This window comes from Arachis ipaensis, chromosome B4 (genome assembly GCF_059453495.1).
Source record: "Arachis ipaensis isolate K30076 ecotype BB chromosome B4, ASM5945349v1, whole genome shotgun sequence".
Classification (NCBI taxonomy): Eukaryota; Viridiplantae; Streptophyta; class Magnoliopsida; order Fabales; family Fabaceae; genus Arachis; species Arachis ipaensis.
The window spans coordinates 143,533,292-143,604,108 of NC_142439.1; the positions used below are offsets into that span (position 1 = coordinate 143,533,292).

Sequence of the window (70,817 nt, forward strand, 5' to 3'; positions counted from 1 at the left end):
ACAGCTTTTGAAGCAAGGATGAACTTAGATGTGGTAGGTGACGCCGTCAAATGCCGAGCATTCCCCGTAACACTGGCCGGTCTAGCAATTCGATGGTTCAACGCCCTCCCACAAGAGTCCATCACAACTTTCGCAGACATATCTCGAAGCTTTCTAGCTCGGTTCATGACGCGCATAGCCAAAGCGAAACACCCAATCAACTTACTGGGGGTTACCTAAAAACCTGGGGAGCTGACTAGGAAGTTCCTAGATAGGTTCAACGACGAGTGTTTGGAGATCGACGGCCTCACGGACTCAGTCGCTAGTCTATGCCTGACAAATGGCCTGCTAAACGAAGACTTTAGGAAGCACCTCACAACCAAGCCTGTATGGACCATGCAGGAAATTCAAAGTGTGGCCAGAGAGTACATCAATGATGAAGAGGTCAGTCAGGTTGTAGCAGCCAATAAACGGTAGCTCCCTAGCTCGTCAGCTCGGTAGGCCCCTCAAGTCGACAGGTACAAAGAAGCTCCCAGGGACGGCACCCTAAACAAGCCACCCAAGCACCCACGGGTAGGAAGGTTCACGAACTACACGCCACTTGCGGCGCCTATAGTAGAAGTCTACCAACAAATTGCAGACAAGAGAATCCTGTCCAAACCTAGGCCATTGAAAGAGAGAACGGGAGGCAATACTTTACTGTGATTATCATAAGGGGTTTGGCCACAAAACCCAAGATTGCTTCGACCTTAAGGATGCCCTGGAACAGGCCATCAGAGAAGGAAAGCTGAGCGAATTCTCCCGACTCATCAGAGAGCCGAGGAGGCGGGAAAGGGAATGCTCCGAGGAAGATCGGAGCCGGACTGTCAAACCAAGGCAAGAACCCACAGGGGATGCCAATAACCCCCCAACCTTCGTGGTCAACATTGTGGTCGGGCGCGACAGCCCCTCTAAATCCAAGTCAGTAGCCAAAAAGGACACCCAAGTACTCTCCATCTCGGCAGATGGCCCCGCCTCCAGCAAAAGGCACCCTACAATATCATTTGGCCCAGAAGATAAGTGGTTCAATGACCTCCCCAAACCCCCCCCCATGGTAGTTACCGCGATGGTCGGAACAGGACTAGTCAAGCGTATCCTCGTCGACACGGGAGCAGATTCAAATATTCTATTTAGAAGCGTGTTCGACGCCATGGGGCCCAGGGAATCCGACCTCAAGAATCACCAACACGGAGTCATGGGACTAGGCGATAACTACATTAAACCTGACAGGACGATCTCTCTCCCAATTTGCCTAGGAACCAGTGACGCCAGGAAATCGGTTATGACAGACTTCGTAATCTTTAGAGACTCCACTGCCTATAACATCATCCTAGGAAGAAAAACTATCAATGAATTCTCAGCCGTAATATGCACCAAGTTCCTAACAATGAAGTTCATAACAGACAAAGGAACAGTTGGTTCCATAAAGGGAGACCTAGAAACGGCAATCGCCTGCGACAGCGCCAGTCACTCCTTAAGGAAAGAATCTAAAAGGGCAGTCGGTGTGTTCCTGGCAGATCTGGACATCAGGATGGAGGACAAGCCAAGACCAATACTAGAAGGGGACATGAAAAAGTTCTAGATAGGGAAAACGGCAGACCAGTTTACCTTCATAAATAGAAACCTGCCCCATGAACTTAAGGGCCCCTTATAGAGATCGTAAGGGCAAACGGCGACCTCTTTGCATGGACCCCATCAAACATGCCGGGATTAGATCCCGAGTTCATGTCCCACCGACTAGCCATAAAACCTGATGCCAAACCGGTAGCCCAGCGGCAAAGGAAGATGTCGCAAGAAAGGGCTAAAGAAGTCGCCAAACAAACAGCAGGATTACTAGAAGCAGGGTTCATCAAGGACCTCGAGTACTCAACATGGCTGTCCAACGTCGTCTTAGTCAAAAAAGCCAGCGGAAAGTGGAGAATGTGCATCGATTACTCCGACCTAAATAAAGCGTGCCCAAAAGAATCCTTTCCCCTCCCCAACATTGACACCCTGGTTGACTCGGCGGCAGGATATCGTTTTCTCAGCTTCATGGATGCCTATTCTGGCTATAACCAGATCCCGATGCACCGACCTGACGAGGACAAAACAGCATTCATAACACCAGGGGGCACTTTTTGCTACAAAGTAATGCCCTTTGGACTAAAGAACGCAGGGGCCACCTACCAAAGACTAATGAGCCGAGTCTTCCATGACCTCATCGGCAAGTCAGTAGAGATTTATGTCGACGACATCCTGGTAAAAACAGCAGAGCCGAATAAGCTAATAGACAACCTCCAGGCTGTCTTCAAGGCACTAAGGAAATTCAACATGAGACTCAATCCGCTTAAATGCGCGTTCGCCATGGAAGCAGGGAAGTTCCTAGGGTTCATGATAACACAAAGAGGGGTAGAAGCCAACCCGGACAAGTGCGAAGCCGTCCTCAAGATGACAAGCCCTGGGTGCATCAAAGATGTACAACGACTCACCAGGAAGCTCACGACTCTGTCTCAGTTCCTCGGCGCCTCGGCAGAAAGGGCCATCCCATTCTTCAACCTAATGAAAAAAGGGATCGCCTTCGAGTGGACCCCGGCATGCGAAGAAGTGTTCAGCCACTTCAAGAAGATACTCTCGGAACCTTCTGTACTCAGCAGGCCTAGAGAAGGGGAGCCCCTATACTTGTAGTTGGCTGTAACCACGCAAGCAATGGCGGCAGTCCTGATCCGAGAAGAGGACAAAACTCAGCGCCCAATATTCTTCATTAGCAAAATACTCCAAGGAGCGGAGACGAGGTATACCAAGTTGGAAAAGCTGGCCTATGCCCTACTGATCTCATCCAGAAGGCTAAAACAATACTTCTAAGGGCACACAATCATCCTAAGAACTGACCAAGCCATCCGACAAGTGCTCCAAAAATCCGACCTGGCGGGAAGAATGATGGCATGGGCGATAGAACTCTCTCAATATGAGTTGCAATACGAGCCCAGACAGGCAATCAAAGCCCAAGCCATGGCAGATTTCCTCGTGGAAGTCACAGGAGAGACTCTCAACACGCCGAACACATGGTGGAAACTCCACGTTGACGGAGCATCCAACCAACCGTCCGGAGGGGCCGGAATTATCCTCGAAAACTCGGCAGGAGTAGCCTATGAACAATCCATCAAGTTCGACTTCCCGGTCTCCAATAACCAGGCCAAATATGAGGCTCTGATAGGGGGACTGGTACTAGCCAAAGAGGTCGGGGCGTCAAGGGTGGAGGTCAGTAGTGACTCCCAAGTCGTCACCTCCCAGGTAAATGGCAGCTACCAAGCTAGGAACGCGCTGCTACAAAAATATCTGGAACAAGTAAAAGAGCTATGCAAAAGCTTTGAAGAAGTCACAATCCAGCACGTCCCCAGAGAAAGAAATACCCGAGCCAACCTCCTTTCCAAGCTGGCAAGCACCAAACCCGAGACGGGAAACAGATCCCTAATCCAGGGGCTAGCAACTGAACCTGCAATCGTCATGTGCACAGCCCAGGTGCCGTGCCTACCCTCATGGATAGATCCTATTTTCCGATATTTGGAGCAGGCAGAAACACCCCCAGATGAGAAGGAGGCACAAGCTATTAAGAGAGAAGCTCCCAAGTACACAATCATACAAGGGCAGTTGTACAAACGAGGGCTCCACCAGCCCCTACTCAAATGCCTGCACCCCGACCAGACGGACTACGTCCTCAGAGAAGTCCACGAAGGATGTTGTGGTCACCACATTGGGGGAAGATTGCTTGCAAGAAAGATCATCCGAGCAGGATATTACTGGCCTACAATGATGTCGGACGCCCAGGGGTTCATGAAAAAATGCAAAAAATGCCAGAAAATGCCAACTTCCACAAAGCACCACCCGAAGAGCTCAGCCTAATGATGGCCCCCCGACCTTTCGCCCAATGGGGAGTCGACCTCTTAGGACCGTTTCCACCAGGACCCGGACAAGTGAAATACTTGATAGTGGCCATAGACTATTACACCAAATGGATAGAAGCAGAACCACTAGCCAACATATCTTCAGCAAACTACCAAAAGTTCATATAGAGGAAAATGATCACCAGGTTCGGAATCCCGGAAACCGTCATATCGGACAATGGGATACAATTCACCGACAAAAAGGTCAAAGAATTCCTAGGAGGACTAAAGATCAAACAAAGGTTCTCCTCAGTTGAACACCCCCAAACCAACGGTCAGGTGGAAGCAGCCAACAAAGTGATCCTAAAAAGATTAAAAAAAGCGACTTGAAGGAAAGAAGGGCTCATGGGCAGACGAGCTAGCCTCGGTCTTATGGTCCTACAGGACCACCCCCCAGTCATCTACCAACAAAACCCCCTTCCGACTCACATACGGGGTCGATGCAGTCATCCCAGTCGAGATCGGGGAGCCAAGCCCAAGGTTACTCCTAGGAGGAGGAAGTGAAGCCATCGAGAAGGACCTGGTCGACGAAACAAGACAAATGGCACACCTAGCAGAGGCGGCAACAAAACAAAGAATATCCCTAAGGTACAATGGCAAAGTACTAAAAAGAAGCCTGGGAGAAGGCGACTTGGTCTTACGACGAAATGACATATGGCTACCTACCCCAGGGGAAGGCAAGCTAGCCGCAAACTGGGAAGGTCTTTACAGGGTAAGAGAAGTCCTCGGCAAGGGAGGCTACAAGCTATAAAAATGGATGGAAGTGAGGTTCCAAGAACGTGGAACATGGCAAACCTCAAGAGGTTCTACTCATAAAGAGAAACAACCATGCGACCTGACGACTTCAACCCCCTCCCTCTTTTCCTCCTTTATGTTCCCCTTTTATGTTCCTCTTCCTATCAATCCTATCATTTTCCTCTTTTATTATCTTTTGCTTAATCACGCATTACGTATTTCCTTATTCCAGAGTCCTAACAATATGATAAGTTCTACTTTTCGCAAGTTCCAAATCGGAATAACAAGCAAGGGAAATGGCAAACGGTCGACCTAACGAAAACCCGGGACTGATCACCCCGGAAATCATAAGGGACCAAAAAACAAAAACGGCTAAAAAAAGTAGCAAGAATAATAAATACCACAAAAACGATAAATCAAAAGGCCGCGGCAGCCCGAGCAAACAAAACAATAAAAGCAAAGCCACGACGGCCCGAATAAAACAAAGCAATAACCAAAGCGGCAGTTTAAAATAAAGGCAAAAGTATTCGGTACAACCAAAGGGCGTCTTATAATAGGCCCCAGAATAAAAGCAAGTTACAAGTTAACCAAAAGAACATGAAAGTCGGGAAATATCCATCTAGCGCTTGAGGATGTCAACGATCTTCCCGCCCTCCACTGTCATCATAGCACCAACTTGGAAGAGGTCGAGGTCGGGAGCCAGCACCGCCACTTGGAGCTTAATCCCTTCCTTGGTCAGCTTAACAGCCTCACAAGCCCCCTTTGCAAGCTCTTTGTTCTTTTTCTTCAGAGCAGCCATCTCCCGGGTAGCAGCATCTACCGAGCTCTCTGCCAAATTTAGCTTCTCCTCAACCCTCTTCTTAGCAGTAGCAGCCTCACCACGAGAGGTGTTTAGATCCTTCATCAAGGCCATGTCCCGATCCACCAGCCTGTTAATTTCCTTAGCATCCTCCTCAGCCTTCTTGTCCTGCTCGGACAATTTTGTCTTCAGGGACTCCTCCCGAGATCATGAATCCGTCAGATCTTTTTGGGAGTTCCGAAGCTTTACTTCCATAGCATGATAACTGCCCAAGACAGGCTCCACCTTTTTGGCAATGGTAGCAGCACGGAGAAGACTGTGGTAGATCCACCTAGCCTGCCCGGAAAGGTCGGTCTCGTGGAAAAACTCCTCCGTGCCAGGGAGCAACTGGGACTCAATGAAACCTCCAGCATCGAAGTTTTTCTCCATAACCGAGAGCGCCTTCCCGGTATCCCGCTTCCTCTTCTTTGGATTGCTCGCAACTTTCAACTCTTCGTCACCAAAACCAAAATCCTCCTCAAGAGTTTCTGTCTCCACACCCTGGGACCCTGCAGTGTTCTCGGGAGGAACAACCTTCTCTGGCTGAACCTGGTCAGCCCCGTCCACCTGACCACTGGCCTCCCCGGTTTCCCCCTGCTCCTGACTCGCCGTGGGAGTCACCGAGGAGTCGTCCTCACCCTCATCATCCCCCTTGATGAGGCTCTTCAAATCAGCCAAGGTCTTCTTCCCGCCAGCCATGGAAACTACGAGCAAAGAAAAAGAGAGCAAAGGTGTGAATAATAGAGGAATAAAGCTTGAAAAAGTACAAAAGGAAAGGAACTCACCAACATACAACCGACCGGCCTCCCGATCCCTCATAACCATTCGGGGATTAAGGTTCTTTTCACCAAAAATGGCCAACAGAATATCAGCAATATTGCGATCCTCTGGACTCAGCCAATCATAAAAGACCTTTATTAGATAGTTGGATCCCGCCCCAAAACTCCAGTAGGTCGGGATCCGCCTAGCCCCTTCGGCCGTAAGCCAGAAAGGTTGGTGACCTTCAACCGGCCTAACTTTAAAAAAGGTAGACTTAAAGCCATGATAAGAATCCTAAAAAAGGCCAAAGATTCTACGGCCTTGTTGGGCCCTAAAAGACATATATCCCTTCTTAGCCTTCCCCTGGCTAGAAGGATTTGTGAGCAGGAAGAGGTAGAGAAAGACATTCACTGAAGTCGGCAGCTCCAGATACTCGCAAACCATCTCGAAGCATCGGATAGAAGCCCAACTGTTCGGGTGAAGCTGCGACGGAGCAACATCGCAGCGATTTAACAATGCCATAACGAAAGGGGAGAAAGGCAGACGAGGCCCCAAGGTCGTGAACATGGGCTCGTAAACCCACAACCAATCAACAACTCGAGGGGAATCCAAGTTTTTCTGGCATACGCGCTCCCGACCAGCAGGAACATAAACTTGATAAAGCGCCTCCTCGGGACCCCCTCCACACAAGAGCCTTGATTGGCATAGTTTCTGGAGTCCCTCTTTCGTCATTGTAGAAGGGGTATCCTTCACATCGGAGGAAACCCAGGCATAGTGGTCGACAAAATCAGCTAGAGGGCGCTGAGCCTGACTCGAAGAAGCAAGGCGCTCGGCCATACCTACAGCGGGGGCACCACTTAGTCAACACGGGAAGTCGAAAACCCTCAAAATAGTAAAAGCGAAAGGAAAACTACGAATCACCCTCTAGGCCCCCCTATACCAACCCAGAATGTAAGAAAAATCCAGGAAAAATCCAGTGGCACCCCCTCTAGAAGAAAAAAAGATAAGGAAAACACAAAAACCCAGGTATACACAAACAAGAATGCACAAAAACTAAAAGAAAGAAGCAACCAAAAAGGAAAAACCATGAAAACTTACTAGGAAAGCAGAATATGCAAGAAACAGATAGGAATGAGGAACCCAGAAAGGAATAAAGGGCACTGGAAGCAAGAATATTCAAGCGCAGCAAGAAGCAGAAGCAGGAGCAGCAGCAACACGAAGGAACTAGAGGATGAGGAAAAAGAAGAGTAGAGGGGAGAGGGGGTTACAAAATAAAAAATAAGGAGAGAAAAGCGTAACCGCCGAGGAAGAGCGCCAAAAGGCAGGGGCACATTCGTCATTTCACCCAAAATTTCAAATCAATGATGGGCATTTAATGCCCAGCACAAGCCAAGAAAGCAGCACAAGGGTCGAAGCGACCACGCGTGAGGGACACGAAGCGCCATCAACGAGTTCCCGAAAAGGAAGAAAGTTTGCCGCCTTGGCGAATAGGATAAACGCGCCCAGCCACGAGTCCCAAACCTCAAGGCTGGCGCGTTGGAGGCACTGTTACGGACTGCCAAGTCCAGCCCAAGAAGTCGCCGGGTCGGAACACCGCCCCGCCCAGGCCCAAACCTCCAGCACAGAGGTTCAACGGGTCGGTCCCTAACACCCGACTCAGGACCCGACCAACCTACTACCCAAAGCATGCTACCACCCGAGTCGGTGTCCTCGGGGCGGCGCCCGGCATCCCGACCTGAAGTCTGGGACGACCTGCCCACGTTGAGTACGACAGCTCACAGCTTCTCTACCAATGGGCTAGACTATCACTAGGCCCACCCACAACATAGTATATAAGGGGAGAGGACAGCTCTCCCCCCAAGGTATGTCACACCCTTACCTAATTCGGCTATCCTTTGGTACGGACTCTGACTTGATCGTCGGAGTGTCCTTGCAGGTGGCCACCCCCCACGCGTTCCGTCCAACTTCCGGCGTCGCCAGCACACCACAGCCCTTGCTCCACATCCGCCCGAGTCTCTCCCTCTCTCCTACTCATCACCACCCGACTATCTGAGAACACCAGGTGACGAACAATTATGATTCTATATATTGATATTGATGTGTGTATTTTTATATTCTATGTATATTAGTTTATTGGCCCCTCTTCATAAAATTCTAACTCTGCCTTTGATAACATGATATAGAGCTTATTATAACTAAAATGTTTAAAGTTTGATGATGATGATGATGATGATGATGATGATGATGATGATGATGATGATGATGATGATGATGATGATTATTATTATTATCTTCCTAAAAAGAGAAATTAAGTATCAAGCAGTTTAAAAAAAAAAAAAAGTCTATACATAATTATGCTTCAAACTTATATATTTGCATAGCTATTCTGTTTTTAGGTGTTATAATTCTGTTTGGCGTTAGTTACTGTTTCTTGTTTCCCAATTTCTTTCAATTCTTCTCTGCATTCATTCAACACGCTTCTGCTTTCATTTATGTGTTAGATTCAAAGCTTCTTAGAAAGCTTTCGAAACTTAAGTGAGACTTTTGCATTAAAAAATTAAACATGCATGTTATAGATATAACACCTCTTTTTATCAATTTAAATTTTTTGAGACAATAATTTCATAACACTTTCTCTTATATGATTCCACTATAACTATTGGAAAATTTCACCTATATATAGTGATGAATTATTGATATAAGTTAAGGCAACACCACTTTTTACCTTTGCTACTTTTTATTAACTTTATTATTATAGCAAGATGGGAAAATATCATCACATCTCAGCTATATGTTTATTCTATCAAACATAATAATGAATTTTCAACTTAATACAGGCAACAAAAAAAAAAAAATTCCAATAATGCAATTACTTTGCCCAATTGACAAAATTTTGAAGATTCTTTGTAGATTGGCCACCTTCAGTTAGGTTATTCCTAGTCACTTGTTTCAATTTCAAAGACCTTTCCCTTATGGCTTTATCACCAAGCAATTGCAACACCTTCTTCTTTATCTCTTCCTTTGATATGAATCCATTGTCATCCTTGTTCAATCCCAACCCAACTTTCCAAACATTACAAATATATGATTCATCCCAAAATTGATCACTGAAAAATGGCCAGCACAAGAAGGGAACACCACTATACACACCTTCAATAGTAGAATTCCAACCACAATGACTTATGAAGCAAGCAATAGCAGGGTGGTTTAATACTTTTTTCTGGGGAGCCCAATCAACAATTTTGCCTTTTCTTCCATGAAATTCATCTGGGTATTTGTTGTTTCTTTCGCTATTCATATTATCTGTATATCGCATAAATACAAACACCTATTAATTAATAAATACAATGTGACATACACAATGGGTACGTATGAGGGTTTCATTAAAACATAAAAAAGAAATATGAATGCAGTAATATAGATTAAATAATATATATATATATTAATTCATCAATAATATGTGTACACAAAAAATAATCAACCAATAAATTAATAATTTATATAAAATATAAAAATATTTATTAAAAATATAACATATAAAATAATATATAAAACTGATTTAGTGACTAATTTTTTACATGTAAATATCTTTTTTATATTAATTTCATCTTTAACAACATTTACAATAATTGTTTCAAAATTATTTTGGATATAAAAAGTTGTCTTAAAGAATATATAGTAGAAATCAAAGGATTATTACAGATAGAATAAAAAATTTTACACATTTTGGTTTAATAAATTATTCTCAAAATAAGAAATTTTCAAGAAAAAAGAATATATATAATTAAAATATTTACTGATTACATATATACCTGGTCGTACAACCCAAAGAAAAGGCTTGTCAATGAGATCAAGTGCAAGTGCTAGTTCTTTGAGTTGGTTGGATTCCATAACTGCCAAGCTACCAAATGAAACATATACAACAGATTGAGGTTGTTGTTGATCCAACCATTCTAAGCATGTTGTGTCTTCTTGCCAAAATGAAGAACTTTTGTTTTTGTTATTGTTGTCACTTTCAATCAATGGTCCAATTGATAGGAACTTTGGAGACATGGAGAATGCTCCTGGTTCAAGATCATAGGCACTATTGCAAAGCCACCACTCTGCTAAGTTGAGAAGTTGTATCTCTTCCTGATAAAGATGATCGAAGAAGGCCTTTCCAATGGTACCCCATGCAAAGTTTTTTGCGTCCATCATAGGCATCAGTGGAGAAAATTGAATTTCCTGTGTTTTGGTGATGTTTCCTGCAATAATATCATTGCAAAGAAAATACATATCAATAAATTGAATACAGTATATAGTTTTGAAAATTTTTCAAATGCTCTAAAAATATCAATGTTCCAATAAATTTAGTTGTAAGATTTTAGTTAATATATTATATACGGTAAATACTTATATGCAATTGTTTTTATGTGAATTTGATCTTGGATATTTATTAAATAATTTGATATATTTAATTAAATTATCATTTAACAATTTTTAATTATCAACTTTATATAAAGATAATTATACATAATTTTTTACCATTATATATGTTTTTTATAATTGAGATGAATAGTTAAAATGTTTAAATATTCTGTTGGTCTTGTAATTTAACCAAATTTGTAATTAGGTTTTTATATTTTTTTTATTAAATCTCTATACTATTTTTAATTTTGTAATTAGGTCATTTTTATTGTAAAAAATATTAGAATTAACTGAATATTTCTTTGTAAAAATTAAAGATATCTACAATTAAAAACTTAATTAGATATTTGACTGCATATTTTTTTAAAAAAATATTCAGTTAATTTTAATAATTTTTTATGTAAAAATATATAATTACAAAATTAAAAATAATATAGAGATTCAATTAAAAAGATATATAAAAACTTAATTATAAATTTAGTGTAATTATAGAAACTAACGGAATAATTTAACCTAGTTAAAATCACTCAAATTTCATAGAAAGAAAAATTTTTTCTCGAATTTGTTCGACATTCATCTCAAAATTCGTCCGAAAAAATCGAATTTCTAATAATGTAAATTAATTAAAATAAAAATAAGTAGCTCAGAAAATCACCCATTAAACAATAGTATATACAAGAATATATAAATAGTACTATATTCATACCATCAGAATCAACAATTCCTTCCTCCATGAGCTTTGGGAGACAATGAACTGAAGCCATTGTAGTTGCTGAACCTGGAAATAGAAGAGCACATTTGATTCCCAATTTGCGACCAACTTCCAAGGCCCAACCCATATTAATTGTGGCAACAATACAACTGATCTTGTTGTTAGCATCCAAAGAATTGATATCTTCTATGAGCTTTGGAAGCAAAGAAGGCATTGTTTTTTTCATAGAAAAAAGAACCTTAACATGGTCACTTCTATCATCTTCATGGTCCAAACCATCTGGGAGTGTCACATATTTAATGTGATCTTGGGAACCACCATCATCATCCTCAGAGATTTTAGCTCTCTTGTGGCTGAATTCAGTGTGTAAGAAAGTGACCTTGCAACCATGTTTGGTTAGAACATTAGAGAATTGTGTTAGGGGATTAATGTGTCCTAACACTGGAAATGGTATAACAAGAAAGTGAGGGATAATTCCCATTATTATTCTCAAAATTAAGAAGAATAAATTATTGATTGAATTATATATATGTAAATTATTGGTGGATATGAATATATATATCCCTTGTGATTGTTCTTATATATATATATATAATTGTTGGAACTTGGAACACAAGAATAGTAGACCAAAGTCCAAACACGAGGCTTCAATAATTCCGATGAATACTAAATGGATGTAACTGTCTATTGATATTATGGTGACATATTACACCCCACATAGATCATAGTCTAAAATTATTTTATTTTATATTATTTAATTATTATTTACTTTAATTTATTTTACATTACTTAATTATTGTTGAAATAATTAAATAATATATAATTATAAATATTAAATTGGATAAAGTAATTTTGAGTTATTATTATCCGTTATTTAATGTGTGTGACCAATTTGATTCTAGATTTATAGACATCAAAATAAAAATTGATTACTACATCTCTTCATCTGAATTCAACGGGGCCCAAATTAAAGAAGTGGAAACCTTTTGGTCTACGAACACTTGTAAATCGGTTTGTTGCGATAAAAAAATGTTGCCATAATTTGGTAATTTAGTAATTAATTAAAGTATAAGACTTTTCATCGGTTGAAATTGGAGTATATGGCCAGGCACCAACCGGAGACAGATCAAAGTACTTTTCTGTTTGAATACGAAAATGATAATAAAAAAAAAATATAATTCTCTAAAGTGAGATTTAATATAAAATTTTCATTATTGAATCTTTTAAGTAGTGATGCCCTAGATATACGCTAATTATTTTCGTAGCATTTTAACTTCGCATCCATAATTAAAGCATATTAGTATTTTCGTAAATTCGTATTTTGTGTTTAGTACATTAAAATGTTTATGTCTTTATGATTTTTGTTTTTGAAAAACTATGAGTATTTTTAAAAGTAAAAGGCATGAAACGAAATAACTTTTAAAGTTAGTTTATGTTTTTAAAATTAAAAGATTAGCATAATAATATATATATTAAAAGTAGAAAATTCAGAAAATATTTATTTTTTGTTATATTTATATCTACTATATATAGTCATTTTAACTTTCCAAAGAAATTTTTTAAATACTATTGTATGTTGTAATGCTTGTTTATTGAAAATAACTTTTAATTAGTTTGTTTCACCAAACATTATTGCTATAATTTTTTAAAAATTATCCTTAGAAATTAAAGCCAAAAAGAATTTTGAAACACATTAGAAACGTGGGTAATTAAGTTTCTTTTTCCTTCGCATCCATAATAAAGCAATCAGTATTTTCGTAAACATATTGTAAGATTGATACGAAGTATATGAATAATTAAGTCAACAGAACTAGTAGGAGACAGTATCATAATATTAACGTGATATTAATCATCTTATGTTCTATGTTCTGTGAAGAACGTATGCGCTTACGTTTGCAGTAAAGGTCAGCATCAAGCTATATATATATATACATATAGCCATACATATTTTATCAACTTCGCAAGTTTCTATAAGAAAAAGAAACAAACCAAACTAGGCGTGGGTTGGATAAACTTATTTAAATAAAAATATATTTATTAAATTTTAAATATATTTAGATATATTTTTTTTAAAAAATATTAAAAAATAAATAATTTATTTTTTAAAAATTAATAATACTTTATTTAAAAAAATAAATAAATATTTTAAAATATTTATTTTTTTAAAAGATAAATAATTTTTTTAAATGTAAATCTAAATTAACCTTAAATCTACATAGATGTACGTATTATTTTTTTTTTTTTTGTCAATGAACACTATAATTTTTTCTTTTAATATTGCTTTTAATATAGATTAAAAAAAGAAAAAATAAATAAAAATCATAGGATGGCATATATATTGGGTGATTACCAATTCAATGAAATTAATGGCAAAATAAGTACTATATAACATTATAATCAAAACTTAAAAAAGGGAAATTAATAACTAGACTAGAACAATAATTATTTCCATACTATATTTGTATGATCCAAAAATTTATTAATCACTTGGCCCAATTGATAAACTTTTGGATATTCTTTGAAGATTGACCACCTGGTACTATGTTATTCATGGTCAATTCCTTCAGCTTCATAGACCTTGCTCTTATTCCTTCATTCCCAAGCAATTGCTCCACCTTCTTCTTTATCTCTTCCCTTAATATCAATCCACTTTCATCATCCTTCTCTAATTCAATTCCAATCTTCCAAACACCACAAATATAAGCCTTGTTAACAAATTGGTCCGCGAAAAATGGCCAACACAAAAAAGGAACACCGCCACAAATACCTTCCATGGTAGAATTCCACCCGCAATGACTTATAAAGCAAGCAATCGCGGGATGATTTAGTACCTTATTTTGTGGAGACCAACTTACAATTTTACCTTTATGTCCTTGAAATTCAATAGGAAATGTGTTTTCTAAATTGCTACAAGGACGCACAACCCAAAGAAAAGGCTTGTTAATAAGATCAAGTGCTAACCCTAATTCTTTAAGTTGGTTTGGTTCCACAACCGCCATGCTTCCAAATGCAACATATATAACTGATTGAGGTTGTTGTTGATCCAACCATTCTAGACAAGTTGTGTCTTCTTGCCAAAATGAACATTTGTTGGTGTCATTAATTTCCATTAATGGACCAATTGGTAGGAACTTTTGTGACATGGAAAATGATCCAGGCTCAAGATCATAAGCAGTGTTGCATAGCCACCATTCTCCAAGCTTCATGTTCTCAATGCTTGTAAGAAGATGAGTGAAGAAGGTGGTACCTATGCTAAGCCATGGTAGGTCTGAAGAGTTTATTGTAGGCATTGTGGGCAAAATCTGAATTTCTTGTTTCTTGGTGGGTTGTCCTGCAAATACCAAAAACAAATTATTTCAGATAATTGTAGTAAATATAAAATTATGGTAAAAACTCAGGTGAAGTCGACTTCACGTGAAGTTGATATCTGAGAACCGTTAGATAAAAATTTAGTCAAATTAATTAAATTATTTAACAGCTCTCAAGTATCAACTTCACGTGAAGTCAAATGCACATGAGTTTTCACCTAAAATTATTTAATGATTTACGTGCTCTGATTTATTATTTTAAGTTTTGCAAAGAATGTATTCTTAAAATAAAAACACATTTAATACATATTTTATAAAAAAATTCATGTAATAATAACTCATTTTTTTATAATTGTTAAATCTCGTATATAAAAACAAAATTTAATGACTGTGCATAATATATACAAAACATACATTTAATAATGTATCTTAAAAGAAAATTACAAATGTTTTCCTAATTTTGAGAAGATAGAGCTGATTCACATCATTAACTACCAATTAACTAAGGACAAGTTGGAAATTAAAGATAATGTCTATTATTATTATTTTTTGTCTATATGTTTTATTTTATTTTATTCTTATCAATTATTTTTAATATTAAAAATAAAAACATACATAAAAATAATACATATAACATTATTAAAATACAACAAGATAATTAGATGGTATTAGAAAAGCCTGTAGATATATATTATACTGTACATTCACTGGAAGTCAAGTATACATTGAAATAATATGTGTAGCAGTGGAATTAAATATTTAAAATATGTGAATCATGTGCTATATATCTGAAATAGGAATATGTGGTAGCAAAAGAAACAACGTCAACATGGAAACACCCAATTAATCACGTTGCCGCCACTATGTGTAGCTGTCAATTAATAATGTTTATTTTTGTCCGATAATATTAGAGGGACAAAAGAATCAGTCTATTTAATATTTATTAATTATAATAATTAATAGTAAATAAAATAAGTTATGATTATTTTTAATTAATTTTTTTATTATTAAATATTTTTGTTTTTGTCGGGAAGACCAGTTTCAAGTGGATTATATACATGCTTATTTTTGTTTTGTCCTAAAATTTTATTCCTAGTGTGTTAGACATGATCAGTCCTTGTTAAAAAATTAGTAGACCAAATTAAACCATGAATAAATTTGAGTTTGTGAAAACTCTATATAGTATATAGTTGTACAAAAATCAGGAGGAAAATGAAAAAAAGGAAACAACAATATAATAATAAAAAAACAAATTAAAGATGAGCGGAAAAAGTTTAACTATATTAAAAAAGAAACCTTTAATTAAAAGGAAATTTAATCTTAATGAATGAGTGTATAACTTAGTTTATATAATAGATCACAACGTAACAACATAATTTAGTCTGAATAATAACAATTTTCATATAGGAAAGGAAACCAGTTCATGAGAAAAAATTTATCGAACGAGATTCTTATATTTGTATGATTTAGAAAACTATTTTATAAGGATAATTTATAACATTTTTATTTCAATACATTAACAACATAAAAAATTGTATCCTATCATCCAATAATTAAATTTATATGCTTAGATAATTTTATAAATAGCAGGTGTAACTGAAAATCAGTTATTTTTCGTAAGATAACAATATATATCTAGAGTAAGTTGCGTTTGGGAGAAAATATTAGAGACATAATTATTTATATTGTCTCTTCATATCAGTTAAATTTTTTAGATGAGCGGTTTTATTACAATGGTTTTATTACAATGATATATTGTTAGTGTTTTGTTTAGACATAATATGAAAATAAAATTAAAGTAACAAAAATAAATCCATAATTATATAATATATAGTTTTAATTTCTTACCATCTGAAGAGTGAATAATTCCACGAAGAAGAAGGTTTGGAATGGAAGAACAACAAGCCAAGGAAGTAGCTGAAGCAGTCCAAAGATAAGCCCCTTTAATTCCCAAATTGTAACCAAGTTCCAAGGCCCAACCCATATTCCCAGTAACAATGATACAACTGATTTTGTTCTCAACATCATGCAAAGCATTCACATCTTCTATGAGCTTAGGAAGCAAAGGAGGCATGGTTCTCTTTATAGATAGCAGTTGCTTCTCCCTATCACTCCTATCATCATCAGCTTCCAACCCATCAGGAAGTGACACGTAGTTTATGTTAGGGTTGCCGCCGCCGCAGGAAATGGTGGTGGTTCTTTTGTGGTTGAAATGAGTGTTGAGGAAAGTGACTTTGCCATATTTGGCTAGGACATGACACAATTGGATAAGGGGATTAATATGTCCTTGAACAGGATATGGTATTGCCAGAAAATGAGGGACACCCATAATGTGGTTGAAAATTTAATTTTTTGAAATAATGAAGATCTGATGATGAGTAATGGGTGTTTTATAGTGAGGGAATTCAAACGGTTGTACTTGTTGCTATTGATCACCTCTTCAGTTTACTATATATCTCCAAAATTATCCTCGTAATTATCTCTTTAAATTTCTTTAAGATAAATACGTTTGAATGAGATAAATTTATATATCACAAGGCAGAAGCATGAATATATATACTTTTTATTAATTAATTTCAAAAGTTTTTTAAGTATTCTGGATTTTTTTTAAAAAAACCAATATTAATAGGAAAAAACCTTTATTTCTAGATTTATTTTTTTTTAAAGTAAATACGCATTTATTATTGTGCATCTCGTATCTTTAATTTCGTTAAAATATTTGGCTTTCAGTAAATAGAAAGTTTGATGCATAAAATAAAATAAAAATGTTTGTGTTTTTTTTTTTTGCCGCCATGGTCGTTGATCCCTGCCCACAAGTTGGCCCTGCTAGCTATGCAGCGTGTTGATAGAAACATGTCTTGATTTTTTCGTACAAAGGTAGCTGGTTCAATTACTCCTTGGTGATATAACATTTGCCGCACTTGTAGTAGTAGTGCACTAAATTAATCTTTTTTCCCTATTTGGAGTTGCTCGTATACACATTGAACATTAACAATATATAAAACCAACCATTAAATCAGAATGATAATAATTTAGAATAAAAATACATCCCAAAATAATAGTGTTAAATTGTTAATTGGTTGGAATGAAAAAAGAAATGAATTAATTGATGTTATAGTGAGAAATTAGAGAAAGAGAAAAAGAAGCTAATATATAAAGACTGAAAAGCACGTCCCATAGTTGGGTTGGAAGTGGACCAGGCTTTTAAGACGAGTGTCCAGTGAGCACCAGTTATAGTCATGTTATGTGAATTCAATTGTTTATTGCATTCAGCCAAATCAGTTCTCTGTTGCATGATGTTTTCTTGATGTCAAAGATCAATGAATAATATGCATGTAATTGATGAGTGTGTAGTTGTGAGTAATTGAATAGTGGCATCTATCTACTCATGATTCATCAGATCTATACATATATATTATTCCTAACTACCACCCAGCTACCAACCAACCTTATTAGCCCCATACAAACTGAATAAATCTATATGAATTCAATTATAGTAGTATTTATAAGAACAATAATAGACATATATATTACAAACATTTAATAATAATAATAATAACTTATTAATCACTCTCACTAATTTCAAATATATAACAATGCCCTATGATTTTAATTAGTGATGATTTTAAAATATTTTTTCTAGTTTAAATTAATCATTGTCGCTTAGGAAATGTGATAAATTTTTTAAATTAATTTACTTAAATATAATTACATTCAGAAAGGTTAATTTGAAAATACTAAAATAATAAAAATAAAAAAAGATACTAAGAGAATCTGGATTTTGCTGGCTAGCTATAATAAAGGCACAGATTAAATTTGTAATAAATTTAATATATTAAAAGTTTAAAATATTTTTATTTTAATCACAAACAGCAAATATCATTCTTATTTAGTATTATTTACAAAGTGTCAAAAGAGTTCTACTTTGTTTTCTTCATATATAAATGCGACCCAATAAAAATGACAATAGCTAGCTGGGGGTTCGTTGAATTTACTTCAAACATTCATGCTTAGTTCAAACTACAAATCATAGCAGAAAAATTACATGCATTTATTATGGCAAAGGATCTGTGTGCTCCTAAGCTAATGGCAGGAGATTATGGACAAGCATGATCTGTGCAATTGTATAAGCAAGAATGATCATCGTATGAACATATGTAGAATTATTAATGATTTGTGCAATTGTATAAGCAAAAAGTATTGTAGCAGTTATTATACACTGTAATTTTTGGATTATACCAATCACTTATTCAACTGAAACCTAGCTAATATGTGTCATCAGTAACTAGCTGAATCACCATAGCATAAACCCTGTGACCAAGGTCAAAGAATCAATTCTTCACTTATTATAACAGAGCCAATTACGCACATCATCAGCTGATTACACTTGCCAGCAGCATTTTCCTTACTTTTGAACCTTTTTACCTTTATCCTTTTTGGTATTTCGTTTCTGCATGAATATATATATAAACATATATTATTACAAGACTTTACAATGTGAAGAAGCTAGTGATATCAAAATTATATGAAGACAAACAAAGACTTGCCTGCTCAGTAGTATCAGGAATGCCTTCATTTCTAGCATTGTAACCTTCAGCACTTGCCTTGTTATGTATATCTCGCATAATTCGAAATTCCCGAAGAGTACGTCGTGCAGCCTCAAGTTCAAGGTTATTCTGCCTCAGCTGGTCCTCATAGTAATATTGATACCCGCGTTGACGGCCAAGAGGGCCAGGAGAGAATGCACCCCTATAAGTTCCATAAGCTAATGTTTTTGCTATTTCAAATCTTCGGGGATTGACTTCAAACTCCATAAAACTCTGAAAATTGAGGTATTGTTAAGAAATGAAAGCCTATGTATATATCCATATGAATATTTAACAGACTGAATATTGTCAAAGAATCCATCTGAGTACCTTTCTAAGGCGGTCGAAAGTTGTACGACGACCAGAGTCCCTCGGACTAAAACTCCAAAGGAGGCAATCATTGTAAAAGCGATAGGTCATGCAATTGGGAGAGCAGAGTAAGTCGTTACGGGAGCACGTGGGACAAGGTCGGTGTGGAAATGGTTTAGAGTTGGCAGGATCACCGGGCACCGCCTGTGCTCCAGCACCACAAATTTTAATTTCATCAGAATCATATATGTCTTAATTTCAGAATAATTAATATTTCTTTATTATTTCTCAAGCAAGAAAAAACACTTGCCTTCTTATCAAGATCAGGAGGAAAAGGTACTTTTGCAAGTGTACTTATAGATTTCGTCATTTCCACCAGATGCTTCGATTCCTTAACCCTATGTTCCAGAGCAGTGATTTCAACCTCAGTCTGGTTGATTTTGCTGTCAACGAACTCTTTCATCGCATAATAACCATCAAGAATTGCTTTCGTTGCATATACCCGTTGACCAGGTTTCACGTCCTTTAAAAATTAAAATAGATCTAGGTAAGTAAGTAAGAATCTTCATGAATATTTCAAATACAGAAACAGAATCAGTCTCTGGACTGCACAAAAAAGAATGAAGTGCATGCATTTAATTGTAACACTGAACAAACTTATAAAATGTCGTTGTTCTTATTAAAGAATAATTCACATCTTACCAAAATCATTTTCAAAATATCTTCATAAAAATCTTCACGATTTTTGAAATAGAGCTCCATGACCTTTTCAGGATCGATGCCATAAGCCTCAAGCCTAGTATTGGTGGCGCCTTCCGAAGAACCTTCACTTTGAGGTGGAGGCGGCAGTGCAGGTGGAGGCGGTGGTGGAGGTGAAGGCGGAGGAGGAGGAGGAGGAGGAGGCGGCGGAGGTGCAGATGGAGAAGCCATGAAGAATCTTGTTGCTCAAGTAAGTGAGAGAGAGAGAGAGAGAGAGAATGGAGAAAATGACTTAAGGTGTATCATGAATTGATAACAGTGCGTTAAGAGGGTATATATATGCATGGCTAGTTGATTCTAGAGGCTAGCTTACTCTAACTAACTTGAGACGGTCCACAGCAGATTCCAACTTAATTGTAACTAACTCTCAACTGTGTACCACGTCAGCATTGGAGTTCTTCTGCTTACAGTGCACTTGATTTGAGAAGAGTTTATTACTGTTGATGCATGGGATTGTATTCGATCTGTTAGAGGTAGTTAGGAATATTGTGCACGTGTGTATTTGGAGTGGCGGGAAAGTCAGTTACACCGCATCAGCATTGGGGTTCTTGCCGGCTTCCTCCAAGCGGGAGAAGGGTGAACCAATGAAGACCACAGCTTTGATCGGTTATTAGTATCATATTTGACTCTCATTGATTATAAATTTATAATAATTACTCTGTGCTCACTAACACCAATATTTTTTATTTTTTATTTTTTATTTTTTAAAAGATTGTATTAATAAAATAAATAGAGAATTGTGTTACAAATAGCTAAAGCATGCTGATTAGTGGTGTTTTTAAGAGTAAGTAATCCAAATATCCAATTTTATTTTATTAGAGATAATATCATTCAAGTATTATCTTACAAATTGTAATTTAGAGTCGCGTATAATAATAACTTCTTTTCAATTAGCTTTTGTAGTATTTGGATGCAATGATAAGATTTTTTTTTTTTTTTTGCTACTTCTGTTTTGTCATATTATTCTGTCATGTTTTTTTATGAAGTTAATTATTGTTTTGACTCAAACCTAAAATAGAAATAGAATTATTTCTTCGCACAAATTATTTAACCAATTAAATTCAATAAGTTATTTATATTTTTTTTTCATTTTTGATATTTTGTCTTTTTTTTTCTGTTAATTTTCTCTTTTATTATCGCTGTTACTAACACCACTTTCTCTTTCTCTTTTTCTTTTATTAAAATTTTTTTTCCTACTTTCTTTTCCTCCTTTTTCTGCATCATGATCATTATCATCATCCTTATACTCATTATCGTCTTCTTCTTGTACATATCGTCGTTATCATTGTTGTCATTATTGTTATCGTTATCATAAAATTTTTGCCATATTAATAATGTTGCCTGATCTAAAATTAATTTGAACGTGTTTTGTTGATAATTTATTTATTTTTGTGTATTATTCTCAAATTGAGTTAATTGAGGTGTATTTGGTCTCGTTCACTTAGATTTGGTGTAATTTTGAAAATTTGTGCTTTTGTAACAAAAATTCAGTGTAAAAACTAAGACATTTATGTGTTATTGTTAAAAAATTTCGGTGTATTTATATTTTAATAAATTCTACATAATTCAAAACTCTTCCTCCACTACAAGAAAATGGAATATTTGTAACAAAAAATTTGTATCAAATTTAAAATTGTTACAAAAAATAGTATTTTGTAATAATAATTAGTGATTGTTACAAAATGATAATGTTTTGTAACAATATTACAAGTTGTTACAAAACATGATAATATTTTGTAACAACCTGTTTTATTTTGTTACAAATTATGTTAGTTTTTGTAACGAGATGGTATTTTGTTACAAAATATTGTAATATTTTGTTTCAAAAAAAAAATAAGTTACAAAAATTCAAAATATTTTTTTGTTTCAAAAACTCCAATTGTTTTGTAACAAAACAACTTTCTGTTTCAAAAACTCCAGTTATTTTGTAACAAAAAAATAATTTGTCATAAAATTCAATATTGTTTGTAACAAGTTAATTATTTGTCCTAAAATATAAGTATATTTTATAACAATTTTTTTTTCAAAGTGTTAAACACTTTAAGAGTAAAAAAAATTGTGTATATATATTTTTTAAAATAATTTTATTTTATTTCAAAAATTAAAATTTTTTATATAGTGTGTAAGACGTAAAAATTTTAGAAGATCTTATTAAGAGCTAATTTAGATTTATTTGTCATTAAGTATTTTAATCTCTGAAATTATTCTATTAAAGATAATTAAACAAATTCTGATTAATTGAGTTTAAAATAATTTAAGATTTTATCTGATTTTATAATTATTAAATTATATTTTATATTTAAATTATAAAATTTAGCAAATGTAAAATAATAAGAACTTTATATGATTTAGTTTAAATATTTTAGATTTTAGAATTTAATACTTTAATTTTTATAAACAAAGAAAATTAATTATATTATCTCTAATACTTTAATTAGAATATTTTATTAAAATTAATTTGTAAATTTATGATTAAATAATATTTTTTTTTAAGATAAAGAAAGTTAATTGTATTACCATGTATTTTCAATAGAGTAATTTATTAAGAATCAATAAGTATTTTTATATCAAAAATAACATTTTAAAGTTTAGAGATTAAGTTAGTTTTTCAAATATTAATACTTTATACTTTAATTTTATTAAAAATATTTTACTCAAATTAAATCCAAAATTTCTAATTCTATACACAAACCCTAACCCTTTTACCCCACCGTCTTACTGCCATTCACCACCGCCATCCCTTCCCAAAAACCCAATACTCAGCTGCTTTTGAAAACAAACGAAAAGAAAGAAAGAAAGAAAGAAACAGAGGGAGCGAAGAGGAGAAAGGGGGGAAAAGAAAGGGAGACGTTGTCGCTGCTGTCACCGTCGAGGGAGAGAGAGCACGTCGCGAGCCAGAGACGCCGCCAGGGAGAAGAGGAGCCGTTGTGCTCCGCCGATGACCAGCCGCCGTCGAACTTCGAAGAGAGAAAGACAGTGCGCGAAGATGAGAGAGAGGGGAAGCCGATCCTGTCACCGCCGCCGCACCCAGTTGCCGTCAACGTTACGAGAGCTCGTCGCCGTCACTGGCGAGAGTCGTCGCCGCTACTGTTGCTGAAGCCACTGTCTTCGTTAGTTACTCAGTCTTGTCTCTGTTTTTTGTCCTCCTTGTGTGCCAAAGTCGCTGCTGCCGTGATGGGTGGTCGTGGGGTTACTTGTGCTTAAACAAAGCTATTACTGCTGCTGCTCCCTGTCGTTTGTTCCTTTCAAGTTTTAGTAAGTTGTCCTTGTTCCAAAATCCTTATTGTTACCGTTCTGTTTTCATGGTTGATTGAGAATGCTGAGATGTTAATATGCTAGGGTTATGTCAATACCACTGCAAATTGTTCACTGGCATTGCCGTTACTGATCCGATTTAAGGCTATTGCTGCTGCTGCGGGTTAGAACGAAGTTGAAGCCATGCTTAATTTTGTGGTTTTCGACTAACTGAGGTAGGGGATTTGTTTTAAAAATAATTTAAGATATGAATGCCAATAAAATTAATTGAGTAACTGTAAATGGTTTATGATTGCTTTGTGTGAATAATTGTTAGTATTGAGTTGAATCATAGCTGTAATTGGTGATTGGTTTAATGATTTAATGTAATGATTATTGATGATGTTATGTATTTTGAAGTTATACTTGCTGCTAGTACTTGTTGATGTTGATTTTGTGTATGGAATGTTGTTATGGCTGCTGGAAATTGATTTTATGAATCAGAACTTGAGATATGTTGTTATAGATGAGATCGATGCTGAAGAATGGATGCTGTGATAATATGGTTACGTTGCACCTATGATATGAAATTATGATATATTGAATTAAGAGTTCTTGGAAAACTTTGGTTAGTCAAAAGAAAGTTAGAAATATGGTTTTAGATGAATCCTAGGCTTGAATATAGGAATTGGTATGTGAGGTTGTTGGAAATACTTTGTGCAGAATTTCTGCAGAAAACTGCATAATTGGTAGCAGAACGAATGACTTTTTGGGAGTAGTCCAGACCTAATTTTTAGATGAAACTATTTTTCTGTAAAACTTTAGTGTGTCTTGAATATTCCATAAAAATTTCAGGGAATTTGGCCAAGTGGTTTGGAAGATATGATTTTTGAAAGTTTAGTGGTTGCTGCAGATTTTTCTGATTTTCTGGTTCTGCAGCATCAACTTCCAAATGCTATAACTTTTAATTTAAACAGAATTTTGAGTTGATTTCAAAAGGATTTTAAAGATCTATCAGTCTATTTTAAGTGAGTACAAGTTTCATATTCATATCTGTTTTGTAGACTTAGATAAGTCACTTGGAAGGTCGGTTGTTTGCTGAAAACTCTGAACTGGTTTATGAAAACAGGGCTCCACTTCCAATTGATAATTAATTAATCAAATGAAGTGATATGAACCTGAATCCTGATAATGTAAACTTCATTTTTAATTGATCCAATGTTGAGTACTGTTGTTGTGTGCTTGTTAATACCACCAATACTTACTGATTTTAATTGTTCATTGCTTAGTCATGGTGATTCTTTTAATTATTGAATGCCAATGATATTTTTTCTTATAAATGATAATGAGTAATGGTTTAGGGTTTGGCTTGAAGCCTGAAACTTAATTGAACTAACTGTATTTGCCCACCTATCTGCAGTGGCTGAAGATGATGCTTTCTTGGTCAAGCAAATTGGCCAGAATTTCCGGTATTCTAAAATAGAGGTATATTCCTCTTCTTATATTCATGAATAGTCAGTTTTGTTCCTTGTTAACATACATGCATCATCTATGTATGGAAGACTAAACATAGATCGAATCCATTTTCTTATCAAGGCAAGAAAGGAGGAACAAATCCAAGCTGCTCATGACGAAGCCATGTTTGGTGCTTCAGCACTTTCACCTCTTACCAGTACTGACAGTGAGCCTGAAAGGGAGAATGAGAAAGAAGTTGATAAAAAAACTGTTGTTACAAGCCTCTTAAGTGAAACGGTAAGTCATTTAAGTAATCCTTATATTTGTGTGTGCATTTGTTGTTGAATAATTTCTCACATTAAGTTATTATTGCTGCTCTATACTTGCTGTTGGTTGCTGCTGATTTTTTCCCCTCACTGCTTGCTTGTTGAATGATTGTTAAATTCAATGAGAAAGGAAATTATGCTGAGTTATTCTTGTTTGTATTGGAGTAGATGATGGTTGCTGAACTGAGATTAGTTTTATTGATAAATCTGTTGCTGAAATTGTTTAGTTTGGCTTAATTGATTTTCTATTGAATTAATGGATAAACTGCTGTGCCCCTGCTGCTTGCAAGTGTAATGGTTATTGACTTCAATGAATAGAATGCTGCCTGAATCCATTACCTTTGTTCATTTTACTGTTTTGGGTGCTGTATGATGGGCCATTGATTGCTGTTCTGCTGAGTGCTGCTCTACTTCTTGGTGGTTGGATTGGTTTTAATTGTTTCCTCATGTTTTCTTGCTGGAATTGGCTTATTTACTTCCTTCCTATGAATTTATTATGATTTTTTGTGTTTTTAACTCTCAAATAATTCATATGGAATTTGAATTGATTGATTGAAATTGTGAAATAGGCAAATTTACTGCTGAAATGCTGCCGAAATTTATCTTAAGTTGTTTTCAATATTCATCTTTGATTCTATTAATTGATTGAGTTGGTATTTAATTGCTTTTGGTTTTCAACTGTTGCTAAGCTCAATTGATTGATTATCCGGTTAAGTGCTTCACTGTTTTGGTTGTTGGAAGCTGGAAGCTTGGGTTTTGTTATTCACTATTTGGTTGTTGTCCTATTTGGTTGCTCAATTAAACTGCATTGTGTTGTTTGAGCAAACAAGTTCTATTTGACAAATTTCTGTGTCAAAATAAACCCTTGTTTGCTACATGATTTCTGATTGCCTCAAGATATTTCTTTTGACTATGCACCTAACTTTTTGTTTCGGATTTTCTTATTTATAGGAGTGCTGAAATGGTGACCACATGCTATTTTGAGGGTTCAAGAATATTTTGATTCATAGAGACACTAATCTATGTTAGAACTTTTAACTTTTGGTTGAACTTGTGCAAGACATATAACTTGTAGAACTAATCAATGTACTCACTAATGTTATTTTGTTTTAAAATAATTTTAGCTAAATGAGGCATGTTTGAATTATGTATGTTTTTACATATTATATAAATGTAGATTTGCTTAATAAAATAGTTAATATATTAGTTAATGAAAAAAAATTGTTACAAAATAATTATTTTACTTTTGTAACTAAAGAAAAAAAATATTACAAAATCAAGTTATATTTTGTAACAAAATTTTTTGATAGGAAAAAATAGATTGTCATGAAAAATACCTTGAAGATCAAAAGTTGTTACCACTTTTGTAACGGCTTCTGGTTTTTTGTATCAGAAAAAATTGTTACAAAACATCATATTGAATTGTAATAGTTCTATTTTTCGTTACAAAAATTTTTTGTAACGGGACTTACTGCAACGGCCCCTTTTTTTGTTACAAAAAATTTTTGTTTCAAAATTTCGACGTTTTGTAACAATTTTTTTGGTTACAAATACGCCTTTTTCTTGTAGTGCTCTTCCTTTTCCTTATCTTTTGCTGCTTCTTCTTCTTCTTTTTTATCATCATCATCATCTTCTTTTTTTTTTCTTATTCGTCTTTTTCTTCTTGTTTTATCTTCTAAAGTTTCTTCTTGTTTTACCCTTTTAATAAGAATAAAAACAAAAAAAATCAAACAAAGAAGAAGAAAAAACACATAATATTACAAAATTTTGGAAGATGATGAACCTACATTCGTTCAACTAAAAGAAAGAAAGAAATAAAGAAAAAAAAAGAAGAAAAAATGTAACATTAAAGAAAATATTTTTGTGTATTTGTAGTAAAATTTCGGTGCAAAAATTAAAAAATTTATTTGTTATTGTTAAAAATTTTTGGTCTAATTTCAGAATTAATTGAGGTGCATTCTGAAAATAACCTCAGGCCAAAAGTGCACCTTATTTAGATTCAGAATGCACCGAAATTAAATCTAGAATTCACCACAATTATTTAATAATAACCATCAATACATCGAAATTACTTAATGATAATCCTCTTAAAATCTTGTGTCACAATTAAAAAATTTTCGTGTAAAAATTGAGAAGCTTTTGTGTAACGGTTAAAAAAAATAAATTAAGAATTAAAAGAAATACATAATATTGCAAAAGTACTAGGAAGAAGATGAAACTACATTCATTCAACTAAAAGGAAGAAAGAAGGAAAAAAGATGAATTAATAAAAGGAATATGGCATTAAAAAAATATTTTTGTATATTTGTAACAAAATTTTGGTGTAAAAATTAAGAAATTTATATGTTATTGTTAAGAATTTTCGATGTATTTTTATTCTGATAAGTTTTGCATAATTCAAAACCCTTAATCTTCTTCTGATCTTCCTCTGCTTCTTCTTCTTATTTCATTTTCTCGTAATTCTTCTTGAAAGAAAAAAGAAAAAAAAAAGATATAATGTTGCAAAATCAATCGAAAGAGGAGGAGGAAAAAAATGCAGCAACAATAACAACAATAAAAAGAAGAGAAAAGGACAAATAGGTCCCTAACCTTTTGCCCCGCGGACATTTTCGTCCCTGAGCATTTGAAAATACTTTTAAATCCCTGACCTTCACAAATCTTGGACGGATGAGTCCCTCCGTCGAATTGCCTCTGCCAGACTCGCCGGAGAAGTCTGATGTGGCTCTCGTGCGGATGACGTGGCATGACTGGTTGACACCTGGACTGCTGACTGGAAAGCTACATTATAAAATTGGACAAATAAGTCCCTACACCACTAAACTACGTCGTTTTGATTTCATCCCTTACAAAGTCCCTTACAATACCCATTACACCCATACCACCCTTTCTGAATTACATAAAACCCTAAGGATACTAACGATCATCATACTCTGTTTCTCCCTCCAAAAAGATCACTACCCAGGCTGAGACATTTGCCGTGTGCAGTGACCGTCGAAGAGGCCTCCATTGTTGTCTGAGTTGCTGTCTTCGTCACCGAAGGTAAGAAGTTTGTTGTGTTGCTTAGTTAGTGGATTGTGATGTTAAATACTTATGCAAGTATGAACTCTGTTGTGAAAGGACTGATCGTGCATGTTGATAGAAGTTGTCAAAAAAGTATTGGGGTTTTTCGATTGAAATTGAATTACTGTTAGGGCAAAGAAAGCTTCTGCGGTGATTTTTCGTTTCTGTATGTTGAAGGTCATTGCTTGTTAATATGTGAAAAGAGTAATTCTTGATCATTGTTTACAATTTTTTGTTTTTCTTTTTTTCAGATGGTTGATGTGTTTGTGGTGCCTGTATTCCACCATGGAGGTAATTTTGTGAGAGAAAGTAATGGCTCTCTGGTTTACAAAAATGGGAAGGTGGAGAAGTTTCCAGAAATGGACCTGGACTTCGTTAATTTCGGAGACTTGATCACATTGTTCAAGGGGTTGGGGTACCAATCATACAAGACAGTTTATTGGTATGATCCAAGGAGTCCTGATATTGAGTCTGGGCTGCATATTTTGACAGGAGATGCAGGGATTAACGCAATGCGAGAGAACAAAATGAAGAATACAGAGACGGATGAGTTTTACCTATACTTTGACCACCCTGTTGATGAACCTGAGATTGTGGAGGATGCTGGAAAGCAAACTAACAGTCCTGATGATGGAGAGATTTTGGTGGATGATCAGAGTTCGTCATCTGATGATGGGTACGAGAGTACGGAGGATGAGCCCTACAAACCTCCACCTCCCGGATTTGAAAGTAATAGTGATGATGATGATACCAGTGCTGATGAGAAAGGTAGCAAAAGGCAGAGAGTAATGAAGGGAAAGAAAAAAGTTGTGTCTCCAAAGAAGACAACTGCAAATAAGACAGGTGCTAAAAGAAACAGGAAGACGTGGAAGAAGATGGGACAAAGTAGTGGACCCAATGAGCAGCAGACCAGAAATAATGTTGGGTCTGATCCTAATGTGCAGCCCAACAGAGGCCCAGAACCAAACAGGGACCAACATGTTAGGTTCTATGTGAGCCTGATCCAAGATGATGATGATAACCCGGTATATGATTATGAATCTGAGAATTTACATACACCTATTTCATCAGATGATGAATCTAACAAGCATAAATTCCCTGAGTTTGATGATGATTATGAGCATGGAGAGGGGAGATTTGAGTTAGGGACTAGGTTTGCCACCATAGAGCGATTTAAGGAAGTTGTAAAAGACTCATTCATTGCTGAGGGTAGGGAGCTTAGGTGGATTAAGAATGACAAAGAGAGAGTGAGGGTGGGATGCATGGATGATGAGTGTCCGTGGCTGGTTCATTTATCATACAATAAATCTCTGCAATGCTACCAGGTGAAGACTTACAAAAATGACCATACATGTGCAAGGGACATGGGAAGTAATGCGGCTGATCAACATTGGATTAGCTTGAAGGTTGAGAAGAGAATGAGTACACAGCCTCATATGAGGACAAGTGAGGCTATTGACTTTCTCAGAGAAGAATTCTCACTCACTGCACATCCAAAAATGGTTTACAGAGCAGTTAGAGAGGCAAGAGAGAGAATCATGGGTAATGAGAGGGAGCAGTATAGTAATGTTAGAGATTACTTGTTTGAGATATTAAGAAGCAATCCAGGGTCTAGGGCAGAGTTGTGTGTCACTCCTATACCTCAATCCCCCCCTGTTTTTGATAAGCTTTATATATGCTTAGAAGCATGCAAACAGGGGTTCAAGAGTGGGTGTAGGCCATTGATACATCTTGATGGCTGTTTTCTGAAGACTTATTACGGTGGACAACTCCTCACAGCAGTGGCTCAGGATGCAAATAACCAATTTTACGTGGTTGCCTACGGAGTAGTTAGGTCTGAAACTAAGGAGTCCTGGAAGTGGTTTTTGACTCTGCTCCAAGAGGATTTGGGGGATGTGCAGACTCATGGTTGGAACTTTATGTCCGACCAACAAAAGGTAAACTTGATAATTACTTTATGTCTTGCCATAGTGTTATGTAATTCTTTAATGATGAGTGTTATTGAATACTAGGTTATTTCTTAGTAGCTGTATACAACTACTGCTTTACTTAATATAATCAGTGCTGTTTAGCTTAGTATGAATGTACAACTACTGCATAACTTGATATAAATTAGTGCTGTTTTACTTGCTATGTATGTACTACTGCTGCATAAGTAAAAAAAATTATAGAGATATCAGTTAAAGTTATAATTAAAGAAAGTTACTGCTGCATAACTTGATATGAATTAGTGCTGTTTTACTTGCTATGTATGTACTACTGCTGCATAAGTAAAAAAAATTATAGAGATATCAGTTAAAGTTATAATTAAAGAAAGTTACTGCTGCATAACTTGATATGAATTAGTGCTGTTTTACTTGCTATGTATGTACTACTGCTGCATAAGTATAAAAATTTAATGAGATATCAGTTAAAGTTATAATTAAAGAAAGTTACTGCTGCATAACTTGATATGAATTAGTGCTGTTTTACTTGCTATGTATGTACTACTGCTGCATAAGTATTCAATATTTATAGAGATATGAGTTAAAGTTATAATCAAAGGAAGTTACTGCTGCATAAGTATAAAAATTTATAGAGATATAAGTTAAAATTATAATCATAGGAAGTTACTGCTATAGAAATATAAGTTAAAATTATAATCATAGGAAGTTACTGCTGCATAACTTGTTATAACTTGTAAGAATGTACTTACTATGAATGTACTACTACTGCTGCATAACTTGTTATACTCATAATGAAGATTATTAAGATAAGAGTTAATGTTATAATCAAAGCAAGTTAATTAGTTAGTTACCAATCGTGATATGCTATATATGTTGACTTCTTGATGATATAATCAAAGCAAGTTAATTAGTTAATGTTATAATCAAAGCAAGTTAATTAGTTAGTTTCCATTATAACTCTGCTGCACATACTATATATATATAGCAGCATGTACTTCTAATCATGTAACTTCTACAATAATTCAATCCATGTAATCTTTATTAATATATTCCTTTCTTTTACAAACTCTCTGAACTCGTATCAAATAAAATTGTATCGATTATTTTAGATATTTATGAAAATTTTTAATTAATTATATATTATAATTAAAAACTATCTAAATAACAATTAGGTTTCATAAAAATTCAATTTTTAATATTATGTTATTGGGTAGCAAATGTATCATGACTGTTGTGTTACTTGATATGATTGTGCAACTGCTATGTAGGGATTGTTACCTGCATTGAAGTCAGTTATGCCAAATGCCCATCACCGAAACTGTGTGATGCACATTTGGAAAAATTTTATCAACCGTTTTAAGGACCTCTATATTCGGGAGGTGGTTTGGGATTGTGCTAAATGCACCACCATACCAGAATTTAAGGAGCAAATGGAAAAACTCAAGCGAATTAACCAGGGTGCATGGGAGTATCTATCGAAATTTGAGCCAGCAACTTGGGTGAAGGCCTATTTCTCACATGGACCAAAAGTGGACAACCTCACAAATAACATGTGTGAGGTGTTCAACGCGAAGATAGTAAACTATAGAATCAAGCCTATTCTCACAATGTGTGAAGAAATTAGGTGCTATCTGATGAGGAGGATGGTCAAACATAAGCAGTTACTAGAAAATTATTCTGGAAAGCTCGCACCTGTTCAGCAGAAAAGGCTGGATCGTCTTATAAGGCCCAGCAACAAGTGGCTTGCAGAGTGGACAGGTGACGAGGAACGTAAGAGATTTGAAGTGAGTCGTAAGAATACAAAGGTAGATGTGGATCTCATCAAGCAAACTTGCTCATGCAACAAGTGGCAGCTGACTGGTTAGTTCTAATTATATGTTAAATCTGTTCTGAATTATATGGTTTACTGTTCTAAATTATCTGGTTTATTGCTAACTAGTGCATGATATTGGTCTGTTTTAGGCATGCCCTGTATCCATGCAGTAGCAGCAATCAGGAAAAGACATGATCAACCAGAAGAATATGTTCATCCATGGTTATGCATGGAGTCAATCCATAAGACATATTCACATTCTATTCAACCGGTGCCTAGTCAGGAATTTTGGACACGGAGTGAGTATTCAAGACCAGATCCTCCCATCATAAAGAGACCAATAGGCAGACCAAAGGTACACAACAGACAAAAGGATCCGGCTGAACCAATGATGCAGCAAGGTGCCAAGCTGAAGAGATCCTTTAAGGTAACTTGCAGTAAATGTGGCTCAGAGGGACATAATTACAAGACATGCAAGGGTGCTCCATCTAACCCCAACTGGAAACCTAAGACCAAGAAGTCCAAGAAAGGTGGGACAAGTCAGTCACTAGTTGTCCTTCCACTATCACAGTCAGCACCAAAAGATGATGTTAGTATTTTATTTATTCTTAGTAATCTGGATATTTGGTGTATATATATGTTTAGTTCAATATTTGAGGATTTATATAGTAATGATCAACATTGGTCAACTTAATTGGACAGGATGCTCCTAACACCCAAAGTGATCCATCTAGCCAGGCTGCTTCTAGCCAGGCTGCATCTAGCCAGGCTCCAGATGTAAGTTTTATATATTATTGTGAAATGTTGACCCTTTAAACTGTTATTTATCCTAAGTCTCATGAATACCGTCTTATGTATCACAAACAGGTTCCAAGTGCTGTGGCAGCAACACCAAACTCTGTAACACCAGCTCCCGTGGCAGACCAACTCACAACCAGAGGTACACCATTTAGGCCTCCACTTCAAGTTCCATCCACAGCTCACCAAACAGTTCAACCAAAAACTTCAAAAATCAGACCCAAACAGAAGATATTCAGGCCACCTGCCCCACTTTGCCCTAGTTCACTCCCACCTCCAAGTCAGCCTGCACCACCACAGCTTCAACCACAAGGTGCTCCACATGGCCCACAACCATCTCAAGTCAGGCCAGGACCGAGTACAGCAGCTTCCAAGGAGACATTGGCAGCAGCAAGCACAGCAACAACAAGACTGTTCAAATTCATTCCTAATCCACCATCCATCAATCCAAAGACATGAAGAAATATGACACCTTGGACATCCCACTATGCCTTGTAATAGCATTTAGGAAACTTGACTGTGAGAACAATGTTTTTTTGGGAGAATTGGTTTTTTTTTTTTTTGGAGAAGCTCTTAGGATTTTATAAACTGTTGCAAACTTGTTAGGTGTTTGAGGCTTACTTTTGTGATGTTAAGCTTCATAATACTATACACTTGAACATATTTGCTCTTTTTGGGGAGCTTTTAAAAAATTTAACTGTCGCAAAGATGTTTACATAACTTTCATGTATACAACTTTCATGCCTACTTTCCTCAATCATTTAATGCTTCTTTGGATATTGACAACATATTTTCAACAACCTACGAATATCATAACTTTAATTGCATTTAGATAGATAATATGATACATAAATTGCCTAAACAGCATGTTTCAATACACAACAAAAACCAGGATCAACACATTTTCCTACTCTACTTTCTAAAATTCATTGCTCAGTCACTAAATACATAAAAAGCAGCCACAACTGCACATACAATTATAACAACACAACAAGCTAACGAATTTTTTTTCTTCTCTAACACAGTAACCTTCTCCTCCAGTACAGCCATCCTATGACGAAATCCCTCTTCCTCTTCAACAACTTCTGCCTCTTTCTCAATCAGAGGTCTTTTATCAAAGATGCAACCACTGCTTCCAATTCTAACAAGATGCTCATCGACCCAAAGAAAAAACTTGCAATGCAGTTGGTTTCCCTGTCAAAATTCCCAAAATAATGTACTATATCAAACCATTCAAACAGAACAAAATTCCCAGGTTTTTTTATCTTACCTTATAGAATGGGCAACCCAAAAAGACTCTGTTTGGGTTGCTAATCGTCTTCGACATATACATTATCGCATAAACTCCACAGAAGCATCTCGGGGCGACATCGTCCTTCAGGTCTCCGTCGTGCACAACACAAGGGTCTGAGCTTGAAGCAGAATTTTCTTCTCTTACTCCTCTGCGGCTTCTTCTCGACATTGCTGATGCTCCATTAGCAGCCATGGTTGATGCAGGTTGAGCTCCTCACACTGGCCTCCAGAAAGAACGCAATCAATTTAAGGATTAGGGATGAAATCAAAACGATGTAGTTTAGTGGTGCAGGGACTTATTTGTCCAATTTTATAATGTAGCTTTCCAGTCAGCAGTCCAGGTGTCAACCAGTCATGCCACGTCATCCGCACGAGAGCCACATCAGACTTCTCCGGCGAGTCTGGCAGAGGCAATTCGACGGAGGGACTCATCCGTCCAAGATTTGTGAAGGTCAGGGATTTAAAAGTATTTTCAAATGCTCAGGGACGAAAATGTCCGCGGGGCAAAAGGTCAGGGACCTATTTGTCCTTTTCTCTAAAAAGAATGATGATGAAGATAAAACACGCGAAGAAGAAGAAAGAACGCGAAGAAAAAGGAGGAAGAACGTAAAGAAGAAGGAGGAGGAGAAACAGGAACGCGGGATATAAAACGGCGTAATTTTATGCGCGCGTTATGTAAGTAATTTTTGTTGAATTAGGATTAACTTGGTTGGACTTGTTTGACAAAAAGACTTGTATGTATTGTGGGATGATAAAAATATTTGACTCTAACAAACTTTTATGTTGTTTGTAAGGATAAAAAGTGAAACAAAAATGTTTTTTTGCATAATAAAATTAGTCACTAAAATTAATTATTGTGTATTTTTGTATAAATATATGTATAATTTAATTTATTATTAGCGTGTATTTTATATTTTAAAATATATGTGATTTCTAACCAACTCTCTTATAAATGGGAGGTTAGTTATTTTCTATGATTTGTTCAAATATTATTGAAAAAATTGATTTGTAATTAGATTAATTATTTTTTTAATTTTAGTTAATTAAACCAAATTATTACTAAACTATGGTAAAATCCATTTTGTAAATCGCAATAAATTTAATTTTAAAGAGATTCTATTTTACAATTTTTTTTTATTTTTCAATTTATCCAATTTTCTTAATGTGCGTGTTCTAGAAAAAAAATTTAGAAAAAGAAAATCAAGAAATAAAAATAAAGGTTAAAAAGATTCAAAATAAAAACAAAACAAAAATGGAAAACTCGAAGAACAAGAATAAAGAAATTAGGGATAGACATCTTATTATTGTTCATATGTATAATGCTTATACTTCTCCAACAACAAGTTTAATTAGAATCTTATAAACAACCAAAAATAAAAAATTCTAATATATTTATACATTTGTGTTTCATGTGTATGTAATATATAGAGCTGTCATTCAAACTATATATATTCTCTGCTATGTTAGATATAAAAAAAATAAAGATTCATGTTACGTTTGAAACTGTTCGCCGTTTTTAATTCATTTTTGTTTTATTTTTTTTTAACTTTTATTTCCAATTATTTTTTCTTTTAAATTTTGTGTAGCTGAAAATCTGGAGCATATTAAGAAAATTGGATGGACTGTGAAATTTAAAAAATTGTAAAATGGGGCATTTTTTAAAATTATTGTAATTTGTAAACTACATTTTATCACGGTTTAATAATTTAGTTTAATTAACCAAGATTAAAAAAATAATTTGACACAAATAAATTCTTCCAATAACAATTGAACAAATTATAAAAAATAACTAACTCTATTTATGAGAAAGTTAAGTAAAAATTACCTAAAATATATTATATATTGGTGGCCGATTCTAGTCTACATACACTTAATATTATTAAAAGTGAAAACAATAATTTTAAGATCTTAAGAGAAAATTTAAGACGCATTAGGTCCAACACTAATTTTTCCAGATTACATTATTATGTACATTGACGAGGAAATATTATGATCATAAAAAAATCAAATAATAAAATCAAAATTTTAACTTTAACATAGCTCTGTAGATTTTGAATATGGATTTTGCTGGGTTATAAAGACACACAGATTAAAACTTAGTATTAAAAATTTAAAATCTCTTTATGTTATTCATCAGCAACTATTATTCTTATTTAGAATTCTTCACACAATGTGAAGAATGAACAAAAAAAAGGTGTCTAAGGAATTCTACTTTTTCTTCATGTATAAACCGACCCAAAATGATAAATTGACAATAGCTAACTGGGTTCATTGAATTAACTTCAAACATGCATGAGTACTTCAAACTATAAAAAAATCATAGCAGAAAAAGGACATGCATTTATTTGGTTTCATTTATTGCAAAGGATCTATGTTCTCCTAATGCCATGAAATAATGGATACATATGCTTCCGGCAGCATAGTTAGCAATTCGACAAGCTTTATATTATTCATCATCATCACTAAATTCAAGTTCAGATGGAGAAAGAGAGAAGAAGGGTGCAAAATGATCATATATTCATATGAAGACTTCTAGTAGAATTATGAATGATTTGTACAGTTATTATGAGCAAAAATATTGTAGCAGTTATTATACACTGTAACTTTTGCATTATACCAATGAATTATTCAAGTAAAACCTAGCTAATAATGTGTCATCAGTAACTAAACCAACAGTACATTAGCTGAATCATCAAATTATAAACTCTGTGACCAAGTTCATTGAATCAATCCTATCACTTATTAGCAGAGTCAAAGCACATCAGGTAATTAGCACCCTGATCTATCATTTGCCAGCATTATCCTTAGGGGGGTTTTGAATCTTTTTACCTTTATCCTTTGTTGCATTTTGTTCCTGCATTCATACAACCAAAACAGAAATACAGAATAAGATTATGTGCAAGACTTAACAATGTGAACCTCGTGATATATATATATAAACACACACACACACACACACTTGCCTGCATAGTATCTCCAAATTGTTCTATTCTAGCACCTGCACCATGAATAATCTCTGGATTTCCAGAATGATAACTTTCATGAATTATGTGGTCTTGTATATCGTCCATGATTCTAAATTCTCGAAGAGCACGTCGTGCAGCGTCAAGTTCAATCTCATCCTCTTTCATCTGGTTTTCATAGTATCGTGTAATCCCGAAAGGGAGTCGAGTCCTCAGAGCTCTAAAATATAATGAGTTTGCTGCTTCTCCTAATTCAGGAACAGGATCATCCTCCTCCAAAGCCTGAAAAATTGATGTTAGGTTAAAAAAATCAAGCCTGTATCCATATATAATTATATATCCTATGATTGATTAATGCAAGACACATGAATAAAAAGGAACCTTTAATTTTGGACTAATGCATTTTCATATTTTAAAGTTAATTGCACAAAACAAAGAAAATACATGAGTATTGGTCATACTGAACATTCCTCAAAAGATGATATACTATTAAAAAAATTTATGGTACCTTCATAGTCTCTGCATAACCAGGTAAGCTGTGCAAGGGGGCAGAACTACCAGCGGGAAGCTGCTCCAAGAGCATAAATTGTAATAATCTCATCAGAATCATATTTCTTTATTTCTCAAGATGATCAAGGTTATCAATTATGTTACAAATCAATAAAATTTTCTAACAATTTTCGCATGAATAAGCATCACAGCAATATATAACCGAAACCTTGATAACAGAACTAATAGTTTATACCATATCACTTTATTACAATGTGAATTCAATTAAAAATGAACATTTGCAATTTGATTAGTTCAAGTTGAAGCATTCTTGACTTCAGATTTCAGAATAATATTTCTTTTATTTCTCAAGATGAGAATTTTTATACTAATATATTACAAACTCAACCAAATTCTAAGATGCTACAAATCTTTTCATACAGTCGCAATTTCTGTATCTGCTATTTTCATCATGAAATTCTGAATTTGCGTGCATTGATAACAATCGCATCAATTTAACTGAAACCTAGTTAGCATAATCAATTTATCACATTACTTCAGCACTACTAGTTTGTTTAGTTTTACAATGTGATTAGATAAAACAAAATTTAAAAGAAAGAAAGAAAAAACACTTGCCTGCTTAGTATTAGCAGAAGGTAGAGTACTAGCTTCAGATTCAGATTCAATTACAGATTTCGAGAATTCAGCCAGTTGCTTTGAATTCTCAAGCCTATGTTCAAGAGCAGCAACTTCAATCTCACCCTGCCTGATTCTGTTGTAAACGTAATGTCTGACCTTAAAATAGCCTTCAAGAATTGCTAACATTGCGTCCGCGCGTTTATGAGGTTCAACTTGCTTAAAAAATTAATATTGATCTAGGTAAGTAAGTAAGTAAGAAAAGTACTGTGTAGTATTTAATTGATCTTCATGTTATTTCGAATACAGAAACAGAATCAGTCTCTAGATTGCATAAAAAGAATGAAGAACATGAATTTGATTATAACATTGAAGAAGCATCTATAGTGTGCTCCATATTAAAGAATAATTCACAGCTTACCATAACCATATCGCGCATATCTGAACCACAAGTATCAAGATCTTTGAAATAGAGAGACGCCATGCTTTCAGGTTTGATGCCAAGACTCGGATCTAAGCTTTCGAACAAACCTTCACCGTCTGGTGGTGGTGGTCGTAGCTCAGGTGGAGGGGGAGGTGGAGGTTCAGGTGGAGAAGCCATGTTTCCACTCCCAGCAAGAAGAAAGAAGAAAGTGAGACTAAGGAGAAAGAAGAAAGTGAGAAAGAAGAAAGCGAGATTAAGGAGTATTATGAAGTGATTATCGCTTCAATAACGGTGTGTTAGAGGGTATATATAAACATGGCTTAGTTAGTTCCAGAGTCTAGCTTACTCTAACTAACTTGAGAAAGTCCAAAACAGATTCCAGTTTAATCGTAACTAACTCTCAACTGTGTGCCACGTCAGCATTGGAGTTCTTACTCCTTACAGTGCAATTTTCTAAAGGAATGAAATAGTTCTTAAGATTCTGTTACTGTTGACGTGATTATATTCTGTGAGAAGGTAGTTAGGAATATTCTGGATATGTGCATTTAGAGTGGCGGGAAAGTCGGTTACAGTGCCACGTCAGCATTTGGGGGGGGGGGGGGTGGTTCTTGCTGGTCTCCTTCAAGCGTGTGAACGAATGAAAGACCACGCTTCCGTTAGTATTATATTTCACTCTTACAGTCTTATTTATTGTAATAATTTAAGAGTAAGCAATCCAAATATCCAATATTGTTATTACTATTCAAGTATTATTGGATTACGCAAAGGGAGTTAACCACTTAACTTAGTGGATTAATGCTTAAAAAAATGTCATAATATCATCACTTCTTTGAAATTAGATTTTGCTGTTTGGATGCAATGATACGATTTGTTAACATATTTTATGTTCTGTTTTTGTTTCATTCATCGTCGTATTCTTTAGCATACATTTCATCAAGGGCAATACAATAATTAATTATTTTGACACAACTACCTAAGATGAAAATACTTCACATATTCTGATATCAATAAACTTTTGTTTGCTTTGTAAGGATCGGAATATTAGCTCCAAGCCTCCAAGATCTTGGGAGAAAAAAGCGCATTAGTTCCCACATTTTTTGTTTAGATCACAGCATTACTATTTGTACTGAAGTGCAAATATTTAATAATCCATAGGATCATCACAAAATCAAATATTAAACTTAAAACTTTTTATTTTAAGATAGCTGTGTTTTGATTAAAGTTTATACAAGTTGAGACACATGCACACTGCAAGAAATTAAAATGGCCTATTCTTTGAGCCAGTCCATAAACTTGTTGAAGTTCTCAGAGGACTTCCCTCCTTCTACAATGCTATTCATTACCTTCTCCTTCATTTTCTTAGATCTTACCCTTATGTTTTGATCTCCAAGGAGTTGATCCACTTTCTTCTTTATTTCCCAACGTGATATGATCCCTTTTTCACCAAATTCAAAACCCAACCCCAGCTTCCAAACATCACATATGTATGCCTTGTTATGAAGCTGGTCAGCAAAATACGGCCAGCACAAGAAGGGTACTCCATTAGACACGCCTTCCATAACAGAGTTCCAACCACAGTGGCTAATGAAACAAGCTACGGCAGGGTGGCTTAACACCGAGTTTTGGGGTGCCCATTTAATAATCTTAGCTCTTGTACCTTGAAATTCTTCAATGCATGCAAGTTTGTTAATGCTGTTGGAATCTTCACGTACAACCCAAAGAAAAGGCTTATTGGCAAGTTCTAGTCCAAGGGCCAGTTCCTTGAGTTGCCAAGGGTCGAAAATCGCGATGCTACCGAAGGCGACATAAATAACAGAACAAGGTGGTTGTTGGTTGAGCCAATTCAAACAAGAGAGGTCTTCCTCCCAGAATTGACCCATTGATCTGTACTTAGCACTCTCAATCAATGGCCCTATTGGTAGGATTTTTGGGCAAACTGATAAGGCTCCATGTTCAAGTTCATAAGTTGTGTTAGAGAGCCACCAATTTGTTAAATGTGAACATTGTGCCAACTTTACAATGTAATGATACAAATTCTTTTGTGTGATTGGGTCACCTATGCAGCACCAGGGCAAATAAGCTGTGTCCATAGTATGCATTTCTGGAGATACTTGAAATTTCCCTTTCCTGATAGGGAATCCTGCATCAACAACAAGGGATATATAACAATATAAACTATCAATTCTACATATACAAATACAAATAAATAACTTTGACTTACATAAACTCTAATGAATGATTAATCCAAAGTACCAAATCCAAATGAAAACAATCAAATTTACCATCACTATCAATAATTCCATCCTCAATGAGCTTTTGCAAGTTATCTTCCATGGCAATAATAGCTGCTGACAAAGGGATGAAGAGAGCCCCCTTGATTCCTAGCTTCTGTACAACTTCCAAGGCCCATGCCATACTAGTATCAACAATTATGCAAGTGAGTCTTTTCCTTCCACCATCAAGAGAATTAATGTCCCTTATAACCTTCTCAAGAGCAAAAGGCATGGTTCTCATCATTGACAAAGCTAAACCAACCAAGTCATTTCTATCTTCTTCAGGTCCTAACCCATCAGGGATTGAGATTAGTTCCACTTTTGACCCTTCAAGACTAACCTTCCCATTCATTGCACTCACCACTCTCTTATGGTTGAACTCAGTGTTGACAAAAGTAACTTTGCAGCCATGTTGTGCTAGTTTGTGAGACAAGTGCATTAGAGGGTTCACATGCCCTTGTGCTGGAAATGGAAGAACTAGAACATGCTTGAGGATCATGTTTATAATTTATGTGAAATACTATTGTTGGTTAAGGGAATGAAGTATCTACATATCTACTTAAATAGAAAGGTTTGGATTAAACAACTACAATTATTGAGGTGATTGGCTTGTTGTAACTTACACGAGAAAGTCAGAAAATACCAACATAGCTTTCATGATTGACTATTGATCAAAATACATAATCTGGGTACGAGATATATTCTTCCACAAAATCATCTAAAATTTAATTAATGAAGGACTTAAGAAATTAAAAATATGATATTTATACAGAGTATAAGATATGTGACGCAAATGAGATACCAATACGTAACAGAAAAAAATAATAAGATACCAAGGAGAGGAATATTGTTAAAACAACCGGTTCGGTTAGATAGAAAAACCGCCTGAAATGAAAATCGGATTTGAATTCAAAATCCTGGCGAGGACCGGTGAACCGGCCGGTTCTTAAATTTTTATTGCTTTTTTTTAAAGCAAAAATGAGCAAGGAGCTGATCCGAGGCAGATCTGGTAGTTGAGCGAATGAAACGGAGGAGGCCAGGCGACGAGGTGGGGAGGCAGCCAGGCAGGACAGCAACACTGACGACGGCGAAGGGAGGAGGCAGAGCCGAGGGCGAGGGCGGCGAGGGAAAATGGGGGTTGAGAGGGTGAGATCCAACTGCGAAGACGAGGGGGAGAGGTGAGGACTGAGACTGAGACTTGAGAGAATGAAAGGCGAAGGTTAAGAGCCAGGGTCCGGGAGACCAGGACTCCAGGCGACTGAACTTGTACTTATCAAGCATTGACACTTTTTTTTTATTTGTCGTGTTTGCATATGGACTCATTTTGGACACCATATTTATTGATGTGTCTAATTATGTCTTAATAAAAAAATAAAATTTAATGAATTTGAATTAGTCGAATAGTAAGTTCACTTTACTCATCTGCTTAAGTAAGATTTAGGGTTCGAATTCTGTCTTATGTATATATCAATCCATTGACAAGCAGTAGACCTTTAAATGGAGTTCAGATCCGCTATGGATTAGTCCTTGACGTGTCGGATTGGAAAATATCGTGGGCAACCAAAAAAAATTTTTTTGTCAACGTATTTAACCTTATTTTTAATATATATTCTTGAAATGAATTTAAAAATAATATATATTATTACTTATTAAAACAAAAAATATTTTTTAAATATTTTATATTTTAATATAATAAAATATTAAAATATCATTGTAATTTATTTAAAAAATACTTTATATTTTATAATATATACCATATTTCCGTATTTTATAAAAATTTTAAAATTACATGTGTCCCATATTGTATCGTATCCCATATCTATATCAGTGTCATCCATATATTACAGACTTGTATTGTTTTAGATTTTTAGGTCAAGGCTTTTTATTTTTATATTTAATTTTTAGTATTAAAAGTGAATAATAAAAACTATTTGACTTAGTGACTATTTTTGTGTCTCATAGTCTAAGGATCCTTTCTAGTACATCAGAAGGTAGAAATTGAACAGAATACATGAAAGAAGGAGATTATCTAGCCTAAGATTTTAGGTCAAGTGAGTAATGCTACCTTACTTGCAAAGTTGCAAGTCTAGCAGTCTACCTTTTCCGGTTCTATTTGAGCGAATTCAGTGGACCTTTTCTTTTCTGTGAGCCTTATAGTTTTGCTATTCAACATTGTTTTCATTTCTTTAATTATTTTTTTCTCATACTGGCCAAAAAAAATATCTTTTCTCTTATTTCTTTCTAAAATTGAAAAATAAATAACAAATTATTACTCAAATATTAAACACAACAATTAATTTGTCTAGAATTACCTACTCACATAAGTAAAACAATATAATATAACCAGAAATAATATAATAATATACTAGGAAAAAAATTACAACAATAATAATATTTTTATAATAAAAGAGAAGTGACCACATCCAATCTAATCCTATATTAATTATAAACTTTACTTAAAAAGTATACAATTAACAATTGCCAAATATCAATAAGCTAAGGCAGTCGAGCACTGCAATTAATTAACAATTTGGACAAGTGTATCTAACCTTGATTTGCCTTTTGACTTTTCAAATAGCTATCTATGAGACTATAACCTGTAGGCTGTAGTCACTTAACTAAATTGAATTCATCAAAACACATTCTTCTCCTTCATGATTTTTCTATGCATCTTGAGTCTTGACTAGCGATCAATGCTTATCAATTTTAGCAAGTAATCTTATAATTTGTGAAGCTTTTAAAAATATTTATAATTATAATTCAACTTAAATTCTTCAATTTAATTATAGATTATTGATAAGCTTTATTAAATTACATACTCTAATAAAAATAGAATAAAAAACTCAATATCTAATCCACATAATGATAATATAAGTTGAAAAGTGAATACTTACATGCAATTTTTTTTAGGTGAAGTTAATAGTTGAGAGTTATTAGATAATAATTTAGTCAAATATATCAATCATCTAACGATTTTCAACTAACAACTTTATATAAAGATAACTGCATCCATGTCTGTGAGTTTTTGTAAAATAATAAACTTGACAGTTCTGTTTCAACTTTCAAGCTCAAATCATGTGCTCTTTATTTTCCTTTCCTAGTTTGTCTACTTTCTTACTTCAATGTATCAAATTTTCAGATAAGGGAAAGCAAGAAGTTTACTGCAACTTAAGCCCAAAATAATAATAATAATAATAATAATAATAATAATAATAATAATAAAACAAAACAAAAAACACACATTTATTCTTCAATTTGATTATTGATTATTAATAAATTTAATTTAGTTACCACCATTCGCATGTAGTCGTTAATTTCCTTTCCAAGTTTGCCTATCTTTCTTATTTCAATGAATCTATGAATTTTTCAGATAATGGAACTATGGAAAGCAAGAAAGTTTATTACAACATAACCCCCCAACCCCCCCAAAAAAAAAAAAAACACATTTAATTTATTCTTTGAGCCACTTTGTAAACTTGTTGAAGTTTTCTGAAGACTGCCCACCTTCTGCAATGTTATTTATGATCATGTCCTTCATTTTCTGAGATCTAATCCTTATGTTTTGATCTCCAAGGAGTTGATCCAATTTCTTCTTAATTTCCCAACGTGATATGATCCCATTTTGATCCAAGTCAAACCCCAAACCCACCTTCCAAACATCACAAACATAATTCTTGTTGTATAGTTGGTCAGCAAAATATGGCCAACACAAGAAAGGTGTTCCACTAGACACACCATCCATAGTAGAATTCCAACCACAATGACTTACAAAACAAGCTATAGCAGGGTGATTTAGTACTAATTGTTGTGGTGCCCATTTAAGAATTTTACCTTTAGTCCCTTGAAATTCACTTGGGTATGCAATTTGGGTTTTACTATTAGAATCTTCACGCACAACCCAAAGAAAAGGCATGCTGGTGAGTTCTAGTCCAAGGGCTAGTTCCTCGAATTGACGCGGGTCGAAAACAGTGAAGCTGCCAAAGGCAACATATATAACAGAACAAGGTGGTTGCTGATTTAGCCAGTTCAAGCAAGAGAGATCTTCTTCCCAGAATTGTCCGAGTGATCGAAACTCGGTGCTCTCCATAAGTGGACCTATTGGTAGGATCTTTGGAGACAAAGATAATGCTGCTGGTTCAAGTTCACTTGTTGTGTTGGAAAGCCACCAATCTGTTAAATGTGAATGTTGCATCATCTTTGAAATGTAGTAGTATATAGTCTTTTGAGATGTTAAGTCTCCAAAATTGTTGCACCATGGAGTATTATCTGTGTCCATGATAGGCATTTCCGGTGAGAGCTGAAATTTCCCTTTCTTAATTGGTAATCCTGCAGTGAATTAAACAATTTTATGCATTAATGCTGCTGTTCTGTATCATCATCTATTATACAAAAGTGAACAACTGAGAAAATAAAAATAAAAATAACTGTCATAAAAATAAGCATTAATGCATTCTTGCTTGATTCATTTTAAGGACATGTTAATTTGTGCATCTACAACATGGTTTAAACTAAAATCAGTTTCATTTCCAATTGTGTTCTTAATATTCTATAGATTCTATGAAGTTTAGCACGAGTAGTTTTTGGGACTTATCCAAAATAGTAGGGCTACACATGGATCGGATAATATCCGCATATCCGCGGTAATTATCCGTATCCGATCCGAATTTTACGGATATTATCCGATCCGCAGAGCCATCTCCGATCCGCACTATGATAGGATCGGATTGCGGATTCAGCAGTGATATCCGCAGATCCGATCCGCAAATCCGCATATCCGCACATCGCATATAAATAGCATAGTTTAAGAAAGTAAACATTAATGTGATATGAATTTTAGTGTGTTATTTTATGAATTCTATGATATTTTGTTTTTAATTTTTTATGTTGCACTTTAATTTAGAATAATTAAACTTAAATCTTGTGTTATTATTTTGTTTTTGTTATTCAAGAGAACTATTATTGATAATATTTTAGAAGTAAATAGGCTTAAACAGATAAAAAATGAATTTTCTAGATATTTTTTTGTAAAAACAGCCAAACAAAATCTTAAAATAATTTTTTTGAATTATGCGGATATATCTGATATCTGATCCGATCCGATGCGGATCGGATCGGATCCGGCCTGAAAATTGCGGATATCGTATCCGATGAGTGCAGTACGGATCGGATAGAATTTTAGACTATATCCGATCCGATCCGATTCGCGTGCAGAACTACGAAATAGGAAAGTTGAGTAAAGAGTGAAGATTATAACTAATTTTTTTAAAAAGTTATGTATTATATGGCACATAATGCCATTATTTTTTCTAATTACCATAACTCTTACCATTGGCATCCATGATTCCATCATCAATGAGCTTTTGCATATTGTCCTGCAAGGCAAAAACTGCTGCAGAAGAAGGGTTGATGAGAGCACCTTTGATTCCAAGCTTGTGTGCAATTTCCAAAGCCCATGCCATATTCAAATCAGAAACTATGGCAGTGACTGTATTACTCCCACCATCAATAGAATCAATGTCCCTTATGAGGTTCTCAAGAGCACAAGGCATGGTTCTCAATATAGCCAAAGCTAAAGCAGGCAAGTCATTCCTATCTTCTTCAGGTCCTAACCCATCAGGGATTGAGGCTAATTCCACTTTTGACCCTTCAAGACTAACATTCTTATTCATTGCACTAAGCACTCTCTTGTGGATGAACTCAGTGTTGACAAAGGTAACTTTGCAGCCATGTTGAACTAGTTTGTGTGATAAGTGCATTAGAGGGTTAACATGCCCTTGTGCTGGAAATGGAATAACTAGAACATGTTTGAGGTTCATCTTTTCTGGTGTTTTTGGTTTAGGACTTTAGGGTAAAAAAATTTGTGTGGCCAATTATTGTTATTGGTCTTATGAATTCATCAATAACTAACCTCATCTTATATAATAATATAGCAAGTCAATGGTATATTGGCATTACAAAAAAAAGGTTTATTAATAGAATTTTAAATATAAAATGTCACATCAAACTCATTTGATGATGTGAAATTTATTTGTTACTCTATTTTTATGTCCGAATCAAACAATCCATAAGAAATAACAAGAAGAAAAGTTTGGATCAACCACCGTAATAAAATGAATCTATATGGGATTTGCCGCCTTTAAATTAAAGGAAAAGCCAGAGCTTGCAGTGATGGGCAAGTAATGTTGACGAGCTGACATGTTTGACTTACTGCTACTATTTTTGTTTTTTATTTTTTAGTTGTTACTGTTTTTAATTGAAATTAAACAATATTAGATATGGTATATCTTAAAAACAAAAGTAAATTTGACATTTCTTTAGTTACCCTTTGTTTGTTTATATATATTACTCATGTTAGTATCACTTTTGTAGATTTCATGGTTAAGATTTAATTAAAAAAATTTAGAATTAAAATTATCTTTTTTTGGTGAGCGATTAAAATTGATTTAATGATACATATGACGTATTTTTTTGCCAATAAATAAAAATAAAATAAAATTATCATACACTTAAATTTCAGAGTTAACAGCAACAAAACCTCATTCAACCAATATTTGTTAGGTTTGACTTTTTGTTGGTATGTAGGAGACAGACCACTATTTGATTGGTTGATTTATCTATATTTTTTTTAAAGTTAAAAATAAAAAAATAAATAGATCTCTAATTTTTTATTCTAAGATTACAAAATTTTTTACTAATTAAAAATACAAAACAAAATACTCATAACTTTTTAAAATACGAGATATTTAAATTTTTCCGTCCAAAATATATAAGAACAAATTGGTTTTCAAAATAACTTAGGTGTCTCGTGTTTTAGCAAATAAGGAACGTTTAATCAAAAACTTTATTTGTTTGAGATAAAAAAAATGGTTAAGTATAATTTTAGTCTCTAACGTAGAGGCCAAAAATCGATTTCGTTTCCGACCTTTTTTCACTACAAAATGGTCCTCCAAAATTTCAATTTGTTTTAAAATCGTCCTACACCCTTCCCCCTTCGCCCCCAAAATCAACCAAACTCAGCAGAAGCAAACCGAACAGAAGCCTAAACCCAGAACCCACCATCACCACCACCACCACCATTATCATCATGGTTGTCATCATCATCATCAGAACTTCCCCCAAAATCAACCAGAAACCCAAGCTGAACCAGAACACACTACCATCACCACCACCATTATCATCATGGTCATCATCATCATCATCAGAAGAAGAACCATCAACAAAATTGAAAATCAGAAGAACCATCAACCATCAGAAAATCAGAACTCAAAAAATCAGAACAATCAAAACTCAGAACCATCAACAAAATTCAAAGCTAAAAATCCAGTTCACAGAAGAAGACGCGGCGGGCGGTGAGGGTCGTGGAGCAGCGACAAAGACGCGGGTAGCAGTGCGAGCGGCGAGGAGCAGGAGCGGCGATGGCGAGGAGCAGCGGCGGTGGCCCTTAGCTTTCTCCCTTCCGATCTTTCTCTTCTCCCTTAGCTTTCTACTCTCTTGCTCTCTGTTTCCCCTTCTGATCACAGGCGGCGATGTGGCGGTGCGGCGGTGTGACGGTGCAGCGGTGCGGCGGTGCAGCCTTCCCTCCCCTCTCCCCCGGATTCTCTTTCCCCCCCTCCCCACCCCCCACCCTTCTCTTTCTCGCTCCCCCCTTCCCTGATTCTCTTTCTCCCTCAGATGCCTTTTTTTCTTTTTTATTTTATTTTATAATTTTTTAATGAAGGGTAATTTGATAATAAAAAAATAAAATTGATAAAAAGGACGATTTTAAAACAAACTGAAACTTTGGGGACCATTTTGTAGCGAAAAAAAAGTTGGGGACGAAATCAATTTTTGACCTATCTACGTTGGGACCAAAATCATACTTAACCCTAAAAAAAATCCGAAACATATTTATTCTAAAGATAAAAAGAAAAATAGAACACATTCAATTCTAAGTATCTTGATCATAGATGTGTCAATTTTGAACCAGGAGACACACAAAATTTCACAAGTACAAGAAGAATATTCTTATTCTTTATTCATTGAGCCACTCCACAAACTTGTTCAAGTTCTGTGTAGATTTGCCATCTTTTGCAATGTTATTCATAATCGTATCCTTCATTTTCTTAGACCTTCCCTTTATATCTTCATCTCCAAAGAGTTGTTCCACCTTTTTGTTTATCTCCCAACGTGATATAATCCCTTTCTCATCTTCATCAAATCCCAAACCCACCTTCCAAACATCACAAATGTAAGTTTTGTCTACTAATTGATCAGCAAAATATGGCCAGCATAAAAAAGGTACACCATTGGACACACCATCTATAGTGGAATTCCAACCACAATGACTAATAAAACAAGCTACAGCAGGGTGTTTTAGCACCATTTGTTGGGGTGCCCATTTGACAATTTTACCCTTAGTGCATTTAAATTCATCAGGGTACTTATTATTTGTAACACTATTATTAAAATCTTCACGCACAACCCATAAAAAAGGTCTATTAGTAAGTTCAAGTCCAAGTGCTAGTTCTTTGAATTGGTTGGGATCAAAAACAGTGATGCTACCAAATGCAACATATATAACAGAACATGGTGGTTGTTGATTGAGCCAATTCAAACAAGAAATGTCTTCTTCCCAAAATTGTCCCAATGATCTAACATCTGCACTAGTCTCCTTCAAGAATGGTCCTATTGGTAGGATTTTTGGACATAAGGATAAGGCTCCATGTTCAAGTTCATTGGTTGTGTTGGAAAGCCACCAAGTTGTTAAATGTGACCATTTTACAGTCTTGGTAAGGTAATGATATATAAGCTTTTGCAAAGCTAAGTCACCAATGCAAGACCAAGGCAAACAAGCTATGTCCATATTAGGCATTTCTGGAGATAACTGAAATCTCCCTTTCCTAATAGGGAATCCTGCCACCAAGAAGTGTCACTTAGTTATAGTCAGAAAAATATAGTAGAAAATAATTATTAGAAGAATATTAGAGAGCTAACTTTTTTAACCAAGTAATCTTTTAAAAATTATTTTACTTTATCTTAAATTCTAAATTTAAAAATTAAGAAAAAATTAAGTAATATTTTTTTTTTTACCAAAGATAGGAAGACCCGAACTCGTAACTTCTAAGTGAATATGGGGAGACTATGTCGTTTGAGTTATAACTCGTTGCCAAAAATTAACTAATATTGATTAACTAAAAAAATGGTTTTTTATACTTTTTTTTATAGTTCGTTATTTTACTCAAATTACACTGGTATTTTCCATCACAAGACTCAATCCAATTAATTTTCACCCTATTTTGTGTATTTATGTAAAATAAGGAATTAACTAAAAAAGTAAATATCATTTTCGATACTTAATTATTTATTTTAAAGACAAAATACACATTTACAATTTAAAATTTTTAACTGATCTTCAACTATCCAATTAATTGGTCTAAGTGGCCCTTGTTATCGGACTAAGCAACTCCTGACACAAAAACCGCTGCTTAGACCAATTACTTAGATTGTTCGGATCGGTTAGGAATTTTTAAAATAGAAATGGAAACTTTGTCTTTCGAGCAAATGCTTAGAACCAGAAATTTTATCCAGGACTAGAGACTAACGTAAGTCATATATGTCAAATTGGGAGACACATTGAATAAATTAAAATTTTAAAAACTAAATTAAAACACACATATAATTTCAGAGATCATTTTAGGTATACACAAAGTGTTAATTCTAATTAAGCACAATTCTTTTAAAATACATAAATTTCCCGAGGTATCATCACCTAGTATAGATAAATTCTCCTAATTTTCATTGTAAGATGAACACATTAGCCAAATAAAGAAAAAGTGTGATTTTTGAAAAATGTTGCTGCAGTAAAATTCATAGGTAAAAATATATTTGCAGCAAATTCAATTTAACAAGTAAATTCGCAATATTTAATTTCTTACCATCATCACTGTCTATAATTCCTTCTTCAATGAGTTTTGGGAAGTTATTGGTCAAGGCAACAATAGCTGCTGATGTAGGTGTGAAAACAGCACCTTTGATTCCAAGCTTTTGTCCAATTTCCAAGGCCCATGACACATATGTGTCACAAACTATGCATGTAATTCTGTTATTCCCACCATCCATGGAATTAATGTCCCTTATGAGCTTCTCAAGAGCACTAGGCATGGTTCTCAGCGTTGCTGAAATCAAACTACCAGAGTCATTTCTATCTTCTTCAGGTCCTAACCCATCAGGGATTGACATTAGTTCTATTTTTGAACCTTCAAGATTCTTGATTGCATTAAGGACTCTCTTGTGGTTGAACTCAGAGTTGACAAAGGTAACTTTGCAGCCATGTTGAACTAGTTTGTGTGATAAGTGTATTAGAGGGTTCACATGGCCTTGTGCTGGAAATGGCAGAACTAGAACATGTTTCAGACCCATCCTTGTGGAGAATTTTTGTGTGGCTAAGAGAAATTAGAAATGTTAAGTGATGTTTGAGGATGATTTAATTTATAGAGAAATGCTAGGGACCAGCAACTTTTGTGATTTGTAGCCATCAAATAGTCATCAATCATGGTTTTAATGGTGTGAGATTGGTATGAGATTTTATCCAATGGCTCATTTTTTTTTGCTGGTTACATGCTGGACAGAATTTAACAAAGTTGCTGGCCCCTAGATTTTTCCTAATTTATGTATAGGAAACTAGAGATGTTTTTTTTCACATGTACATCATGTTCTTGGGCTCATCTTCTCTTTTCTCTTTAATTTGATATAAATTTTACAAAAATGATTTAGAGCAGTAATTCATTCTCATAATTTTCCTCCTAACTTCTAAATAAAAAAAAAATTAATTTTTTATCTTCTTGATGTTTTTAAAAAATAATATATATATTTAAAAAAAAATCTTTTTATAATGAAATCATACTTGAATTTTTGTCAACTAATTGTTATTTGTTAGTTAAAAAAAAGTGATTTATTTTAATAATAATAAATAATAATTTTGAGAAGAGAAAAAGGACTAATACATGAATAGTAATTGCACGTTGCTCTCATTTTGCACTGCCAGTCATAATTGAAATGCTTTGTTAAATTCAAAAGTTTTGAAATTAGCGGTCATTACTCATTAGTCATTACTCATTAGTCATTACTTACTCGTTAAGTAGTTCGATGACAATGTCTAGAGAGCTCAAATTAAACCACCGAGATAGAAAGAAGCAAATTTAAAACTGGTTTCTCTAAGTGAATATAATATCATGACGGCTGGAGAATATCGAATTATATAAATTAGGTTTTGAATATATTTTTTAGCATCTCACTGATATATATATATATATATATATATATTATGAAAAAATATTATATAAATTATTTTTATATACTTTTTATTTTTTATTTTATATTAAAATAATTGATAAAAAATAAAAATCATAAAATAATATAAATATTGTTTATTTATATCATAATTTTTTTTAAATATTTTTAAAATATCAATATTTTAATAATTTAATCGTTAATTTTAATTAATATATGTTATATATTTTTTAATTAAAAGAATAAATGACCATTTGTATCCATGAAAAATGAAAACGTTAATATATGTACCCATATTAAGTTGAAACTAAGCTTGTACTCACAAAAGATGCCTTCCGTACCTTACGTGCCACTCCAACTCTCTAAAGAGTAAAGACAGAGTACTTTTGTCACACAGAAGGCATTTTGCGTGAGTACAAGTTTAGTTTTGATCTAATATGAGTACATATGTCGATGTTTTCATCTTTTATAAATATAAATGGTCATTTATTCTTAATTAAAATTAATGACTAAAATTATTAAAATATTAATATTTTAAAAATATTTAAAATTTTTTATATATTATATTGTATAAACATTTTGACGAGGTTGGTGCATGATTATTTTTTTCAATTACAGTATTTTACTATTTCTCCACTTTAACTTTTAGGATTTCCTCTCTCTTTGCACACTATTACAAAAACAAATGTTAGAGGATCATTATTTTTTATTAATATTAATATTTTTATTAATATTTTATTTTTATATTATTAAAATTTAATATTTAAGATTTATTCAACATCATATTTTTTACATAATACATCTAAAAAAATATTTTATTTTAATTTAAAATAATTTATTTATCAAATGATAAAAAGCAGCACGCAAGAGGGATCGTCTTTCGAAAAAGACAATCTGATAGTGCTTGACTGCTTGATGTGGAGTTTGGAATATCAAGCCAAATATGAAATTAATATGCAGCACCACCACAAAATCATATATTTATTTTTTTTTCACATACAAGGATATATAAAAGATGCAAAGTTGGTTTGGGATTTTAGAGGAATTAATGCTCAAATTAATTTTTGAAAGATGAGTTATTTTTTAAATATATTTTTGATAAATTTTATCAATTAAATAAGTTTTTTAAAAATTATAAATTAATTATATTTGTTTTTTATTATTTTATAAATAATTTTTATTAATGATTGATGACGTGAAATAATAATTGACAATATACATAATTTTATTATGTCTAATTAGATTTTAACTTGATATGTTTATGAAAAATTATTAATTTAGTTTTTTTTAATTATATAAATTTTAATTCTAATAATTCCAATATAACTTAAGACTAAATTAATAAAATTTTATAAATATATATTATTAGTGTCTAATTAGATATATTAGAAATCATATATATTGTCATAATATTCTACATGACTAAAGTGATTAATTGGACATTGATCATTGATAAAAAACTATTAATAAATTGATATATAGAAGGATTAAGGTGATTAATTTATAATCTTTTGCAAACTAATTTAATTAATAATATCTTTTAAAAACGAATGTAAAAAATAATTAAATTTTTAAAGACTAATTTGACCATATTAATTTTAGAAACGAAACATTAGAAATATAAAAATAGAATATTTTGTTCATATATTAAGCCCTATCACTCCTATCAATATGTAAACTAGTTTATCCGAGCAATTGAAAATAATCGCAAGTGCTACAACAACAAAACTTTATTCTATTAGATAAAGTTAGTTATATAGACTAAATCACATTAAATTTTATCATATATTATATTTACGGTAAAATTATTTACACATAAAACTACGACGTATATATTAAACACTAAACACCAATCAATTATCATATGTGAATACTTATTTATTAAATTTAGTTATTTTAATGGTTAATTATTATTTTACTGTAAAAATATGTAAAATATACGCATTGATATACATAAAAAATTTAATTTTGACGCACTACTAATATCAAATAATTTTACATGTATATTTTATTATATAATATTATTATAACAATAAAAATAATTATTTTTTATCTTGATTACATGAATAATAAATATTTATATAAAATATTTTTACACTATTAATATATTAAAATTAAATATATATATAAATATATAATAATTAATTTAATAATTGATTTTTTTACAAATATCGATTCTTTTTTATGAATAATGAAGTTAGAGACATTCCTTCTTCTGTTATATATGTATACGTGTTAATTTTTTTTTGCCAAGGGTTTATGTTTATCACGTATTATAAGTTTTCATTGAATTTAAATTATAACTATTAATAGTGTGAAAAACCAGAAAATTACATTATCAACCTTCAATCAGGACAACCAAAACAGAAACCTTCAATCTCATACTTGTTATTTAAGCTCCATTCCACTAAACTATTTATAGTGGTTTAGAAAATGTAATTTAAACGTGTTAAATAGAAATGTGAAAACTCAGGTGCAATTTCACTTGAAGTTGATAACTGAGAGTTGTTAGATAAAAATTTAGTCAAATCATTTAAATAATTTAATGACTCTCAACTATGAACTTCACGTGAAGTTGACTCCACCTGAGTTTTCACCAAATAGAAAATAGTACATTTTATTTTATTAAAGATGAAACCAACACAAGAAGTTTCTGCAAACAAATACAAGAAGAACATTCTTATCATTCATTGAGCCACTTCATAAACTTGTTGAAGTTCTGTGTGGACTTGCCATCTTTTGCAATGTTATTCATAATCATATCCTTCATCTTCTTAGACCTTCCCTTAATCTCTTCATCTCCCAAGAGTTGTTCCACTTTCTTCTTTATCTCCCAACGTGATATAATCCCTTTCTCATCCTCCTCAAATCCCAAACCCACCTTCCAAAAATCACAAATATATGCCTTGTCTACAAATTGATCAGCAAAATAAGGCCAACACAAGAAAGGTACCCCATTAGACACACCATCCATAGTAGAATTCCAACCACAATGACTAACAAAACAAGCTATAGAAGGGTGTTTTAACACCATTTGTTGGGGTGTCCATTTGACAATTTTACCCTTAGTGCCTTGAAATTCATTAGGGTATTTGTGTTTTGTAACACTACCATTAGAATCTTCACGCACAACCCAAAGAAAAGGCCTATTAGTAAGTTCAAGCCCAAGTGCAAGTTCTTTGAATTGGTTTGGGTCAAAAATAGTGAAACTACCAAATGCAACATATATAACAGAACATGGTGCTTGTTGATCAAGCCAACTCAAGCAAGAATGATCTTCTTGCCAGAATTGGCCCAATGATCTAAACTTGTGACACTCTTTTATTGGCCCAATTGGTAAGATCTTTGGGCATAAGGATAATGCACCAGGTTCTAGCTCTATGGTTGTGTTGGAAAGCCACCAATCAGTTAAATGTGACCATTGTATTGATCTTGCAAGGTAATGAAATACAGTCTTTTGTGATGATGCATCACTAAAGCAGGACCAAGGCATATCAGTTATATTCATATTAGGCATTTTTGGAGATAGTTGAAATTTCCCTTTTTTAATGGGGAATCCTGCAGTTACAATCAAACAAAACAAACGTGAATGACAAGAGCTATGTAATTAGATTGAAAAGTATGGGGGGAAAAAATCAATTGGTTACTTTTTAAACAAATTGATTTACCATTACCACTACATGTTTTATATTTGTCCTTTGTTTTTTTGGTTGTTTTTATTTAAAAAAAATGAAATAAGCAAACAATTATCATTTTTCAGACCACTACATCAAGTTAGCATGATGATACTACTAAAAGGATCAAAATCCTCTAATGCAAACAAAAGGAAAGTATATATTTTTTTATATTAAAATTATAGAACTCATAATGATAAAAATTACAAATTTAATTATATTTCTTACGTGGTTACTTTACAAATATTCTTGCTTTAGAAGATTTTTTCTATTAAATTCTTAAAATACTCCTTCAAATTTACGACTTTCACCATTTTAATCCTTCAATTATTTATATTGGTGTTCGAAGTCGTTTTGGACACCATCTTAGTTCCTAAATTCATTTTAGTACTGAATTAATGAACTAAGTTTTGAGCTAACTCTGACTTGCTACGCTGGATACAAGATTAAACAATATTGTTTCGTTTTAGCAATTAAACAAAGCAAAAACGAAAAGAGAAAGAAGAGCAATGTGCAAATTATTATATCTTTTTTCATTCTCCAAAACGACCTTGTTTTTTATCTTATTTAAGAGGTAAAACGAAAAAATGTCATTTAATTATATGTGATGTGATGTCTTGTGTGATAACTGAGAGCTAGCTCAACATTCCATTAGTAAACTCAACATCGAAAAGAATTTAAGAATCAATATGGTATGTGGAGCCAAATTTCTCAGACGAATATAATAAATTTTGAATCTGAAAAATTAAAACGGTAAAAGTCATAAATTTTATGATCACTATAGGAATTTGGTCAATTTTCTTACTAAAGATTGGATCATTAGCTTTGCTAGAAAATTTGCTAATTCTTATTTGGTAATATTTTTACAAAAGAGAGAGGAAACTCACACTATTCGCAAATAAATTTGCAGGTAATAAATTTGCAAACAAAACGTTTAGTGTGTATTTAATTGCTTACCATCACTATCCATAATTCCATCCTCAATAAGCTTTGGAATGTTGTCTTCCAAGGCAAGCATAGCTGACGATGAAGGGATGATGATAGCACCTTTGATTGCAAGCTTTTGTGCTATTTCCAAAGCCCATGCCATATATGTGTCACAAACTATGCTTGTGATTCTGTTACTCCCATCATCCCTGGAATTAATGTCCCTTATAAGCATTCCAAGATCACTAGGCATGGTTCTCACCATTGAAGCAATTAAACCAGCGATGTCACTTCTATCATCTTCAGGTCCTAACCCATCAGCAAGTGAGACTAATTCCACTTCTGAACCATCAAGAGTAATCTTACCATTCATTGCAGTAAGAACTCTCTTGTGGTTGAACTCAGTGTTGACAAAGGTAACTTTGCAGCCATGTTGAACTAGTTTGTGTGATAAGTGCATTAAAGGGTTCACATGCCCCTGTGCTGGAAATGGCAGAACTAGAACATGTTTCAGACTCATCTTTCTGGAGAATTTTTGTGTGGCTAAGGGAAACAATAATGAGTGACTACTACTTTAATTAGGTGATGCACAAGGGTTTATGATTCGGGTACATATATATATATATATATATATATATATATATATGTTTAATTATTTTAGTAATCCATTATTTTTTGAAAAAAATGTACGTGAAACATTATGTTTGAATTATAAATGTATAATTATTTATTTTTTATATTTATGGATTATTATTTATTAACTACCATAGAAAAGTTACATTGTCTGATTTTAAAGTAGTAATATTTATACACTTAATTTAATATTTATTTGAGATATTTATTAGACCTAAAGGTGGTAGAGGAAATAGAAGATCAGAGATACAATTATGTCATAATTATTGTGTGGCTACTGGCTTAGAGACAATAATGAGTGACTAGTTAAGTGATGTGCAAGGTATATATATATATATATATGAGTGAATACCCCATCCGGCCCTGACAATTATCTCAAAAAGACAACGAGGCCCCCAAGAAAAAAAAACACCCAATCCAGCCTCTGATAATTTTTTTTGGGACTGATTAGCCCCTGTGCAAAAAAAAATAACATTGATTTTTTTTGGCACAGGGACTTCGTTGTCCTTTCGAAGTAATTGTTAGGGGCCGGGTTGGGTTTATTTTTTTTGTCAGGGGCCGAGTTGGGGTTTTTTTTGTCAGGGACCTCGTTGTCTTTCGAAGTAATTGTCAAGGGCTGATTTGAATTTTTCTCTATATATATATATATATATATATATATATATATATGTTTTGAGAAACAAAAGTTTTTAGTAAAAAATTGCCTTATTTTTTATTTTATTTAATATATATCATAATAAATAAATATTAAATAAGATAAATTTGGACGATTTGAGTTGTTTTTAAATCCAAAGATGATAAAAAAAAATAAAAGATAGATATAATTATGTGAAAATTATTGTGGCTGAGATACAATAATGAGTGACTAGTTAAGTGATGTACAAGGGTTTATGATATATATATAATTCTAATATAAAAATATTCTAGTGAGTATAATAATTTTATCAATACTTTTTAAGATATTATAGTCATTATAATATTGTTCAATAAAGAAATGTGTGTGTAGACACTATTGTCATTATAATATTGTTCAATAAAAAATGTACGTGCGTGTGTGTGAATTATGAATATACAGTTATTGGTTTAGGGGTTTACTTTTTGTATTTATAGATTATTTTTTATTAACTATCATAGAAATTTTATATTATCTGATTTTAAAATAGTAATATTTATACATCTAATTTAATATTTATTTGAAATATTTATTAGATCTAAAGGTGGTAGAGGAAATAGTAGATCAAAGATATAATTATGTGAAAATCATAATTTAATCATTAATTTTTCATATATGTATAAGAATTAAGGTTTCTAAGATGGAATAACTCATAACATAGAGCAAATACAGTATCCAGTACTAGTAATTACAAAATCTAAAGACGACAAGATACATATGCAATAATGATTAGGAGATCAGGAAAACCGCAACAAGAGTGATCATTTTAAGGAAGAAAACAAAACCACTTCCTGATCTCATCTGTCAACCATTGCCAGGGTATTTTTTTATTTAAATAAAATAATTTATTTATTTATTTATTTAAATAAATCAATTTATAAAATTTTATTTTTTAAAATATTTAATTATAATTTTGTTGGCACAAAAAGAAAAAGAAATAAATATTAATGATATTTATGCTAATGCTGATAGCAAAAACAACGCTAATAAATTATTTCTGTCTTTTCACTGTTAGTTACTAGTAAAAATAAAGTAATTTTTTTTTCCAAATTTAAGCTGTCACTATAAGTAAAAATGAACAAAAAAGAGAGAAGAGAAAAAATTATTGTCAACCACTTCTACGTTTTTCTTTCTTCTCTTGTTTTCGTTTTCACTGACAATAACAGTGTAAACATGGTGATTTTTGTTTTCATTTTTGGTACCAACAAAATTGTAATTAAATATTTAAAAAAATAAAATTTTGTAAATCGATTTATTTAAGTAAACAATTAATTTATTCTATTTAAATAAAGAGTTCCATTGCTAGCAATAATCTTCCCAAAAATAAATTTGTAATCTTTATTTAATGAGAATTTATAGAAAATTAATTTTAGTTAGTTAATGTTAAATAATTTTAGTATTTAAGTTTATAATTTAAAATTTAATATTAAAAATTTATAATTTATTAGGATTTAGAATTTAAGATGAATAAAATAAGAGAAATTTTTGGAGGCCAACAATTTTTAGTACTTAATACAAATACTAAATTATTTTAAACAAATAAATTTTACTAATTCATGTGTATAAATTCTAAAAAATATGGATACAAATGATATTAATAATTTATGTGTACAAAAATTCTGATATATAGATACAAATTATATACTTCTTGTAGATAAAATTTCGGTAAATATAAGCATAAATTATTGTTAATAAAAAATAATAATATTTAATAATAGTCATGTAACATTATTTATAAAATAATTTAAAAAAATGACTAATATTAACTAAAAAAATTAATTACCTAATATTCATCTTCAACTATATTTATAATATTAAAAATTAGTTAAAAAATTGTTTATTTATATAAAATATATATTATAATATATTTGAGATGTGCAACAACATAATTAGGGTGAGCACGGTCGGGTTAGTTCAGATTTAGGGTGAAATTAAAACCGAATCAATTGAATTATAATTAGTTCGATTTGGTTTGAATTTATATTTTTTTGTGTATGTATTCGAACCAAACCAAACCGATTATGAATGGATTGGTTCGATTTGAATAATTGGGTACCGATGAATAGAATTCATAAAAAAAAAAACAAATTTTATTATCTTAAAATTTTGTAAGTACAATAAACATGTAAAATTAATAGAAATAATTCAAACATGTTATACACAAAATACATTAAAAACTAAACACGTTAAAATCCAAACATATTAAACACCAAAGACATTAACATCCAAACATATAAAATACCAAACACATTAAAATCCAAACATATTAAATACCAAACACATTAAAAACTAAATACAAAAGTACAATAAAAATAATCCTTCAAAAAAATAATCTTTTAAAGTCTTCACTTTATAATAATCCTTCAATCTTTCGTTAAAAGGCATATATATATATATATATATAAAATTTAATTAATACATGATTCGGTCTATGAGTTGGTTTGGGTTGTATATTTCTAGAATCATTATCTGAACTAATTACTAAAAAGAGTCGTTGGTTTGGTTCGAATAAGGTTCAATTACACATTAATTTTAGAACATTTTAATTAATTCGTTTGAGATTTAAATGGATAATTAAGTACTCATTATTCATATTCATCCCCTAAACATAATAAAACATTAAATAAATCAATTAAAATAATAATTCGAGAACATTTTGTGTGGTTAACTCGAATACTAATACTAATAAGTAATAATTGAGCTTATTCCGTTGCTTTGGCGGAAAAAGGCAAAGATGGTGATAATTGCAATGTTAAGTTATAATAACTCATGAAATTTGATTTTCGATTTAATTTAGTTTTTTAATTTTTAATTAATTTAAATTATATTTTAAAATTTTAAGGTGTTATTCAAGTTGTTTCTTCCGTTTATTTTTATTATCGAAAAGATGACATAACACGATTAAACAATATTATTTTGTTGTTTGCATCTAAATAACGTTATTTACTTTTTTTTTTCTTTCTCATTTTTATTATCATCATTTCCAATCATACCTTTTTAATTTTACCATCCTCGTCACCACCACTATCATCATCCTCTTCCTCTTCACTTCTTTCTCATCTACCACTCTATTCCGTTATTCCATTATCTTTTTTTTCATGTCCCTCTTCCTCCACCTCCTTAACCAAAAAATACTACAAAGAAAAAATTTGACTATAAAAGAGCTCTCATCTTCATCACAACCAAAAAACTCGACGACAAATAAATACTCAAAATCCTATCATTATTGTCGTCATCATCATGAGTCTCATCTACATGCTCCACCACTCCAACAAATAGAAGCATCGGCAAGGTGGAAGTAGGTTGAGAGTTACTGTTGGAGCCATGACTGTTTGAGGTCACAGAATCAAGTTTGTCCTATTTGTCATTGCATTGATTATGTGAGAAGAAGGAAAAAAAAGAAGAGAGAGGGTTTCTCGATAAAATTGAGGAGAAAAAAGAAGGAGGAGGTGAGGAGGAGAAGAAGGGTAGTAGTGATGAGAATGCATGATGGGATTGAAAATGTATGATTGAGAGTAGTGACAATGAGATGATAGAAGGTTGAGACATTGAGGAAGAGGAATAATAAGAGAGGGAATAATTGTTTAAGCAGATATAACAAAACAATGTTATTTAATTGTGTCACGACAAAAATAGATGGAGGTCAACTTGAATTACGCCTTAAAATTTTAAGATACAATTTAAATTAATTAAAAATTAGAGAATTAAATTAAATTGAAAGTCAAATTTTAGAATATTTTAAATATTAACTCTAAATATAAAATATTAAAATTTAATACACATTCATCAATTTGATTTCATTTTGTTTAGTTAGGTTTTATGTTCGCCAGTCTTCATAAATTAAGAATTTATTTGAATCTTGAGATCTAAGGTAGAAAAAATTGATATTTTATGTAAAATAAAAAAAGTAAATTAAGAACGTAAAACATAAAATTTTAATAAAATTTAAATTGTAAAATCGTCAGATTTAGCATAAATTTCATAAAATTAATAAACTCATTTAAAATCATAATATTAAAAAATTTTAAGAGTTAAATCGAGATTCTAACTATTATGAACCTAACACAAGAATCAGTCCATTCTACGAAAATAGAACAAGTACAAAATCACATTGAAATGAATATATCTTTTCACTAGTAAAAAAAATTATCAAAGCTAATAATCGTTGATTTCAGATTCCTATAAAGTATAAGCACCACGCTTAAGAAAAATGAGTATTTTCTTCTAGGGAAAATGGTGACTTTTTCTTATAATACCAACTTTTTTATTATTATTATTATTATTATTATTATTATTATTATTATTATTATTATTATTATTATTATTATTATTATTATTATCTGATCATGAAAAATGCAGTGCCAATTGACTGTTAGATTTAAAATCACGTGAAGATGTTGGATATAGATATTGTCAACTCTGTTCATCATATAATTGGTACCTACTACTGTCCCCTCACTGAGATCATATAATATTATTATATTATTAGAAGAGTTTCATCTGTACCGAAAATACCCGGTATTTAAATTGTTTTAACTATTGATATGAATTATAAAAAATATATATAATATACATTAATTAAATTAACGGTTAAAATAATTAAAATACCGATATTTTTAGTACACCTGCTAACTTTTCTATATTATTATATCTATCAAAAAATTCAAAAGTGGCATTAGAGACTTTCCCATGCATTTCGCATGGTCTTTGCTGCCTTTCCCCTTTTAATAAATTTCACATTCTATTGCTGCCTTCCTTTACAGGGAATGTTAATATTGGCAGTTTTAATTTTTAAATAAATCATGACAATATGCAGATATGTTCAATCTTTCATCACCTAATGCAATGATTTTAATCATATTATATAGCGCATTATATTACAAGCTTTTTAATTATTTAATAGTATATAGTCGGAGAACTCGTCAATAAACTTTTTGGTTTTGTATTTTAAAATGAATTTTCGATCAAATTAAACTTGATATTATTTGACTATTTATTAAAATGACAGCTAATAAAGTGATTTTGATATAAAATGATTTTATATTTATTACTAATTCATTTTAAAAAAATAAAAAGACTAATAAACTTATTTTAAGAAGAAATATTGATAAAATATCGCCATTCAAATGTAGAGTTAAAAAATGGCATAAATTTTATAATTAGTATTTCTAAATTACATATTTCATTTTAAATACAACATTTGAATAATTAATAATATATTAATTAAACATAATTATCACAAGTATATATACGTTGATTACTTGCTAAATAGTAAATACTATGTTATATGTTTTTTTTTTCTTATTTCTTACGCAATATCTCCCAATCTACTATATTAATGATTAATCCTGTAATTTTAACTTTTAAGCTTCATTTAAAATTTTGTAATATTTTTACTATCAAAATATTACATTTTCAACTACACAATTTTAATAGAGAGGATATTACGACTACTTTTAAATATATTTTTACATAGTATGAGCCTTTAATAAAAAACTGCATCGACTTTTCTTTGAAAAATTGAAAAATATTTCTTTTATATGTACATACATACAAATCGTCATATAACACCATTACATTTACATGAATAACTTATACAAGTAATATGCCAATATCACATACACATATAATCATAATTCCTGTCCCTCTTTAGAAAATGTAATAATAAGGTCGAGGGAACATCTAGTAAAAAACACATAGAGTACAACCAGAAGTTTGGCAAAATCTTCATAGACTTTCCGTCGTCTATTTCTTAAAAAAGATAAGTGATATGGCTGTTACAAAACAATAGTTATAACTCGGCATTATGAGGAATAAATCGGCATTCTACGTTATAATTCGGTGGTATACGTTATGGTCAGCTTCACCGGACTACATTTTGAAATTAAACCGGCCAATCAAACATTATTACTCATTAAAAGCCGATAACTGCTCTTCAATTCGAAATCGACCAAATGTAACCGATCTCTTATGCTCCACCTATAAAGGTATGGTATTACATCCTTAAAAGGACATTCTTTAAGTTCACAAGTACTAACTTAAGCATCGAAGTACCTTTTGCAGGTACATCCCCCTTGTTCATACTCTCTGTGACGTGGTATCTTCCTGGACGGAAAGCTCGGAATTCTCAAGGTCAACAACTCGGCACTGTCTTTCAGAGTCCGAGCTATATCCAGGTCATCCATACAAGAACAATAAGGATGTAGGGGGTGAAAACCTAACCACACGGTCTCATCAGAAGAATTTTAGAATTGTCATAAGAGGATATATAAAAAAAAAATTGGTTTTATCGCTCGTCTTATGAATCTTTTCAAACAACAACAATTAATCATTTATTATCCAAATTCATTTCTCACTTATAAGAGTTTCAATCTCGATAATATCCCTAACATTTTTCTACATACCAAAAAAACAATATAACTAAACTTACCAATAATTCATCCAATCACGACTTCCATCCCAAAATATAATCAATCATGACCTCTGGCCCAAAGTATAATCAATCATATCCAAACCATCATAAGGAGATCTTTTACAAGCTACCACAATCCACCATAATCCGAACCGACAAGTCACAATCACAAGTAATCAGACAGATAGTCAAACAATCACACGAAGACAACAATTATGACAAGTAGTATAATTAACAGTAGAGTATCAATTAAGCAAACCAAGTAATTATGCAGACCCAAGCAATCTCAAACAAATGCAGTATGATGTATGCGTGTCTTTCTAGTCGTGAGCTCACGTGTCGGTTAAACTGGCAGAACCCGACACACTCGATAGCTAACCCAGATATCGTCTCTCTGTTGCACATCACAAGGAGGCATATAATCGAGGGAGTATGCCATACCACCTTCTCCTGGAGAGAGTCATCAGGGAAAATAAATTGAGAAAGAATGCCCTACCACCTTGCAGACAAAGAGAGAACATGAGGTAAAACATCAAGGAAGAATGCCCTACCACCTTTTCCATATTCAACAAATCGCCATCAAAAGAGAATGTGGGGTAATAAGTTGAGGGAGAGTGCCCTACCATTTTTCCCACATCCAACACCACAATCATGAATAGGTAGGATGAAATCACCATCCTTGTCTGGAACAAATGCTAAACCAATACGCAAACAGGACAGCGTCACCGTCCTTGCCAATTCAGTCATAATCATAATCAAACATAACCGGGATCAACATCAAAATCGCAATTCTATATAATCACATCAATTACAAGATTAATTATTCTCATCACAGTAAGAGAGGGAATCATTCATCCTCAACTTGTCTATTTGCTATGGGATATAGTGTCCGCCATACTCTTGGGATATAGTGTCTGCCACATTTTTCAATCATAACCATTATTAATCATAAACACTGTTGGGAATAAGTAGTATGACCACAATCCAATCAATCACGTGTCAAATAATTTGTTATTGTTATTATATTAAAATGTTAATATAATAACGTCCTTGATTAAATTTATAAATTTATTATTGTGATAGTGATCACAATATTGAGAGATAAATCTTTTATAATTTAATCTAAATTGTTCTTGGTCATAGGATTATTAAAATGGACATTAATAATCCGGAAAGATCAATATATATATAATGGTCTTCATTGGATGAAGATTAATAGATCTCATTTATTAAATTATATATATAGATGGTGCATATAGAGATATGACCATTGAACTGACTCACTTTGAGAATTCCTAATGGTTATAATTACCGTATATTTGTCAATAGGATATTCTCAAGATGAACACAGTAATAGAGTTTCCTTTGACCTGCGACTGTCATAGTAATTAACAATGTATTTATTATACTTTGATTCCGGACACCTAATACCCTAGGGTGCTAGTTGAATGGATATTGGGTATGATTTAAATACTTGTAGAATTAATGATTAGTCAATAAGGAATCCGTCAACTCTCGGTAAAGAGTTTGAGCTCTATGGTTATAATGACTGAGATGAATAAAACCTTGGCCAATGAGATTGAATGAATGAAGAAATGAGTTTCTTAGGTCATTCACAGTTCATTATAATAATGGTAACAAGTTAGAGTTTGACAATTAAACCATACTCTAAGGGTTAACCAAGAGCTGGAAAGATGGAAGGAATTATACTTTGTTCTTCTAAGGTTCTTAGTAAAAATATATTACTTCATACTATCGGGTCGTTGAGGAGTGTTGCTAGACGCCAACCTTGATTAGTAAATTTAGTATGACTAATTTACTACCCGCTTAGTATTGAACCTATGGGGTCACACACTAACGAGTGTTCTAATCTTTGCTGTAGAATTATTTAATTATTAATTTGATTTGATCAAATAAATAATTATATTAATTCAAATGGAATATTATTATATTTTTGCTAGCACCAAGAATATAATAATAGTATGATAATTGAGAATATTATATGAGATTTGAGAATAATTAGTTATTCTATTTCTAAACTTGAATTCTAAATTTGGATGAGATCCTAACTGATTCTGTTTCAAATTGAGTTATGATATGATTCATAAATTTGAAAGATTCAAGTTTAAAATAACAAGATATGATTTAAATTTGAATTTAGAATCAAATTTAAAATCAGTAACAAATCTCATACTATATATATGTATGCCAAGAGTAGAGGAATGAAAAAAAATGACACGAGAATAAAATAGAAGAGTTTTATTCCTTTACCTATATACACATAAATGTATGTGAGCCTAATTCTTAGAGAAGAATTTTATGGCGTGCAAAGAGTTGCAAGAGGTTTCTCAATTTAGATCAGATGTCCATTGGTCAAGGAGTTGACAGCAGAGATTGGTCTCGGTGTGGATACGCATAGCGCCTTCGTACCATCGAAGGAGAAAAAAAAGGATTTTTACTAGCGTACTCAGGTATTTAGATCTGATCTATATATATTGTATATTATTGGAATAAAATTTAAGCACAAAATAGATCTTTAAGGATTACTTTCTTTTCTTCCGCTGCGTGTTATGAACACATGGTAATCCTTCAGTGGTATCAGAGCTTTAGCTTTTTGTGTTTAAATTTTATTCCTATTTTCTTAAAATTTGTGAATTAATATGATTAATTCAAATTTTTTTAAGCATGTGATGTAGTTATTTTCATTGAGATGATTTTTTAATAAATTAATAGTTAATTTATTTAAATTATCATCCTTTTAATATAATAGTTATATTTATAATTAAATATTTTGTTTGATTTTTTTATTGATTAAATTTTATTATAATTTTGATCACAATAAAAGGAATAAGATGCAAAATATCTTTTGTGTGTTTCTTATATATATAAGTGTATATATAAAGGTCAAATTTGATTTGATAATTTTTTTTAAGGCTAAATGTTAGTACATGAAAAATTAAATTTTGATTTGATTGATGTGTTTTGAACACTATAATTTTAGAAATTAGTTTTTCTAATGTTCTTGATTATAAAGAGCGGCCTGACAACCAAGAGTTTTATTTTCAAGATAATAATCAGTGTATACATTTGATGTATTAAGAATTACATTTTATATTTTTTCCTAGACAACTTGGGAGTATAAAAATTTAATCCAAGAATACTGGTAGAAATTCTCTAACAATAGAGATAAGTCCTAAAAGTTAGGATATTGTCAAAAATAAATTTATCTCTTGTTTACAAGGAACAACCTGACAACCAGGAGACTTGTACTCAAAGATAGAATTTATTCATGCATATGATGATGTATAAGGAGAATTAATTTTATACTTGAACCTAGAAAACCTAGGAGTATAAAATATAATTCAGTTAAATAATTGTCTGACAACCAGATAATTATTTGGGATTATAATTGTATGTGATATAATTTAATCATATTTATTTGGAATAGGTATGAGTAACAACTTGACAACCAAGGTACTCATTCACGATTCTAAATAATTTTGTCATAAATATAGATTTCTTATTTACTTTCATATTTTAAATTTTTAAATATGTCCACCTTTTGTGTGGCATACTTGAAAGTAATATATTAAATACAATTTGAGAATTGTATTTTCAAATGGTTATCATTGAGATGATAATATTCTCCAATAAAATTGACTTTGGAATAGTCAGAACTTTTGATGTATTTATAATATTATTTTACATGGGTTGTTTTGACAACCATAAGTTCTAATTTCAAAGGCACCTCCCCACTATTTATTACTGAACATCTTGAGAAGATGTATGGTGCCCAAAGTAAGATAGTATGACTATCAAAGTTTTATTTAAACTAGTGGGAGTATTGGACAATATATTTTGAATTAAACAACTTTAGAAGTTGGAATGCCATTAGGCAAATGGCTTTAGCGAGAATTGTTCTTGCAACCATTTTTGGATATTTATTTTGTTACAAACAAAATTTTTCTTAATATGATTAAGGTTTGTGATCTTTTTAGAAAAAATCAACATGAGTATTGAGGATGCGAATCAAAATTGTTCTTAAGGGTTGGTTTGACCAATAATAAAAATATTGAGTATTTTTATTATAAGAGTTTAAAGTAAAATCTCTAATATCTAATTGATATTCTATTGAATAGAGAATGAGATTCTCTTCATGCATAAATACTAGTACTCTATGTACTCCATCATGTTTAAGAAACATGAAATTTGATTTAGTTGAATATCACTATTTGTTAAATATTTAGACTACATTTTAGAAATATTGCTAAATTAACAAATTTTTTACCAAATCAATTTCTTATCCATATGAGATATGGAAAAGGCATAAGCTGAAACTCAAGAACATTAGAGTTTGGAGATATCTTATATGTGTTAAGAGATTGCATAACAATAGAATTGACATTAGGTCCGATAAATGAGATTTATTGGTTATCCTAAAAAATAATGAGATTATTTTTATCACTCTTTTTATGATAAAGTGTCTGTGATAAGAGGTTAAACTCCTTTTTTAGAAAAGGGATTCCATCTTAAAGAAAGAGTGGAAATACAATTACTTTTATTAGAATTGTATACCACTCAATAGAGGATATACTTTCTCTTAAAAGTATAAAAGGTTTGATCGTCAAACTAACATTTTGAAAAAGTAGCCTATTTGTATAATGGTACAATTCTATAAAGATAGATCTAATGGTTACTTAGATTTTTTATAATCATGTTCAATAAGGATTGTCCTTAAAATACAATTATACACTATTGTAGTGGGAGATTTCATGTTTTGAGAAAACGTGATATTTATTATGCACTAGATATATTTTACAAAAGGTCAAGCAAACATGCTCAAGAGCAAAGGTGTTTAAGGTCAAAAGAGTTTTGATAAACACAGATGTGCATTGAAAAATTATACACATGATTGATTGGCTCTAGTGCAAGTGGGAGATTATTGTGATAATAGTATGCCCAAGATCCAATCCATCATGATTGGCTCTCGTGCAAGTGGGAGATTGTTGGGAATAAGTAGTATGACCACAATCCAATCAATCACGTGTCAAATAATTTGTTATTGTTATTATATTAAAATGTTAATATAATAACGTCCTTGATTAAATTTATAAATTTATTATTGTGATAGTGATCACAATATTGAGAGATAAATCTTTTATAATTTAATCTAAATTGTTCTTGGTCATAGGATTATTAAAAAGGACATTAATAATCCGGAAAGATCAATATATATATATATATAATGGTCTTAATTGGATGAAGATTAATAGATCTCATTTATTAAATTATATATATAGATGGTGCATATAGAGATATGACCATTGAACTGACTCACTTTGAGAATTCCTAATGGTTATAATTACCGTATATTTGTCAATAGGATATTCTCAAGATGAACACAGTAATAGAGTTTCCTTTGACCTGCGACTGTCATAGTAATTAACAATGTATTTATTATACTTTGATTCCGGACACCTAATACCCTAGGGTGCTAGTTGAATGGATATTGGGTATGATTTAAATACTTGTAGAATTAATGATTAGTCAATAAAGAATCCGTCAACTCTCGGTAAAGAGTTTGAGCTCTATGGTTATAATGACTGAGATGAATAAAACCTTGGCCAAGGGGATGTAATGAATGAAGAAATGAGTTTCTTAGGTCATTCACAGTTCATTATAATAATGGTAACAAGTTAGAGTTTGACAATTAAACCATACTCTAAGGGTTAACCAAGAGCTGGAAAGATAGAAGGAATTATACTTTGTTCTTCTAAGGTTCTTAGTAAAAATATATTACTTCATACTATCGGGTCGTTGAGGAGTGTTGCTAGACGCCAACCTTGATTAGTAAATTTAGTATGACTAATTTACTACCCGCTTAGTATTGAACCTATGGAGTCACACACTAACGAGTGTTCTAATCTTTGCTGTAGAATTATTTAATTATTAATTTGATTTGATCAAATAAATAATTATATTAATTCAAATGGAATATTATTATATTTTTTGCTAGCACCAAGAATATAATAATAGTATGATAATTGAGAATATTATATGAGATTTGAGAATAATTAGTTATTCTATTTCTAAACTTGAATTCTAAATTTGGATGAGATCCTAACTGATTCTGTTTCAAATTGAGTTATGATATGATTCATAAATTTGA

At 32.7% G+C, this 70,817-nt stretch overlaps 11 protein-coding genes and 1 pseudogene across 11 annotated transcripts; 2 read left to right on the forward strand and 10 right to left on the reverse strand.

Moving 5' to 3' along the window:
- Positions 1–2,934: 2,934 nt before the first annotated feature.
- LOC148569502 (uncharacterized) lies at positions 2,935–3,897 on the forward strand. Its single transcript, XM_088485091.1, has one exon. The coding sequence runs from the start codon at positions 2,935–2,937 to the stop codon at positions 3,895–3,897; it is 963 nt and encodes a 320-aa protein (XP_088341217.1).
- Positions 3,898–5,292: 1,395 nt separating this feature from the next.
- On the reverse strand, positions 5,293–6,336 carry LOC148569503 (uncharacterized; annotated as a pseudogene).
- Positions 6,337–8,845: 2,509 nt separating this feature from the next.
- Positions 8,846–11,926, reverse strand: LOC107635395 (UDP-glycosyltransferase 83A1). Its single transcript, XM_016338866.3, has 3 exons — positions 11,384–11,926; positions 10,083–10,514; positions 8,846–9,573 (listed from the first exon to the last, which is right to left on the reverse strand). Exons 1-3 carry the CDS (start codon positions 11,868–11,870, stop codon positions 9,140–9,142), a joined length of 1,353 nt encoding a protein of 450 aa, XP_016194352.1. The 5' UTR covers positions 11,871–11,926; the 3' UTR covers positions 8,846–9,139.
- A 1,790-nt stretch (positions 11,927–13,716) lies between these two features.
- Positions 13,717–17,119, reverse strand: LOC107635397 (UDP-glycosyltransferase 83A1). Its single transcript, XM_088484162.1, has 2 exons — positions 16,546–17,119; positions 13,717–14,720 (listed from the first exon to the last, which is right to left on the reverse strand). Exons 1-2 carry the CDS (start codon positions 17,024–17,026, stop codon positions 13,873–13,875), a joined length of 1,329 nt encoding a protein of 442 aa, XP_088340288.1. The 5' UTR covers positions 17,027–17,119; the 3' UTR covers positions 13,717–13,872.
- A 1,983-nt stretch (positions 17,120–19,102) lies between these two features.
- LOC148569504 (uncharacterized) lies at positions 19,103–20,522 on the reverse strand. Its single transcript, XM_088483612.1, has 5 exons — positions 20,295–20,522; positions 19,903–20,115; positions 19,614–19,796; positions 19,245–19,517; positions 19,103–19,147 (listed from the first exon to the last, which is right to left on the reverse strand). Exons 1-5 carry the CDS (start codon positions 20,520–20,522, stop codon positions 19,103–19,105), a joined length of 942 nt encoding a protein of 313 aa, XP_088339738.1.
- Positions 20,523–31,697: 11,175 nt separating this feature from the next.
- On the forward strand, positions 31,698–33,442 carry LOC148569505 (uncharacterized). The gene is made up of 4 exons (XM_088485093.1): positions 31,698–32,232; positions 32,335–32,774; positions 32,888–32,962; positions 33,053–33,442. The coding sequence occupies exons 1-4, from the start codon at positions 31,698–31,700 to the stop codon at positions 33,440–33,442; spliced, it is 1,440 nt and encodes a 479-aa protein (XP_088341219.1).
- A 474-nt stretch (positions 33,443–33,916) lies between these two features.
- LOC110270805 (uncharacterized) lies at positions 33,917–34,469 on the reverse strand. The gene is made up of 2 exons (XM_021120240.2): positions 34,254–34,469; positions 33,917–34,177 (listed from the first exon to the last, which is right to left on the reverse strand). The coding sequence occupies exons 1-2, from the start codon at positions 34,467–34,469 to the stop codon at positions 33,917–33,919; spliced, it is 477 nt and encodes a 158-aa protein (XP_020975899.2).
- A 2,592-nt stretch (positions 34,470–37,061) lies between these two features.
- On the reverse strand, positions 37,062–38,965 carry LOC110270806 (uncharacterized). Its single transcript, XM_021120241.2, has 5 exons — positions 38,786–38,965; positions 38,365–38,583; positions 37,748–37,807; positions 37,240–37,521; positions 37,062–37,130 (listed from the first exon to the last, which is right to left on the reverse strand). The coding sequence occupies exons 1-5, from the start codon at positions 38,963–38,965 to the stop codon at positions 37,062–37,064; spliced, it is 810 nt and encodes a 269-aa protein (XP_020975900.1).
- Positions 38,966–39,963: 998 nt separating this feature from the next.
- On the reverse strand, positions 39,964–42,376 carry LOC148569506 (UDP-glycosyltransferase 83A1-like). Its single transcript, XM_016338875.3, has 2 exons — positions 41,071–42,376; positions 39,964–40,928 (listed from the first exon to the last, which is right to left on the reverse strand). The coding sequence occupies exons 1-2, from the start codon at positions 41,558–41,560 to the stop codon at positions 40,057–40,059; spliced, it is 1,362 nt and encodes a 453-aa protein (XP_016194361.1). The 5' UTR covers positions 41,561–42,376; the 3' UTR covers positions 39,964–40,056.
- Positions 42,377–44,375: 1,999 nt separating this feature from the next.
- Positions 44,376–46,950, reverse strand: LOC107635402 (UDP-glycosyltransferase 83A1). The gene is made up of 2 exons (XM_016338874.3): positions 46,388–46,950; positions 44,376–45,387 (listed from the first exon to the last, which is right to left on the reverse strand). Exons 1-2 carry the CDS (start codon positions 46,875–46,877, stop codon positions 44,513–44,515), a joined length of 1,365 nt encoding a protein of 454 aa, XP_016194360.2. The 5' UTR covers positions 46,878–46,950; the 3' UTR covers positions 44,376–44,512.
- A 2,031-nt stretch (positions 46,951–48,981) lies between these two features.
- LOC107635403 (UDP-glycosyltransferase 83A1-like) lies at positions 48,982–51,510 on the reverse strand. The gene is made up of 2 exons (XM_016338876.3): positions 50,976–51,510; positions 48,982–49,953 (listed from the first exon to the last, which is right to left on the reverse strand). Exons 1-2 carry the CDS (start codon positions 51,457–51,459, stop codon positions 49,073–49,075), a joined length of 1,365 nt encoding a protein of 454 aa, XP_016194362.1. The 5' UTR covers positions 51,460–51,510; the 3' UTR covers positions 48,982–49,072.
- A 3,409-nt stretch (positions 51,511–54,919) lies between these two features.
- Positions 54,920–57,524, reverse strand: LOC107635401 (UDP-glycosyltransferase 83A1). The gene is made up of 2 exons (XM_016338873.3): positions 56,961–57,524; positions 54,920–55,887 (listed from the first exon to the last, which is right to left on the reverse strand). Exons 1-2 carry the CDS (start codon positions 57,448–57,450, stop codon positions 55,013–55,015), a joined length of 1,365 nt encoding a protein of 454 aa, XP_016194359.1. The 5' UTR covers positions 57,451–57,524; the 3' UTR covers positions 54,920–55,012.
- Positions 57,525–70,817: the final 13,293 nt, after the last annotated feature.

Coding starts and splice junctions, on each gene's coding strand:
- LOC110270805 (XM_021120240.2), bottom strand. CDS start 34,469: ATGGCTGCTAATGGAGCATCAGCAATGTCGAGAAGAAGCCGCAGAGGA. Junction 34,178..34,253: donor TGGGTTGCCCATTCTATAAG/GTAAGATAAAAA, acceptor GAATTTTGACAG/GGAAACCAACTGCATTGCAA.
- LOC110270806 (XM_021120241.2), bottom strand. CDS start 38,965: ATGGCTTCTCCACCTGAACCTCCACCTCCCCCTCCACCTGAGCTACGA. Junction 37,808..38,364: donor CTTCTGCTAATACTAAGCAG/GCAAGTGTTTTT, acceptor CTCTTGGAGCAG/CTTCCCGCTGGTAGTTCTGC. Junction 37,522..37,747: donor GTTATGCAGAGACTATGAAG/GTACCATAAATT, acceptor TCAATTTTTCAG/GCTTTGGAGGAGGATGATCC.
- LOC107635397 (XM_088484162.1), bottom strand. CDS start 17,026: ATGGGTGTCCCTCATTTTCTGGCAATACCATATCCTGTTCAAGGACAT. Junction 14,721..16,545: donor AATTATTCACTCTTCAGATG/GTAAGAAATTAA, acceptor TGGTATTTGCAG/GACAACCCACCAAGAAACAA.
- LOC107635402 (XM_016338874.3), bottom strand. CDS start 46,877: ATGAACCTCAAACATGTTCTAGTTATTCCATTTCCAGCACAAGGGCAT. Junction 45,388..46,387: donor TGGAATCATGGATGCCAATG/GTAAGAGTTATG, acceptor AATTCACTGCAG/GATTACCAATTAAGAAAGGG.
- LOC107635401 (XM_016338873.3), bottom strand. CDS start 57,450: ATGAGTCTGAAACATGTTCTAGTTCTGCCATTTCCAGCACAGGGGCAT. Junction 55,888..56,960: donor TGGAATTATGGATAGTGATG/GTAAGCAATTAA, acceptor TTGTAACTGCAG/GATTCCCCATTAAAAAAGGG.
- LOC148569502 (XM_088485091.1), top strand. CDS start 2,935: ATGGCATGGGCGATAGAACTCTCTCAATATGAGTTGCAATACGAGCCC.
- LOC148569506 (XM_016338875.3), bottom strand. CDS start 41,560: ATGATCCTCAAGCATGTTCTAGTTCTTCCATTTCCAGCACAAGGGCAT. Junction 40,929..41,070: donor TGGAATTATTGATAGTGATG/GTAAATTTGATT, acceptor TTGTTGATGCAG/GATTCCCTATCAGGAAAGGG.
- LOC107635395 (XM_016338866.3), bottom strand. CDS start 11,870: ATGGGAATTATCCCTCACTTTCTTGTTATACCATTTCCAGTGTTAGGA. Junction 10,515..11,383: donor AGGAATTGTTGATTCTGATG/GTATGAATATAG, acceptor ATATTATTGCAG/GAAACATCACCAAAACACAG. Junction 9,574..10,082: donor TCTTTGGGTTGTACGACCAG/GTATATATGTAA, acceptor TGCGATATACAG/ATAATATGAATAGCGAAAGA.
- LOC107635403 (XM_016338876.3), bottom strand. CDS start 51,459: ATGGGTCTGAAACATGTTCTAGTTCTGCCATTTCCAGCACAAGGCCAT. Junction 49,954..50,975: donor AATTATAGACAGTGATGATG/GTAAGAAATTAA, acceptor TCTTGGTGGCAG/GATTCCCTATTAGGAAAGGG.
- LOC148569504 (XM_088483612.1), bottom strand. CDS start 20,522: ATGGCTTCTCCATCTGCACCTCCGCCGCCTCCTCCTCCTCCTCCTCCT. Junction 20,116..20,294: donor ATATTTTGAAAATGATTTTG/GTAAGATGTGAA, acceptor TAATTTTTAAAG/GACGTGAAACCTGGTCAACG. Junction 19,518..19,613: donor CTTTCGACCGCCTTAGAAAG/GTACTCAGATGG, acceptor CTCAATTTTCAG/AGTTTTATGGAGTTTGAAGT.
- LOC148569505 (XM_088485093.1), top strand. CDS start 31,698: ATGCACATTTGGAAAAATTTTATCAACCGTTTTAAGGACCTCTATATT. Junction 32,233..32,334: donor CAACAAGTGGCAGCTGACTG/GTTAGTTCTAAT, acceptor GGTCTGTTTTAG/GCATGCCCTGTATCCATGCA. Junction 32,963..33,052: donor CATCTAGCCAGGCTCCAGAT/GTAAGTTTTATA, acceptor TATCACAAACAG/GTTCCAAGTGCTGTGGCAGC.